Consider the following 60,948-nt stretch of genomic DNA (forward strand, 5'->3'; position numbering starts at 1 on the left):
GAGAAGGGACTCAGGCTAGAAGCTGAAGATTAGCTTGCCTCAGCGGACAGGGGAAGGAGTGGGCATGTCTTGTCTCTTAAAGGAACAAAGAAGACCATTACAACTATAGCTGTATAACAAAACTTGAAATTGGGGATAGCAATGCCTCCTTCAGTTCTTTTTATTCAGGATTGTTTTAGCTATCCTGGTTTTTCTTGTGTTTCTTTATGAAGCTGAAAATTGTCCTTTCGAAATCTGCGAAAAATTGTATTCAAATTTTGGTTAGAATTGCATTGAATATGTAGATGGCTTTGGTAGGATATCCATTTTTCAATATTAATCTTATCAATCCATGAGCATGGAAGATCTTTCCAACTTCTGATATCTTCTTTAATTTCTTTCTTCAGTGTCTTAAAGGTTTTATCCTACAAGTTTTTCACTTGCTTGGTTAGACTTACACTAAGATATTTTCTATTATTTGAGGCTATTGTGAAATATGTTTTTCCCTGATTTTCCCCAGTTCTTTTGTCATTTGTACATTGAAAGGCTACTGATCTTATGAGTTAACTTTGTATCCAGCTACTTTGCTAAAAATGTTTATCAGAACTTTCACTACGAGATTTTTAGGTTCACTTACGTACACTATCCTATCACCTGCAAATAGAGATTCTTTGACTTCTTCCTTTCCAATTTGTATCTCCTTCATCTTCTTTAGTTGTCTTATGGCTCTACCTAAGACTTCAAGTACTATATTTGATAGATACAGAGAGAGTGGATAGCCTTGTTTTATTCCTGATTTTAATGAAAATGCTTTGATTTTTCTCCCCCATTTAAGTCAACGTTGGCTATAAGCTTGCTGTAACTGCCTTTATGTTTCGTTATATCCCTTGTATCCCTAATCTCTCCAAGACTTTTATCATGAAGAGGTTTTGGTTTCTGTTGCCTTCTCTGGCTCTGAAAAGATTGTGGTGGCTGTGTGTTGCCTGGTAGGAAATTCTGAATTCTGTGATGGTTTGAATAAGAATACCACCTCCGCATAGGATCATCTATTTGAATGCTTAGTCACCAGGGAGTGAAACTTTTTTTTAAAGGATTAGAAAGATTAGAATACATGGACTTGTTGGAGGAAGTGTATTTCTGGGGTGTGTTTTGAAGTTTTTAAAAGCCCATCCCAGACCAGTGTTGCTCTCTGCCTACAGATTAGGATGTATCTATTAGCTACTGATCCAGAGCCTGCCTGCTTGCTGCCACGATAATAATGGACTAATAGACCTTTGAAACTGTAATCAAGCCCCCAGTTAAATGCTTTCTTTCAAAGGAGTTGCCTGGTTATGGTGTCTCTTCACAGCAATAGAACAGTGACTAAGACAGATCTTGAGAGGTGTGGCCACTGGGGTTTCTAGGTAAAAAATGTGTTTCTAGATTTTGGGAGCTGATACATAAGAATGACAATGGGCTCAGAACGGGGAGCATTGACTGTTTCTGCAGGAGGGAGTCAATTAGAATGTTCCACCAGGATCAGGTTAGTACCCTGGGAATGAGGGTAGAAAGTAAGGAGAAGCAGCAGTACATGGTCAGCTACAGAGCTGGGGATGAGACTGGCAGACTGGACTTAGAGGAATGGAGAGAGGGGTGAAGATCTGCACTTAGCTTACCTGCTTCACTGGCTGGAATCTCTTCCTATATTTTTTACCATATATTTTATTAATTCTTTGAAAACTTTATACAACATGTCTTGATCATATTTACCCCTTCCTCCTCCCCTACAATCCCTTCCATAATCTCCTCCTTCTCTTTATCACCCCACAGTTCATATCCTGTTCGTTCATATTTTGTTTTGTTTCCTAGAGGTGACTGTCTTGAAACAGATGGCCCAGGATGTAAGTGCAACTATTGCTCCTTTTGAATATCTTGCCTTGCCGGTCTCTGTGGTTCTTAGGTTTTATAACTGGATAGGATTGCTGATTGCTTTCTCTGTTGGAGCTCGCATAAGTGCTTCCTATACTATGAGAACTATTTCTCAGCAAGGAAGTTTCCAGGTCATCTCTAAATCACTTTCTCCAGTCTCACTTCTCATGGCTATCATGTTTGATGTCTATAATGACCAGGCCAGACTCTAACAAGGCCATCATGTACTTAATGATTCCGATTCATTCCAAAACTCTGCCAAAGCTGTTGTGGGGTTTTCAGCCAAGGTTCTGGCTATGACAAGGTCTTTGAAACTAGGCTCTTGACAGGTCAAGAGGATGACCAAGAGAACTTCATCTTTGTCTCTACTAGCAGTTCAGTTGGTAGGCATTGCACTCAAGAGGTGTAGTTTGAGCTACCAGTACCCGTCGTCTGTGCCTTCTTGTAAATCATCTAGTCCAATAACACTTTCTGCTCCCTCCCATTCCCCCTCTCCCCAGTGCTGTTGATGGAGAAAACCAGGGTTTCATGCATAGGAGGCAAGCAGTGTATCAACTGAGCTATGACCCCAGAGGCCCTCTCCCACCTCAGAGTTGGTGTGCGATAATTGTATTTTTAATATTTCCACTACTGGGCTTGGGGTTTTTGGAAAGAAACACCAGAAGTTAATTACATTCTGTTCAGACATATTTTTATCCCCAAGTGAGCCAAGAGCCACATTATTTGCTTAAAAAGAAAATGAGGAAAGCAAAACCATACCAGAAGCTATGAACTTTATGTTAAAAAATAATATCCTTTCTACGAAGGAGATTAATGCACAAGAGTGGATACACAAATGTTACTGGTGGGAAAGGGAGAGATAGGTTCAATATGGTTTCTTCTGACAAAAAAGTAGAAAATAATGGCACTTTTGGGAAAGGGGTGTGGGGTATCTCTAGTTGATGAAGAGCAGAGAACTTGAAATAGTACTGGTGACTTGAATTTTGAAACTGACTTGATGAATATGGGATTCCAGAGGCTATTTGAGGTTGATGGTGTTAAATTTCTCTTGATGCCAATATATCCTTTATGGAAACCTTTTGCAATGGTGCCTGTGAGTCTAGAGAAAGCCAAAAGCAGTTTTTTGGGGAAGAGTGGCTTTGCGAGACTAGTAATGAAATGACAAAGGGCAAGGGAATTTAGTTTATTCACACAAGGGTCATTAAAATAATGACCCAGATCTAGTGCCATGACTCAGTGAGGGAGCCTGGCCTGAGCTGATCCTAGCAACCTGAGTTCAGTCCCCCATCCCCAGGATCCACAAACTCCCTCGGGTTGTCCCCTGACTTCCATACGCACCTGCACACATACAAATAAAAAAATTAAATTAAAAATGAGAAATAGGGCAAAAATGGCCCAGAGTCTTTTAACTGAACAGGAAGATTTGAGAGCAAGGGGAGTAGGCCAGGTAGTTCCGAAAAAGAATATATATATATATATAGACACACACACACACAAGAGGCTGGAAACTAAGAGAATTGTGGGCAGAAAGCAGCTACTGAGTCAGTTGTTTGACAAATGGGGAAGGTTTGGTGAAAAGAAGACAGAGATCTTTACAGGTGTTCTCATTTCCTACTCTGAACACTTGCCCTTGGTGGAGAGAAGTACATTCGCTTTCAGTCTTTTAACCTTTCCAGGCCTTATCAAGGCGGGTGAGAGACAGCTCTGCTTGCCCTGTTCTCCACCCAGCTGAAACCGAGGAAAACAACATTTGTTCAGTTCTCTTTTAAATTTTAATTTTAAGCTTAATCTGCCTCTTTGATTTCCTGTTACCTTTTCATTTGCCATTTGGCACACGTCTCTATGTGTTCTTTTAAACACCCATTTCCTGGGAAAATTCATCATTTTGCCACTCTGGTTCTGCAAATATCCTTGTATACATGAGGATTAAACTGTAGCATCAACCCCTAAGGGCTGGAACTTTAGGATAACTGGCACTGGAAATTAATCATAGTGCAAGTGAGTAAATTGAATGCTTGTAAAATGTGCACAACAGATCACTTAGAATTTCACAAAGGCTACTTGATCGTACCCATTAAATTTCTTGCATGAATCCAGCAATGTCTCCATGCCTCCACCAACCACCAAATAAGGTGCAGGCGGGCACCTTTTATCTTCACTGAGTGCTCTATTCAGAACTCCACAACACCCACTGCGGGGCCAAGGAGGACACTGCGTGTAGATCATGACGGGTCATCATTTGTCTAGGACCAGGATGGCAAGGCAGAGGATACAAAACAAACGAACTAACCACAATAAACTAACAAACAATAAAACAGTGGTATTCTCCGGGTAGGGTTCATGTCCAGGACCGTCCCTCGCCTGAAGTCAGTTGGTTAACGAAGACTTAACTTCGTATTGAAGGAGTTTGGGAGAGGTGGAATAAGGCTCCGTGCACCCCTGAGAGTGTCCCTGGCCTGTGGCAGCCTAGTCCAAATCTGGAGCGAACCCGGGAGGCTAAGAGGGCGGGGAGAAGTTGCGGGAATTGTGGACAGGGCGGGCAGCTGCTGAATTGGCCAATGAGTGCTCTCAAGAGGTTGAGCCAAACAGAGCGAGCCGGCAACACTGCCTCCTAAGTTTCCTCTAGTGGACGCACTGCCTGGCAGCTCTGCTCCACCCAGAGCAGAGGGACCCAAAGAGGCGGGAGCTGCAGTTCGGAGGCAGAGAAAACAGCCACCAGGCGCCTGCTCTGCCCTGGGCGAAGCGGGGGGAGGGGGCTCTGTGAACTATGAAGGGCCGGCGGCGGCGGCGCCGAGAGTACTGCAAGTTCACGCTGCTCTTGGTGCTCTACACGCTTCTGCTACTGCTCATCCCCTCTGTACTGGACAGTGGCAGCGAGCAGGACAAGAGCGTCAGGAACTGCCCCGGCCTGCAGCGCAGCTTGGGCGTATGGAGCCTGGAGGCGGCGGCGGCTGGAGAGCGTGAGCAGAACGCGGAGGTGCGATCCCGGGCCGAAGGAGACACAGGCCTATACCCTGGGTCCCCAAGCAACCTTAGCGCCGTCGGGGAGGCGGTGGCCCAGGAGAAGCAACACATCTATGTGCATGCCACCTGGCGTACTGGCTCGTCCTTTCTGGGCGAACTCTTCAACCAGCACCCGGACGTTTTCTACTTGTACGAGCCTATGTGGCATCTGTGGCAGGCGCTGTATCCGGGCGACGCCGAGAGCCTACAAGGCGCGCTAAGAGACATGCTGCGCTCCCTCTTCCGCTGTGACTTCTCTGTGCTGCGGCTGTACGCGCAGCCTGGGGACCCCGCAGCGCGAGCACCGGACTCGGCCAACCTCACCACGACCATGCTCTTCCGCTGGCGGACCAACAAGGTCATCTGCTCGCCGCCGCTGTGTCCTGCCGCGCCCCTCGCTCGCTCCGAGGTGGGCCTCGTCGAGGACAAAGCTTGTGAAAGCAGTTGCCCGCCTGTCCCGCTCCGCGCCCTGGAGGCCGAGTGCCGCAAGTACCCTGTGGTGGTCATCAAGGACGTGCGGCTGCTCGACCTGGGCGTTCTGGTGCCCCTGCTACGTGATCCCGGCCTCAACCTTAAGGTGGTGCAGCTCTTCCGCGACCCGCGGGCGGTGCACAACTCACGTCTCAAGTCTAGGCACGGGCTGCTGCGCGAGAGCATCCAGGTGCTGCGCACGCGCCAGAGAGGCGACCGCTTCCACCGGGTGCTTCTGGCGCACGGCGTGGGTGCCCGTCCCGGAGCCCAGGCTCGTGCGCTGCCCTCCGCGCCGCGAACCGATTTCTTCCTAACCAGCGCGCTCGAGGTGATCTGCGAGGCCTGGCTGCGCGACCTGCTATTCGCGCGCGGTGCGCCCACCTGGCTCAGGCGTCGCTACCTGAGGCTGCGCTATGAGGACCTGGTGTGGCAGCCCCAAGCCCAGCTGCGCCGCCTGCTGCGCTTCTCCGGGCTGCGGACGCTCGCCACGCTCGATGCCTTTGCATTCAACATGACTCGCGGCTCAGCTTACGGCGCAGATCGGCCCTTTCACTTGTCTGCCCGGGACGCCCGAGAGGCTGTGTACGCCTGGCGCGAGCGGCTGAGCCAAGAGCAGGTGCGCCAGGTAGAAGCCGCCTGCGCCCCCGCCATGCGACTGCTGGCCTACCCTCGCAGCGGAGACGAGGGCGGCATGGACAGCGCCAGGGAAGGGGAGACACCCCTGGAGACCAAGGCCAACTGGGCCACGTAACACCCTGATCCCAATCCCTGCCCCAGGGCTGATCCAGGTAAGGTGGCTCTGGACAGGGCAGATTGTAAGGAATGGTGTTAGGGAAAACAACTAGCGTGGGGAAAGGGGAGTTAGAGGGTTGTTAGAGGGGACAGTGCTGTCCTGAATCACATGCTGTCAGAACACGTCCTGCTTCAATGGGATCACTTGCTTAGCCACCTGCCTTCTCAGAGGAGGACCTAGAGATGAGAGGTGTGTAAATGTAGCTGAAGCAGCATCCAGAGCTCTCTGCTTGCCCATACCCGCTTATGAGGCGTCAGAGGTTCAAAGGCAGCAGAGAAGCCTAAAGCATCCTAATGCAACTTGAGACTGGGAACTGACTGGAAGAGTGGAGCATAGGATTTAGAGAACCCTTTTGAGACTGATGGTTCTGAAACTGATGGCTGTTTGTCCTGTGGGGCAGCCTTTTGCCATGGTGTCTGCTTCCAGAGGGGGAAACCAAAACCAAAAACAAGGTGTCACGGAAAAGTGTGGATTCTTCCCCTACTTATTCTTAATTTTTCTGCCTGATATTTTGCCTCTCTTCTCCTCAGGCTCCAGAGCTCTCTTCATGAGTACTCAGCACGCAAGCACTTTCAGGCAACTCTTGTGACAGTTTATGCACATTTCTGTGACTCCAGCCTATTTTAAACAAGTAAAACTGACATTTATTTTCCCTGGCTTGTGTATGCCCTTGTCCCTTCCTGTCTCTCTTCTCCTTTCCCCTCTCTAGAGGGTGACTGCTGTTTGCAGGATATCTGACCATATCCCGTTTGTATCAGGTCACAAAAGCTCCTTGATCAACTTCCTCTAGTGCTCTAAGAAGGCTGGGCTGGGTTTTTCCCCAACTCCCTTGCGCCGTTTTGATAGGTGGGCTCTTGAGTGGGCAGTTAACAATTTGTCAAGTAAACCTCTTTTTTTGTTGTTGTTGTTCATCCCCTGTACATTGGTTTGCTAAAATGGCCTCAAACAGGCTCTGTATGTGTCCAGTGTTGGGTAGCAGATGCTGTGTAACATTGGGCCGAGGGAAAGCTTGTTCTAGATTATTATAATAATCTAGTCAGTGGCATGGGAATGCATTTCCCCAAACACCGTGAATTGCCTTCTGTACAGTGCAGACCAGAAGAGGAAGAAAAGGGAGGGAGGCCAGAAGTGACTTAAGTTTCCATTTATTCTTTCATAGTGTAATTCAGTATTCCCCTAGGATGGGATGGAGGGACAAAGGTTGAAGATGTTAATGAAGATGGATTTTTCTTTTTGGTTAATAGACCTAGGGTTCAGGAAATGGTTTCAGGAAACTGAATTTGTTTCTCCCAGTAATCAAGTCAGTTTTTATAATTGCTCGGAAGCATGTGCTCTTCCCTGATTTCTACAGTGAAGGAAGGTAAGGCACAGGGAGACTTCTCATATTTTTTTCTTAAAATTAGATTATTTATTTTACATCCTGGCTGCAGTTTCCCCTCCCTCTTCTCCCATTCTCTCTCCCCACCTCCCTTCTGGTCCTCCTCTAATGGAAGACTCATCTGTTTCTGTTTAAAAAGGGGCAGGCCTCCTAAGGACTGCAACAAAGCATGGCATTTTAAGTTGCAGTAAGGCTAAGCACCTCCCCTTGTATTAAAGCTGGGCAAGGTAACTGAAGACTAGGTTCCAAAAAGCCAGACAAAGCGTTAGACTCCACATCTTTTTTTGTTTTGACTCCCACATCGTAACAAAAACATCCTATCATCTGTTACCCTGTATTTACAGATGGAATATAATGGATCCTAACTCACGTCCACAGACCTCAGGAAACTCCTCCTGTGGGCAAAGGCTGAAGCGTTCTGTGGTTTTAAGACATGAGAAGTTCCTAAAAACCTTTTTCCACCTCCTCCCCAATTTTTTTGACACACTGAATGATGTCTGGGGCCGGGAAATAGAAATGAGGGTAGGGCACAAAGACTTTGTCCTAGGGAGTGCAAGTCTGTGTGGACGACAGTGACTGTGGGTGGAGATGCTGCTGCTGCTATTTGGAAGGTTGATGGTGCTTCTCTGCACGACTGCAGGCACATCTGGGTAGAAGTTTTAGGCTCTTGTAGACTTTGGTGACTGAGCTCCTTTTCCTACATTGGACACTTAATATCAATGTGTGAATTTATTAAAATGCTTGTGTTCCTGGCTCCTAGGAAGATAATCTGGTAAAACAGTCTTTCTCAGAACCCACCACTTACTAGACCTACTACTCACTGGCTAGAACTAACTCACATGGTCTGGCCTAGGCCAATAATTAGCATAAAGGAATGGAAGTCTCTTGAGTGGCTCTTATTAGCACTTCTCAGTCCTGGGTGAAAATTATAGTTGACTTCTTCAGTGAGTATGTTTCTAAAACCTTTTGATCATACTGCACCTTATATGTACCATGATCTTCCTTATTCATGCATACCTATGAGAAAATTTAATCTATAAATTAGACACATTAAAATATTAACAGCAATAATAAAATGGAATGATTATAATAATAAATTATAATAAAAGTTCTATAAGTGTATTGTTTCTGGGCTGTCATGAGACAGATGGTGTATACACTGTGGATCAGTGTGAATATTCTAGACAAAGGATGGTTTGAATCTCAGATAGAACAGAGCAGGACTGCATAACAGTTCATCCTGATACTCAGAGCAGTGTAGTAAAGCTTATAAATGATTTCTGCGATTTTCTATTTCTGTACCTTGACTGTGGTTGACAGTAGGTAACTGGAGTCTGAAAAAGGAAAACCATATGGGCAGGAGAGAGTCATTACTATATATTCAGCTGAGGAACTTTCAGAAAAATGCCCATGCCTGGGTCCCCAACTCTGGGATGTTTGTGAGGTAGATCTTGGTGTTGGAGATAGAACCCATAGTCCAGCATATGTTATAAGCAGGTGCTCTACCATTGAGCTTCACTCCAGACACAGGAAATCTGATCTATTTAGTTTATGGTGGGGTCTCCAGACCCAAGCATTGGGGTTTCCAAAGTTCCCAAGGCAACTACTCTACAGCCAAACTGCAAACCACATGGCTTGGACCAAAGATTCATTTCCTGGGTCAGGCCACTGGCATGAGACCAAGATCAGAATGGGAACCCAGGGCTCGTAATAAGCAGCAAACTCTGCCACAGTGTTTTATGTGAAAGGACTTAAAACTGCAAAGTTCTTCGCAGATAAAGGTGTTAATTGTGGGAAGGGACATTACACACAGGGCTTTTTTTTTTTTTGGTTTTTTTCGAGACAGGGTTTCTCTGCAGCTTTAGAGCCTCTCCTGGAGCTAGCTCTTGTAGACCAGGCTGGTCTCGAACTCATAGAGATCCGCCTGCCTCTGCCTCCCGAGTGCTGGGATTAAAGGCGTGCACCACCACCGCCTGGCCCACACAGGGCTTTTTATCACCTGCACTTCTTCAGATGTTTGGTTGTCTTTAGTTTCACATCTAAGAGTCCATCACTGCAGAAACGCTATCTACTCCTGTTCTGTGCAGACTGCTGTGCTTTCCTGTTCTTTCAGTATGTCCCCCTTTGCCCTTTACCCTTGGTAGGATACAAGATGTCTTCAAGTTCCTATTGTCGCAATGAAACACCATAATCTAAAGCAAGTTGGGGGAGGAAACAGTTTATTTGGCTTATACTTTAGCATTGCTGTTTATCACTGAAGGAAGTCAGAACAGAAACTCAAGCAGGACAAAGCCTGGAGGCAGGAGTTGATATAGAAGCCATGGAGGGGTGCTGCTAACTGTTTTGCTCCACATGGTTTGCTACTATGAGGTTTGCTCAGCCTGTTTCATTATAGAATCCAGGACCACCAGCCCAGGGATGGTACCACCCACAATGAAGTGGGCCCTCCCCCATCAATCTCTAATTAAGAAAATGTCTTACAGACAGAAGCATTTTTCTCAATTGAGGTTAACTTCCTTTCAGATAACTCTAGCTTGTGTCAAGTTGGCATAAACTAGCCAGCACACAAGACTCTATTCATGCCCCTATATGTGTGCATCTATGTGTGTATGTGCATGTCTGTGCATATACACATATATACACATACTGATGATAGACCCAGAGACTTAAGCATGCCGAACATACATTCTACCACAAGGCCCTAAATTTTTAGGTCTTTGTTCTTGATAAGATATATGCTACCATTGAAAGAAACTAGAGACAGAGACAGGTGTCCTGTAGTTTAAGTCCTAACAATTAGGAAACTTTCCCAGGAAATCATTCTAAACAAAAGAAATGACCAGCCACCACCATTTTGGAACTCATTACATTTAAATCAGTGAACTGAACCCCAAAGTTCTATGCAAGATTATATATTAATTATCACTGAAATGTCTACACTTGGTTTTAACCCAGACTACTGAATAACAGGCATTTAAAAACACCGCTTCTTAGAACCTTTATCAGTTCTGACTTTCAATAGCAAATTAAGCTGTGTACTGTGTTTGAGCCAAAGTCCAGGACATTAAGATGATGGTTTGAGATGGTGATGATGGTGTGTATATTTGTGCATATGCAAGCACATAGAAAGGTTATGATTGTGTGTTCATACCAATAATAGGTAGATATGAATCACAGGGCTTCAGTAGCACACAGACAGTTTTCTAAAATGTACCCATGTCCAAATCATTACTACCCCTTGTGAGTGATATTTGTGCTTATTTTTGATTCAGACATTCTCCGAGTTCCTTCTGGGACTGTCTTCTTTGGCAAGATCCCTCAGATGATGGTGGGTTTGGTGTTTGTTTAGGAAATGGTAATACTCTTCAAGTCTGGTGAAGAGAATTGGGAGGAAACTATTCGTGAAAAGTGATGTGTAAGCCCAAAGTACTAACAGTGATTTCTTGACTTATATAAAGTCAGTTTTGACATTAGGACACAGGAACCTAGGCTTTGGGACCTGGGTCTCTTGGTTGGTACTTTATTAAGTATAAGAGGTCATAGACTGAGGATGTGGCTCAGTCATCAAGCAATGGAAAACAGCAAACAAACAAACAAAAAATAAACCTAGAACAACTTAAATGTCCTACCTACAGTGTGGCATCAGGAACTAGGTGAATATGTGATAATACATTTCTACAGTAAAATATAATATTGTCACAGAAAAACAAAAAACATAGAAAAATCACCAAAACACTAAATGTGGTGGGAAAGTACAGGACAATAAATATAGTTTAGTCTTACTTATGTATTAAGATGCCAATATATTTTATTTAAATTTGCATGAAACATAATAAGAAGTATATTAGTTGATTCTAGGAATGGAGACTGGTGGGTTTCCATACCCTTTTGTGCTATCAAACTCTTTCTCTTACCACATGCTTCCATGATTTCTATACGTTTGACAGATACTAGTTTAATAAAACTAGTTTTTAAAAATAGCGTGAGCTTGTTTAATCACCCGAAATACGGAGCTGAGATGAGGAGAAGCATATGTTTAGCAGGGAACATAGTGCACACAATAGGCACTTAATGAGCATCACATCACTTTGGAATCCTTTGGGAATCCTCATTCTACACCCCTCCCCATGTGCTGGGAATGGAACCCAGTGCCTTGCCCAAAGCTAGGCAAACTCCCAGATCCTTGCAATTATTAAAACAGCATTCCGATCATTCTCTAAAAGTTTGCTTTTAGTTTTGGCTGAGGTTTTTTTCTCATGAATACAAGTTCAGTATAAATAATTGGAAGTGATTCTTTCTAAAAACACAAGCAGCTTATTTAGAATTCTTTAAATATGGCTCTTCTTAGCCTGCTCCCAGCATGAGCAGTCCAGAGGGAATGAAACTAAAGACACTCTTTGACCTTGTCATGTGTGTCTGACATTCTGGTCCAATGTGGTGGCTGCCAAGTAAAGCTCAGTCTCTCGTGTCTTCTGGCTTCCCATCCTCTTGGTTCCGAATGGAACTGAAGGAACTAACCCTAACTGAAAACAGTGTCTCTGCTTGAGTGCAGTATAGAGTAAGCTCCATAGAGACTAAGAAACAGTTCTGGCCAAAGTTCAAGAACACTGGGAAGTGGAGGATTGTTTGGAAGCTGAACAGGAAGCTGTTTTAGTTGGAAAAAAAAGTTGCAGAGCTCAGTGACGTTTCCATGAGAATTAGAACCCTTCAGTTCTGCTCCCTTCCCCTTTCAAAGTCAGGCATAAAGTCAACAGCCACACTGATATTTCTGCAGCTGGCCTTCCTCATAATAAAGACCATGCTGCTAGAGGCTGAGAATAAATTAGAATGCTAGTCAGTGGCGAATATTTTGAAGTACAGAGGGTAGAGGCTAGGAAAGAGGACCACCACAGTTCGACTTGAGCACTGATTGCATGCTGGGTCAACTGATCTCCTATGAGATGAACCGGACAGTCAGTTCTGCCTAGAATCACATCCCAAAATAGGCATGGAGGTGACATATTTTTACTTATAGATTTGAAGCCTTTTCTGTGAAATATTATTTTACAGCTGGGGTGTCAAGGTGCTAGGATGGCAATCTGATGGAAACACTTTCTTAATTGAAGTTCTTTCTTCCCAGACTCTAGCTTGTGTGAAGTTAACAGAAAAAAAAAAAACTAACCAGGACATTAGGTGATAATGAATGTTTTCCGAAAACAGTAGGTTTTAGATATAGAAAAACTAATGGGAATGTGTTTGGCTAAGAAATCCAAAAGCTTTATTCAGTTTTGACCACTAGTGCCATTTGTTCATTTAATCATCAATCTAGATGACTATATACACAATGGAAATTGTATTACAGGCCAAATTTTATAGATAAAGTTAAATATTATCCATTAAAATTGGTTCTACAAATACTATGAAATGTAGCAGGAATGTCACAGATATGAGTAATTTTTTAATAGAATTTTTTTCTACTGTTAAGGCAGTGCTATTTGTGAGGGAAAACTTCAACCCAATGGGAAAACAGACAAACTTAGCATTTAGATAAAATCTAATCAGATTGGATGCCAAATCTGCCAGTCCCAAAACATAGCATTTGGCTCAAAGGAAACTTGGAGCTAAATATGTGTGATCATGGTACTAGAACATAGATTCAGGCTTACAAGTACCAGTATGATAGCAGTTTTATGAAGTTTTTACAGTAACAGAACCACAAGAACAAAATATAAATCAAAGCACTTTCAAGATCCATTAATGGAAATATTGAGTGGGTAAGTTATAGCAAACGGGAGAAATCTGCTATAGGTCACAAATGCTCTCTGATAACATTCTTAGCATTTGAGTTGCTGGAAGCTAAAGGTCTCTTTGTCCATCTTAAAACACTGTTACCTAATGATCACATTATGGATTAACATTCAAATACCAGTGAATGGCTATTAAGGAAAGTAAAGATAACAAGGTAATTTTCCTCTGGCTGTATAAAATTCTGGCTCTCCACAGCTACTGAAGTTGTTCTGATCAGTTAATCAGCCTTACAGAGCATGTAGCACACAAGTGTTGCTTTTTTCCCTGGCAACTTTAGTTCACACTGGTGTGAAAACCAAATGGCTCCCTGAATAGATCTAAACTCTGGTCACTTCCCAGACTTATGCCCTTAGCCTTCTCATCCTTAGTGGTGGCTGGTGAACATCTGCCGATGACCCATCTGAATACATATTATAAAATATTTGCTCGATTCCTTTACTTCAGTTGAGAGAGCAATTTGTTCAAAAAAAGCAACCACCATGCCAATGGAAATAATATCTGAAAACTCTTCAACAAAAGGAAAACACTGTCAAACAGGCAAGCTCAGCTGTTTCTCACTTGTATTGTTTTTGATGTTTTTTAGTTTTAGTTATAAAACTGAGGCATATTGGTTGAAGATTTGACTCAGTGGTAGAGCATTTGCTTAGCATATGTGAGGCTCTGAGTTCAGAGCCCAGCAAACAAAAATACATAAAACCTAAGGATTGGTGACTGAAGGAAGAGATGACTCCTGCAGAGGATCCAGGTTCAGTTCCTAACACACAAACCAGGCAGCTTGAATCCACTGTAACTCCAGTTCCATGGGATCTAGTGGTCTTCTTGGGCACCTATCCTCTTCACATGTGTGATACACATAAACTCACATAGGCATGTACACATACATTAAAAAAGTTTAAACCATAATTATATGTAACAATGTCAGTTTTATTAATACTCGTTTGGTGTGCATTCATTTGTTCTCAAGTAAGGTTAAAAATTGGGGGAATTTTTAGTTGCCAATGTTAGGAATTTTTCCTAACATGAGCTCTCTGCCGATGCAAAATCCCAATCAAGCCAAATCAAAACAAGCCAAATTTAAAAAATATCCAGGTTTAATGGGATCCCTGTGCTCTCGGGTGGCCCTGTAGGGGAACCTGGAGGTTGCAAACGTGACCACCAGGAGGAAGGAAAAGGGACCACATGTTCATGTTCCTCTTTCGGGAGTTCACTTAAGTACCCTGTGGGAGTGGTCCTGACCTCTCCAGGGAGGGGTCAGGAGCTGGCATGCTGGGATTTGGAGTCCAGACCAGTACAACTCTCAAGCCTGGGGGCTAGGGTAGATGCGAGGGGCTGAGGTCTATGCTCCCAACTTAACATTCCAGACTTTTGGGATATAGAGATAACAGGAAATTGAAGTGATAATTATAGGCTCTCTAGAGAAAAAGGGCATTGACTAAAGTCTGGCTACTTCCTGCAGGTATAGGGCAACGTGGAGAAGGGGAGAGCTAGGTATTGGTGGGTCCACACTCAGCAAAAGATGTGGCTGGAAAGGCATCCCATGTACTGTCATCCTGGAGATGTCAGGCATCTGTTACTTGGGGGAGGTGAGAAGGCATATGTCTAGGAAACACATATTGTCATTACCAAAGATGAGTGTGCCAGGATGAGGAACAGGTAGTCCTTTCATTGTGGCATCCTGGAAAACTGGAGAGTGGAAGGTCCTGTCTGCTGGACAGACCACATGTCCTAAGTAGGTGCCCGCTTGAGCCTGGAGAGATGGTACCAGCATGGGTGTCCCAAGAGCTTGGCAGCTGAAGGGATGGTGAGTATCACCATGTGAGGTCCTGTCCATAAAGGTTCAAGAGATTTAGGACTTAAACTGTTTGAGGAGTACTCTGTCCCCTGGGGAGAACAGGGCAGGTTTAGGGGCATTAGGGTTCACTGGTGTGGTGGCAGGGAGACAACTGTCAGCCTGTGAATAGAGAAGGGACCTTAAAAGGGAGAGGTAGGGTAGGTACACCACCAGTGGAGGAGTTTGAACTGGGAGGTGATGGTTAAGGAGAAAGGGCCTACCATAAATCAGCTCAAAGGGGCTCAGGCCCATAGGGGAATGTGGGGTGGCCCTGAGGCGAGTAAGGGCAATGGGGAGAAGAGAGGTCCAAGATAACCTGAGTTCAATGGAGAGCTTGGTTAGCTGTTGTTTGATGAGTCCATTGGCCCTCTCTACCTTTCCTGAGGATTGTGGATGGAAGGGGGTGTGGAAATTCCAGGAGATGTTGAGAACTTCTAACACAAGCTACATGACCCTAGAAGTGAAGGCTAGCCCATTGTCCATCTGGGTGGTTTGTGGGACAAAAAACTGAGGAATGATGTGGTTCAGGAGTACCTGAGCCACCGCCTCCGCTGTTTCCCTGGAGACCAGAAATGCTTCTATCCATCCTGTAAAAGTGTACACAAGTGTTAAGAGATAACGGAGGTTTTTTTTTTTTTTTTTTTTTTTAATGAGTAGGCGTATGAGTGAAATCAACCTGCCAATCTTTGCCCGGTTGGTGTCCATGAAGCTGGTGTAGAGACTGACTTATGTGGAGAGCCCCTTGTGAGTTGGCCTGGGCACACGTCTCAAAAATACGATCTCGAAGATGGGTGGGGTCAAAAGGGGGCTCCAAGAAGCAGAACAAAGCTTTGGGGAAGTGGCTAAGGATATCCCAACCCAGTAAAGGTGCTGCGAAAGCAGGTATCACTAAGAAAGAATGAGGGAAAAAAATTCCTGCAAAAATGCAGGGCAGTGGCAGAGTTTTAAGTGGGGAGGAACGGGTCTCGTCTACCCCCAGAACTGAAATTGGTGAGGGGAATGTAAGGCCCGAGTGAGATTAAAAGTAATGGACTTACCTGCTACCTGCAGCTTTACCCTAGGCTTGGATAGGGTTATGGGATATACCAAGTCTGTTATGGGATATACCAAGTCTGGGCAGCATCAGTCCTCTCCAAGGCTGAGAAGTTCGAAGGCTGGCACAGTTTCACTTGCTGATGTTGGTGAGGCTAGACCTCTGTGGTGTGGCATAGAAGACAAGCCTGCATGGGGGCATTGTGATTTCCAGTGTCCAGGTTACTGGCAGATAGGTTATAACCTTGGAGGAGGTGTTGTGCAATATCGTGCCACATGACCATTTAGGCCACACTTGAAAAAACTTGCCTGTGAGGTTGACTTAGGCTGGGCTCTATCAAAGTAGAGCCTTGTGGTTGGCTTCCCTTGTCCCCCTTCCTGCGACCTTAGGGTAGCTGCTAAGGCCTGGGCCTGTAGATTGTTGTAGCTTTGTCTGTTGGGAAGACTCAGCTTCTTGGGCATTAAAACTTTAAAGGCCATTTTTACCAATTCCCGTATAGGGGTTTGGGGACCCTCCTCAACCTTTCTTAACTCTTTCCTAATATCTGTTGCTGACTGAGAAATAAAACGGCTAAGCAGAAGGATTCGCAGAAAAGGAACCTAGCCACTTTTCTATCTGAGAGAGATCTGGAAGAGAAAAGGGAACATAGGGAGGATTGGGAGGGGCTAGCCCAGTGCATAGTTGGGGTCCAAGGGTAGGGAGATGAGGTAGGACGACGGGGAGGGGAAGGTGGTTAAGGTGGAAGTTGACCTTGAACCAAGGGAGGGGGTAGATGGGGAAAGAGAAGAATGTGGAGAATGTTGCTCCACAGGAGGGGGTTGTGTAGTGTGGACTTGAGGGAGTGGGGGCGGAGCCAGTGCCTCTGGCAGCATGCTGCTACAAGACACTGGCTACTAAGGGAGGGATGAGAGCGCAGAACTCAAAAAACCATGGACATATGTAAGCTCTGTCCATTTGTCCTTACAGGGACAAAAATTTTCTAGGTCCCGGAGGACGGTTGAGGCCAAATCTTAGTGCATAGGGAAATTAGCCATTTGGGACAGATGGCATTGGATAGTCTCAATTTAAAAAGATTTTGTAAGAGGCATCCCAGGGGAGACAGTGGATCTGGCTTTGAACTGCAAGTGTCCATTTTAAAGTCTGTGCCCAACCAAGTGGCCTAAGTCTATTACAGCGTATCCGCTAAAAGAGCTCTTAAGCCTAACGGGGCCATGGAAATTGAATGCTAGGCATCCCTAAAGCAAACAAAAGTCCATCTCAGCCAAGCCCAGTCTTGCCTGTCTGGCCACTCCTGGAATCAAACTCTTGGTGCTAGCTCACGGCTTCAACAAGAGTCCAATAATTGACAATAATAAGTACAAATGGGTCCCCCCAAAACCCTATAGGTCAGACAAAAAAGGGGGGACTCACCAAGACGCAGCAGTTAGTGTGGTGTGGAGTGTTGGACTCTGGCGTTCAAACACCGAGGAGGAGTCGCCCCCAGAGACCACCTCTCACACCACAGCCAATGCAAAAGCATGAGGATTTTATTAATTCTGTCATGACAGGGTCCCTCAGCATTCAGGAAGCCAAGAGACCCCGACTAGCTGATACAGACTACTTTTAAAGGAGAAGGCCATAGAAGTAAGGGGGGTTGTGATTGGCTTATTTGAAAGGGCTATTACCAATAATTGGCTGGAGAGCTGTTGCCAGATCAGATGAGGTAAGAGGTCATTTTTGACCCCGTTTCCCAGGTGACTGAATCAAAACATACGTATATGGGTAATTGTTCAGGAACTGAGTACATGCATGTGTAGCTGTTAGGTCCTTAGTTCCCAGGGGAGGAGGGGAAGCACTATGGCACAGAGGCTGAGAGGATTCAGAATTGTCAGAAATGGCTTCAGAATTGTCTTAAAGTCTTACACCGAGAGTGCAGATTGTGGACTGAGAAGCTTTTGACACTTGGCCTAGGGCCACGAGGAAAGGGCAGCCCTACCCAGTGGGGCCTCCAGATGTTAGGAATTTTTCCTAACATGAGTTTTCTGTAGACACAAAATCCCAATCAAGCCAAATCAAAGCAAGCCAAATTAAAAAATATTCAGGTTTAACGGGATTCCTGCGCTCTAAGGTGGCCCGGAGGGGGAACTGGGAGGCTGTGAAAGTGTTTCTCTTTTGGGAGTTCACTTAAGTACCCTGTGGGAGTGGTCCTGACCTCCCCAGGGAGGGGTCAGGATCTGGCATGCTGGGATTTGGAGTCCAGACCAATACAACTCTCAGGCCTGGGGTCTAGGATAGATGCGAGGGACTGGGGTCTATGCTCCCAACTTAACTGCAGAGATTATAATAAGATTGAAAAATGTTATTATTTCATTCTACTCCACTGGAGGAGATATAATGGGCATTTAATTTTGGCCTTGGCCAATCCCAGGACTTGAGTGATCAAGCAATTGAAGTTTAACTCTTAATTCCTCCCATGATGGCCTAAATAGCAGGGATAGACAGACCAAGGTCTTCTTAGCCATTCTCTGGGGCTACCTAGGTCCCTCTTTTCCCCCACCCTCCACACACACTCCCTAGGTAATGGTTTTCTGCTTTGATTTCTGACTCAACCCATTTTTTGACCTGAAAGTTGTTTCAAATTAAATAAGTCTGAGACCGTGGTGAACTAGTGCAGACATTAACCAGCAGTCTTTGCCACTGTCACTTTTCAGACTGAAAGTCTAGAAATTATGTTTGACATTTATGTTGCTTGATGTCCATTTCTGGAAGCTCTCTCTCTCTCTCTCTCTCTCTCTCTCTCTCTCTCTCTCTCTCTCTCTCTCTCTCTCTCTCTCTCTCTCTCTCTCTCCTCTCTCTCTCTCTCTCTCTCTCTCCTCTCTCTCTCTCTCTCTCTCTCTCTCTCCTCTCTTCCCCTTTCTCCCCCTCTCTCTGTGTGTTTCTATCAACAAACTAATCATTTCTAATTATACTTTGTTTCAGAGTCACACTGAAGATATGCTGACACCCCCACATTGTTGGCATTTTGAGAATTATCTTATCATTGCCTCTAAGCAAGTCCCTTACAACAAAACAATTTAATGGCTCTATTGTCAACATTATCAGTCATTTCCTTTTCCTTGGCTCAGTATTTCACTGATTTGAAGTGCAAGCAGGAAGATTAAGAAAGCTTAACCTGGGCTATCAGATAAGCCTCAGATGTTAGTGCCATTCACAGTATGGTTCTCAATGGAGTAGTTAAGGGAAGCCTCCGCCAGAACTCCTGTCCATTGAAATGGAGACTACCACCACTTGCCAACCCATTCGCTCTGGAAGTGGTCCTGGAGGAAGGCTGTGAATAAGCTGGAAAGTAGTAACATAGCCCTGAGGATGGAACTTGCTGAATACCCGGAAATCTCTGCTCTCAGCCCAAGCGTTAAGTGCAAATCTCTGCTCTCAGCCCAAGCGTTAAGTGCCAGCTCTCACTTTGAGCATCTGTTAACTAGCTTTGGCTGGTCTCCATGGTTCCTCACCTGGCATGAGTAGGTGAAGAGGAACAGGAAAAGACTCATCAGTCTTCAGCACAGAACCCATACTCTGCAGGCAAGACCAGAAAATTTGAAAAAAAAAAAAAAGGAAGGCAGGTCAAAACTTAGACGTGGGACATCTATGGAGTGGCAAGATCTACTTGGCATGACTGTGGCTCCTTACCTGACCGGAAAGAGACAGAAGACCACAGAGAAAGATGTAGCCCCAAATTCAGTTGATTGAGCCTTCTGTTCTAAAACTTTAAAAACAGCAGGAAGTTGATTCTTACCCCTCCCCCTCCTATCTTCAAAGGTTGGAAATAATATGGTTAAAACACTAAGCCTGCCTTCCTGAGTTATTCTGCTACAGCAGGAGAACTTCAGCAGGGCCAAAAGCCTGTAATCCAAGGCCACACAACGGCAGCATACCCAGAAGGCAGTTTCTTTTTGATGGCACTAAGACTATGAGTAGGCCAGCTCATTGGAATTGGATTGATTTTAAAAGAAAAAAAATCTATTTTAGAAAATGAAAGCCAATTTGTGATTTTATTGAATATTAAGGAATGACCTCATATGTCAATGCCATGTATTAAAACCAACCCTTTTAACATGTACTTCTCAAAACAATAACATATAGAAACCTCTTTGATTTTTTTGCACTAGTTGCTCTGTCTTTTATTAATGGTTTGTATGCTGTTATCATTCAAGCTAGATTTCTAATATTTTAAAACTATGTACAACCAGAGGGTCTATATTAATTTCAGACAGTATGCCAAATGTTTTCATGCTCCCCAGATTCTAGGTCAAGAAATTTATGAGCTTAGCATTGCATTTTTTTATTATTTCCCATGTGCTGGATGGAAAACAGGAGAAAGTGAGCTGCTGGGGTCAGTGTAGCTTGTTGATCAGTAGTGTTTAATTTAGAAGTATACACCAAATTTCATCTTTCATTGCTCTGTATGAACATAGCCCCATTATATTCTTACATTGGAGTGTAGGAGCTAGAGAGATGGTCCAGTGGTTAAGAGCACTAGCTCTTCTTTTAGAGAGCCCAGGTTTATTCCCAGAACCCATATGGCAGTTTACAACTGTCCATAATTCCAGCCCCAGCAGATCTGACATGTCTTCTGGCTTACATATGTAATACATGTTACAAACACAGTGTACATGCAAGCAAAATACTATAATATAGAAAATGAAAATTAAAAGAGTTGGAGTATGGAGCTAATTAAATTCTTAATATTTATATCTAAGGTATATTAGGTGTAATTGATTTTGGGGAACATCACACTAAGAAACTTTTCAGGTAGATTTTCAAAATGTTAAAGATGTACTTTCTATGCTAACTAAAAATACTCTTTTAAAAAGCAGTAAGTTGTATCTGGTAGCACATGCCTGTAATCTCAGTGTTTGGGAAGAAGGAGAAGCTAGAGTTCTGGGTTATCCTTGGCTCCATAGCTAATTTGAGGCCAGTTTGGTGTTATGGTAAAAGTAAAGTGGCACCATTCCCTGAGTGGGCAGTAGATCCCGGGACCACAGCAGCCTACGAAGGCAGCCAGTCCCAGACAGGGAGCTGCACAGCAAGTGAGAGCCAGAGACCTATGAGGCACTCCATGCAGAGAAAGTGGGTATTCATTTAGTGGGTTATGGAGGGGAAATGGAAAAAGGAGAAGAGCAGAGAGAAAGAGAAACACACACAGAGAGGGGGGAGAGAAGTGGGGAGAAGAGAGAGAGGCAGAAGCTGCTTTTTCAGTAGAAAGACAGAAAAGGAAAGGAGTCAGACTGGAAGCAGAAGAAAGATCTGCTTGCCTCAGCAGATGAGGGAGGGAGTGGGCAGGATTTGTCTCTTAAAGGGACAGGACAGACCATTACATTCCTATCTCTTTTTTATTATAAAAAAGCAGGAGGTTAGGCACAACAGGTTAAAAGCTCAGAGGCAGGGGGTTCTCTCATTAAAAGAAAAAAAATCTGTTTTAGAAAATGAAAGCCAATTTGTGATTTTATTGAATATTAAGGAATGACCTCATATGTCAATGCCATATATTAAAACCAACCCTTTTAACATGTACTTCTCAAAACAATAACATATAGAAACCTCTTTGATTTTTTTGCACTAGTTGCTCTTTTATTAATGGTTTGTACACTGTTATCATTCAAGCTAGATTTCTAATAATTTAAACCTATGTACAACCAGAGGGTCTATATTAATTTCAGACAGTATGCCAAATGTTTTCATGCTCCCCAGATGGCGAGATCTACTTGGCATGACTGTGGCTCCTTACCTGACCGGAAAGAGACAGAAGACCACAGAGAAAGATGTAGCACCACATTCAGTTGACTGAGCCTTCTGTTCTAAAACTTTAAAAACAGCAGGAAGTTGATTCTTACCCCTCCCCCTCCTATCTTCAAAGGTTGGAAATAATATGGTTAAAACACTAAGCCTGCCTTCCTGCTTATCTATGGGCATCATCTTGCGGACGGGGGGGGGGGGGGGGGGGGGGAGGGGGGGGACCTGAGAAAGTTGGGTGCTGGTCACATCCAGGCATATCTGGTCTCTTTGCTCCTGTTTGGTGTTTGTGTTATGGAAATGTCTGGTGTCTCTTACACCTATTTCAGGTATTGGCAGAACAGAGGACAACATTAATTTAGGAAAAAAATTTAAGGTGGATCTTTCAATTTGGCTCCCTGGAACTCACAAGAATTCTTTGGGTTTGTGAAAACATAAGTTTTAGACATATGCATTGGATATTTAGACATATGCAGTAGGATATTTATGTCAGAATGACTGTGACAGATATTTTTGCACAATGAAAGGTATTATTAAGACTATGGAAGGCAGCATGAGAGAGAAATTTGATTAACTTGTATTTGTCCTCACACCTTTATAACATGCAGGTACAGACCTTAATAACTTGTATTTGTGTTTTACTGAAATTTGTTTGGTGAGGTTGTCCTTTTAAACTGACAAAACCTCTCAGCTGTCAAATTGCATCAGAGATCTTTGAGAAGGATGAAATTTTACTTGAGTTATTGAATAAAAACAACAGAGAACTTACTTGGTTGGCACCTAGAGTTATTCCTCAGGGTCTTCCATGATCGCTGAGAGTCATATTTGCCTTTTGCTGTTTAGTGCAGGGCCTGCCAGGCTCCAGAAGATTCTGAGGGCTAAGAAATCTGTAGGAAGACAAGCCTACCTTGAGCTGAGCAGCTAGGCTGTCAATTCCAGCAATTCTGTCCACTGTCTGGAGATCTTCAGTTTAGATGAAAGGCAATTTTTCCTAGTGGTCAGTGCTTGGCAATTGAAGCAAATTGCAGATGGACATTGTTCTGTACCCATTTGTCTTCAGACTTCTTTGAAGGAAGCAGAGTGCTGCTGTTAGAAGCCAACCTGTCTCTTTTTGTTATGGAAAGTCTTATAATAATTAAATACTTAAATGCCATATTCCCCCGTTCCCTGAGCAGTTGAGGGCTGTTTAGTGGGGATACATGAGTTATAACTACAGTATAGAATCTCCCTGGAGAGCTGAGTCTGAGCTTGACTGTACTGGCTGTCAACTTAACAGGTAAAGCAGGGTTGGATTAAGAGATTTAAAAGTACATACCAATTTAAGACATGAGACTTATTGCTTTGTAGTCTGGAATTAGATACAATGAACAGACAATTATAACATTTAACAGTAAACACAGGTGTATTTAAGTTATACACACACACACACACACACAGAGTGAACAGGAATTGGGCAAAGTGGATGCTTTTGGTGGGCCCTACCAAAGTCATTCACTGCACAAAACACACATGTAACAGAGTCAGCACCAGGAACCAGGCAGGGAATACCTCAGTAAAGATGGCAGGACTTGGTCACCTGACCTGGGTATCAGTTAAGATGGCAGTGAAGTCTTCCGACTTCAGTTAAGATGACAGTAAGGTCTCTAACCTCAGTCAAAATGGCAGCAGTCACATGTTGGATAGAGAAGTTTTTTTGAACCGTGGGAAATTTAAACATAATAACAAAAGAGACCTAGAGGCATGATCTGCCCTGTTGCTGAGCTGCGACACAACAAGCCATGGCAGGGAGCAAAGGCTGGAATTGAAAACAGTTGCCTCACAGATCCAACTAATCTTGTCGTTTCTGTGGGATCAGCAGTAGTGGTGGCAGGGAGAGTTTGAGGAAAAGCAGAGCTGGTGGGAAACCAGCATAGCATTTACAGGTGGGTGGCTGATAGTTTGAGGGTTTATATCATTGCTGAAAACATGAAAACAGGGCTGGAGAGATGGCTCAGTGGTTAAGAGCATTGTCCGCTCTTTCAAGGGTCCTGAATTCAATTCCCGGCAACCACATGGTGGCTCACAACCATTTGTAATGAGGTGCCCTCTTCTGGCTTGCAGACATACACACAGACAGAATATTGTATACATAATAAATAAATATTTTTAAAAAACCATGAAAACAGCGAACAAACACCACGGGACCTATAGAAGGATGTCTCCTCTGTACAGGTGTGTGCAGGGGAGTAAAGCCTGACTGGCTCCAGTCCGGGTGACTTGGAAACCAGAGGCTAGAGGCCACTCTGAGTGGTCTCTCACAGCAGGGACCACTGATAAGTAGTCCAAAAGAAAAAGGAAAATCTGAGGGACCCTGGGCCCAAGGCAACCACACTGCTCAGCATGTGCAGTGTTAGCACGGGTGGACTAACCCTGGGTTGTCTGATCATGTTTTTAGCTATAGGAAGCAACCAGAGATGACTGTTAGCAGTAGGCTCAACCGTAGCAGTGAAGGCTGTGTGGTTGGCTGACTGGAGGGGGGAAACTTTCCACTGAAGCTGCTGGTGTGTGTAGAGGTCGGCATTCAGGCAGATAGAACACAGAGCTGTTGTAAAGAAACCTGGTTCCTGCGCCCAGGGTTCCATGTTTCCTCAGCCAGCCCATCCGTGGGCAGGAGGAAAGGTAGAAAGAGCTTGGCTGAGTCACAAGGACCAATGCTGTGGTAAAAGTAAAACGCTGCAGGTCCCTGAGTGGCAGCAGTGGGCAGCAGGCCATGAGACCATGGCAGGCCACGAAGGCACCCCATCCCAGGCAGGGAGCCATATGGCAGGTGAGAGACAGAGACCTATTAGGCACACCATGCAGAGAAAGTGGGTATTTATTTAGTGGGTTATGGAGGGGAAAGGGAAAGGGAAGAAGGGGAGAAGGGAAAAGAGCAGAGAGAGAGGCAGAGAGAGGGGTAAGGGGAGAAGGGAGAGAGGCAGAATCTGCCTCTTTGGGAGAGAGATGGAAAAGAAAAGGACTCAGGCTGGAAGCAGAAGGAAGATCTGCTTGCCTCAGTGGACAGAGGAGGAAGTGGGCAGGGCTTGTTTCTTGAAGGGACAGGACAGACCATTACACTTGGTATATATGAGAATCTGTCTCAAAAATAACTAAGCAAAAAGTTATAAAACATTTGGACATAAAAAGGAGCAAAAGGAGGGAGATCATGAGCAAGGAAGTCAGGACCGTGAGGAGTGCATTTACCCATTGAGACGGTGGGACAGGTCTAACGGGAGACCACCAAGTCCAGTTGGAATGGGACTGATGGAACAGGGGACCAAACCGGACTCTCTGAATGTGGCTGACGGCAGAGGAGGACTGAGAAACCAAGGACAATGGCAATGAACATGAACTCTACAGCATGGATGGGCTCACTGTGAGCCTTGTCAGTTTGGTTGCTCACCTTCCTGGACTTAGGGGGAGCTGGTAGGACCTTGGACTTAACATAGTGAAGGGAACCCTGATGGCTCTTTGTCTTGGAGAGGGGTGGAGTGGGGGTATGGGTGGAAGGGAGGGGAGGGAAGGAGATGGAAATCTTTAATAAAAAAAAATGAGGAAAAAAAAACTGTTTAATAAAAGGATGCAAATACTGTATGGTCCAGGGGTTGACCTGAGAGTACTTTCCATAAATGGTTGTTAGGAAATGAGATTTGACTTGGCAACATTTAATACTTGGTTAGTCATTGACAAGACTGTGATTTGCCAAGCTAATTTCTGGGTCCTTAAAGTAACCCAAGTGACATGCTGAACACACCACACAAAGAAACAGTGATAACAAATTTTTCTTGACTTTCCTCTTTGAATGATTATAGACTCATAGGAAGTTGCACAAAAAAAACATACTCAGGTACAGTGTACCCTTCACCTATTTCCCCCCAAGGGGATGTCTTACAAATAGATTAACATCAATACTAGGAAATTACTGGTGTAATCTAAAGACTTAACATTCTACTTTCAAGTTTTAATGTACACTTGTTTTATATATATACATATGCAGAGATCTGTGTGAATGCATCATTCACAAATTTTTGTAAACACCATTATAGCCAAGACCGAATCATTGTATCAACACAAAGAAATTGTAGTGGCAACTGGTTGTAGTTATATACCCTGTCCAATCCTACCATTTCCCATGGCAAACACTAATTTTTTCTCCATTTCTATGACGGTTTTATTTTCAAGAATGTCTGTGTGATCTGGGTGATGATGGCACAAGCCTGTAATTCCAGCACTCAGGAGGCAAGGGCAGGTAGATCTCTGTGAGTTCAAGGCCAGCCTAAAAGACAGAATGAGTTCCAGCCAAAGATACATAGAGAAACCCAGTCTTGAAAAACAAGAGGAAGGGGAGGGGAGGGGAGGGGAGGGGAGGGGAGGGAAGGGAAGGGAAGGGAAGGGAAGGGAAGGGAAGGGAAGGGAAGGGAAGGGAAGGGAAGGGAAGGGAAGGGAAGGGAAAAGGAAATGTCTGTGTGAGGGTGTCAGATCCCTGGAACTGGAGTATAGACAGCTGTGAGCATTGAACTTGGGTCCTCTGAAAGAGAAACCCATGATCTTAGCCGCTGAACCATCTCTCCAGTGCAATTTCAATCTTCTTTATGGCTAAATCAAATCATTTTGTATGTACACCACAGTCTCTTTATCCATTGATCCACTGATGGACACTGGGGTTGATTCCATATGTTGGCTATTGTGAATAGTGCTGCACTAAGTATAAATGTGCAAGCATCTCTGGGGTTTGGTCACATGTCAAGTGTAACTCATCATTGGTGTGTGGGTTCACAGGGGTCTGAGAAGTGAAGACTCAGAGACACATGAGAATGAATGCAGCCTCTGCAGCTGCAGGGGGCTCAGTCTTGGTCAACTGAAGCACTTTCCCTTTGCCTCCTAGCATCTATATTTTTTCCTATATTCCCACTTTAGCTAGTAGATTTCCATATCTCAAAACAAAGTGAATGAAGTTTCTGAAAACACAATGCCAGGTGCAAATACCTGGTCACCATTTGGCAGGCTTTCTCAGAGGTGGAGTTTGGACTGAAGCAACTCTCAGGGGAGGGGGCTTCTCTCAGGAGCTGGGGTGAAACCCCCAGGCAAACAAACAGCAGAGTGTTTGGTCGGAAGCATCACCTCAGCTCCCTAATACCCCTTTATACAAAAAGTCTGGATTTTTTTGCCTCAGGGCTTCACCCCAGCTCCTGACAGAAACCCCCTCCCCTGGCGGTTGCCTCAGTCCACACTCCACCTCCGAGAAAGCCTGCCAAATGGTGACCCCCTCCCCAGGGAGGGTCAAGAAAGCCTATCAAATGGTATCCTCCCCCCCCCCCACGGAAGGCCAGGACCACTCCCACGGGCTATTTAAACTGCTCCCCCCAGAGAATAAACAGGTAGTCTCCGGGTTTCTCGTGGTCTTCCTCTCTCCATGTTTTCCTCAGGCTACCCAGGAGTAAGGTAATCTATTAAACATGGGCATCTTTTAATTTGGTTTAATTTGGTCTGATTGGAATTATTTACATTGGCAGAGAGGCTCATCTAAGAGAAAATGTGTGTGTGTGTGTGTGTGTGTGTGTGTGTGTGTGTATCTGGGCCAAAAGGAAGAGAAAGGCTCATATGTAGCCCAGGATGGCCTCAAACTTCCAGATGAGTATGAATTTAAACTCCTGATCCTCCTGCCTCCATCTCCTGAGTACTGAGATTATAGGTGTGCACTACCACTCCCAGTTTTGTCTGTGCTGGCGATGGAACCCAGGGTTTCCTGCATGGTAGGCAAACACTTGACCAACTGAGTTTAATAAAAAGCCCCTCCGTTTTACTTTTTATGAGGAACCTTCATACTGACTGTTAGGTCTCAAACCTGGGACAAATGGCTAACTAAGGTACATTATTAAAGCAGAAGGTAGCCACCAGGTTCTCCCAGCACCCCACAGTCTACCAATTACAAGGACCTCAAGGCTGCCATACCCCATTCCCTACCCTGAACTCTCCAACTCAAATTGGGCTGGGCTTTTCTCTCCCCTGTACTTTTGGCCCCTATATGACTCAGCCATCTTAGTTATGCCTATTTCTTGACCAGGCTGCCCTTCTTGTTCAGAGGCTCCTTTCTCCTATCGCCCACCCCCTCTTCACATGGCCCAGCTCAGTCTGGCCATGCTCACTCTGGATTCTCCAAGATGTGGCTATGCTCCCCCTTTTATCTACAATAAACTTCCTCTACCATACCTAGGAGCAGTCCTTTTCTATTTCTCTTTTTCATTCTCTGATTTCCATAGGGGTGGCACAACTTTATATTGCCAACGGCAATCTTCAACCTCTTCACACTTACCAGTGTTTGTTACTTGATTCCTTAATGACTGAGTGGAAATGGAATCTCATTGCACCTTGAGTTTGTAGCTCTCTGATGGCTCAGCAGATTAAGCACCTTCTTATATACTTATTAGTCATACGCACATCTCTTTTGAGTATTGTCTCTTTATTTGGCCTATTTATTCATTAGATTGCTTGGTTTCTTCTTAGTAGTTGTCTGCGTGTTTAATATGTTACAGATATTAATTCTCTGTCCAGGATATAGCTAGAGATTTTTCCTATTCTGTGCATGTGTGAGAGGACAGCTATAAGTGAAGCCAAACACAACATCATAAACTTAGTTGAACTATTCTGAGATTTCAGTTTGCAGTTTCTATTGGAATTCAGTTCTGCAGTTCTTGAGCATGACGTTGTAGATGAGAACATGGTGTTGCAATGCAGAAAGCTTGGACACACCTACTGGATTCTCTTTTGACTGGATTCTGTTCTGTGCTAAGGCAGAAGCTTTCCACTTTCATGCCAGCCCATTTTTCAGGTTCTTGATTTTATTTTCTAAGCTATTTGAGTCATTTTTCAGAAAGTCCTTTGTAAAACTATATCTTGATGTGTTTCCTCTTCTTTTTCCTTCAGCAGTTCCAGAATTTCAGGTTTGTAAGTCAAACCTTTCGTGCACCTTCGTTATTTTTGTGCAGGGCAAGAGGTCTGGATCAAGTTTTATTCTTCTCCATGCAGACAGTCAGTTTCCCAGCACCATTTGGTTAAAAGGCTTTCTTTTATCTAATGGTTTTACTCCTTTGTCAAAAATCCGGCAACTACAGCAGTGTAGTCTTATTCTGGATTTAATATTATATTCTATTGTTCTACGTGGTTTTGTTTGTTGGTTTTTGTTTGGTGTGTGTGTGTGTGTGTGTGTGTGTGTGTGTGTGTGTGTGTGTGTGCCTCAGCACAAGGTAGTGTAAGTTGAAATTAAGTCTGGTGATATTTCTAGTGTTTTCTTTTTGCTTAAAATTGCTTTGACTATTGAAGAATGCACAAGTTTTTAGAGCTAAAGGTGCTCAATTCTTAGACGTGAATTCCCAGGAAAGCAATTTTTAGATTATGGGCAAGTGTCGTTTTAATTTTCTGAAAAATACACCAAACTGTTTTCTAGGGTGGCTATTCACATTTACATTACCTCAGTTATACATGGACTGACACACTTGATATTGTCACCATGCTGCAGCTGTTTAAAGAGTACATAGTGACATCTCGATATAGTTTCCATTTGCATTTTCCTGGTGGCTGGTGATGTGGAACGTGTTTTCAAGTGCTCATTTGCTATCTGTACCTCTTCTTTTTGGTCCAGATGTCTTGCCCATTTTCTAATTAGACTTTTTAACTAATGTTGAGGGTTATTTATATATTCTAGATACAAGTCCTTCATCAGATATATGGCTATAAGTATTTTATCCCAGTGTCAGTTTTGTCTCTTCATTCTAAGATGTTTCGAAAACTAAATGCTGTTTGCTTGCTTATTGCAGTGCTGAGGACCAAACTTGGTATCACACACAAACCAAGAAAGTCTTCTACCACTGAATAGCAACACAGTCCCAGAATGTCTCCTGTGTCCCTCAAATGTGTAGATCCTTTCCTCCTACCTCCAGACCTCTTCTAACACATCCTCAACCTAGCTTGTTCTTGTTCATTCTTTATTTCCCTGTTTGCAAAGACTTTGTTTGTTTTTTTTTTTTTGTTAGTCAGAGTTTCACTTTGTAACCCTGCTGTGCTAAACCTATATGCCTTAGGCTATCCTTGCCCTGGCATTCATATTCCTGCGTCAGTCTCTTGAATGCTGGTATTATAGGTGTGAGCCACCATGCCAGGCTTGCAAAGCCTTTTAAAAGTCATGTAATTTCTCCTGATCCTGCAAGAAAGGCTGAAAACCCAGTAATAATTTTTTTCTATTATCTTCAGAAATTCTTCTGATATCTTCTGATATTCTTCAGAAAAAGCTGAAGTTTCTCCCTTTATGCTGAAACCTGCTAGGTATTGGATTTACAGTGGAGAATGAGGGCTTAAGTGAAGAACATGAAAACTGTGAGATTTAGATGGCTCTGGGAATACTTCTCCAAGGAGCTGAAATTTAAGTTAAATTTAAAAGTTAATCATCCAGCTATGAAAGAGAAGAAAGGTAGATTATTTCAAACAGACTGCATAGGTTCTATAAAGGTACCAAGGTAGGAAAAACCTTGGCATAGTGAACATGAGCAAAGACCAGTGCAGTTGGTTTTCTGGGTAGATGACTCAGTGGTTAAGAGCACTAGATGCTACTGCAGAGGACTTGAATTCTGTTTACAGCACCCACACAGCAGCTCACAGTAGGCTGTACTGCTAGTTTCAGGAGACTGAACAACCTCTAAGGATACCAGGCATGAAAGCAGTACACAGACAAACATGCAAGCAAAACACCCATAGACATAAAAATAATAAAACAGATAAGTATGACTGAAGTGCTTTTTAAAAAATTGTTTTTATGGAGCTATATATTTTTCTCTGCTCCCCTCTCTTCCTCTCCCCTCCTCTTCTGCCCTCTTCCATGGTCCCTATGCTACCAATTTACTCAGATCTTGTCTTTTTCTACTTCCCAAGTAGATTAGATCCATGCATGTCTCTCTTAGGGTCCTCTTTCTTGTCTAAGTTCTCTGGGATTGTGGTTTGTAGGCTGGTCTTCCTTTGCTTTACATTTAAAAGTCATTTATGAGAGAGTACATATGATATTTGTCTTTCTGGGTCTGGGATACCTCACTCAATACGATGTTTTCTAGATCCATCCATTTGCCTGCAAATTTCAAGATGTCATTTTTTTCTGCTGTGTGGTACTCCATTGTGTAAATGTACCACATTTTCCTTATCCATTCTTCTGTCTAAGGGCATTTAGGTCATTTCCAAGTTGTGGCTATGACAAATAATGCTGCTATGAACATAGGTGAGCACATGTCCTTGTGGTATGATTGACCATCCTTTGGGTATATACACAAAAGTGGTATTACTGGGTCTTGAGGAAGGTTGTTTTCTAATTTTCTGAGAAATCACCACACTGTTACATCAGTTTGCACTTCCACCAACAATGCAGGAGTGTTCCCTTTACCCCACAGCCTCTCCAGCATAAGTTGTCATCAGTGGTTTTAATCTTGGCAATTCTTACAGATAAAATCTCAGAGCTGTTTTGATTTGCATTTCTCTGATGATGAAGGATGTTGAGTATTTCCTTAAGTGTCTTTCAGCCATTTTATATTCATCTTTTGAGAGTTCTCTGTTTAGGTTGGTACCCCATTTTTGTATTGGATTATTTGTTCATTGGATGACCAATTTCTTGAGTTCTTTGTATATTTTGGAGATCAGACCTCTGTCCGATGTGGGGTTGCTAAAGATCTTTTTCCATTCTGTGGGCTGCTGTTTTGTCTTGTTGACCATATCCTTTGCTTTACAGAAGCTTTTTAGTTTCAGAGGGTCCTATTTATTAATTGTTTCTCTCAGTGTCTGTGCTGCTGGGGTTATATTTAGGAAGTGGTCTCCTGTGCCAATGCGTTCAAGTGTACTTCCCGCTTTCTCTTCTATAAGGTTCAGTGTGGCTGGGTTTATGTTGCGGTCTTTGATTTATTTCAACTTGAGTTTTGTGCATGGCGATAGATATGGATCTTTTTTTTTTTATTTATTTATTTAGTATACAATATTCTGACTGCATGTGTGCCTGAAGGCCAGAAGAGGGCGCCAGACCTCATTAAAGATGGTTGTGAGCCACCATGTGGTTGCTGGGAATTGAACTCAGGACCTTTGGAAGAGCAGGCAATGCTCTTAACCACTGAGCCATCTCTCTAGCCCCCTGATATGGATCTATTTTTATTCTTCTACATGTTGATATCCAGTTATGCCAGCACCGTTTATTGAATATGCTTTCATTTTTTCCACTTTATATTTTTTTACTTCTTTGTCAAAAATCAGGTATTCATAGATGTGTGGATTGATATCCAGGTCTTCAATTTGGTTCCATTGGTCCTCCTGTCTGTTTTTAATGCCAATACCAGGTTGTTTTCAGTACTGTAGCTCTATAGTGGAGTTTGAAGTCAGGGATTGTGATGCCTCCAGAAGTTTCTTTATTGTACAGGATTGTTTGGGCTATCCTGGGTGTTTTGATTTTCCATATGGAGGTGAGTACCATTCTTGTGAGGCCTGTGAAGAACTTTGCTGGGCATTGCATTGAACCTATAGATTGCATGTGATAAGATTTTTACTATGTTAATTCTGCCTACCCAATAGCATAGAAAATCTTTCCATTCTGGCATCTTCCTCAGTTTCTTTCTTCAAAGATTTACAGTTCTTGTCATGCAAGTCTTCCACTTGTTTGGTTAGAGTTACTCCAAGATATTTTATGTTATTTGTGGCTATGGTGAAAAGTGATATTTCTCTGATTTCTTTCTTAGCACGTTTATCATCTGTGTAAAGAAGGGATACTGATTTTTCAAGTTAATCTTGTATCCTGTTACATTACTGAAGGAGTTTATGAGTTGTAGAAGTTCCTTGGTAGAATTTTTTTGGGTAACTTATGTAAACTATCATATCATCAGCAAACAGTGAGTTTTACTTCTTTTCTGAATTGTATCCCCTTGATCTCCTTTTGTTGTCTTATTGCTCTAGCTAGAACCCCAAGTACTATATTGAATAGATATGGAGAGAGTGGACAATCTTGTCTCATTCCTGATTTCACTGGGATCACTTTGAGTTTCTCTCTATTTAGTTTGATGTTGGCTGTTGGCTTGCTGTATATTGCCTTTATTATGTTTAGGTATGTTCCTTGTATCCCTGCTCTCTCCAAGACCTTTATCATGAAGGGATGTTGTATTTTGTCAAAGGCTTTTTCAGCATCTATTGAGATGATTGTGTGGGTTTTTTTCACTTTGTTTATATGGTGGATTACATTGACAGAATTTTATATGTTGAACCATCCTGCATTTCTGGGATGAAGCCTACTTGATCATAGTGGATGATGGTTCTGATGTGTTCTTAGATTAGGTTTGCCAGTATTTTATTGAGTATTTTTGAATCAATATCAATTAATAAAATTGGTCTGTAATTCCCTTTCTTAGTAATATCTTTGTGTTGTTTGGATATCAGGGTAATTTTAGCTTCATAAAAAGAGGTTGGCAATGTGTCCTTTATTTCTATTGTGTGGAATAATTTGAGCACTATTGGTATTAGTTCTTTTTGTAGAATTCTGAGTTGAAACCATCTGGCCCAGGGCTTTTTCTGGTTGGGAGACTTTTGATGACTGTTTCTATTTCTTCAGCAGTTATATAGGGCTATTTAATTTGATTGCCTAGTCCTAATTTAATTTTGGTAAGTGATATTTATTAAGAAAATTGTCCATTTCCTTTAAGTTTTCCAATTTTGTGGAGTATAGGTTTTTGAAATATGGCTTGATGATTCTCTGGATTTTCTCAGTGTCTGTTGTTATGTCCCCCTTTTCATTTCTGATTTTGTTAAGTTGGATATTCTCTCTCTGCCTTTTGGTTATTTGGATAAAGGCTTGTATATCTTATTGATTTTCTTGAGGAACCAACTCTTTCTCTCAATGATTCTTTGTACTGTTTTCTTTGTTTCTATTTTGTTTATTTCAGCTCTCAATTTTATTATTTCTTGCCATCATTTGGATATGTTGTGTAGTCATTTTCACTGAATTTTAGGAAGTCTTTAATTTCTTCCTTGACCCATTGATGATTCAGGTGAGTATTGCTTTATTTCCACGTGTTTGTGGGCTTTCTGAAATTAGTGTTGCAGTTGAATTATAATTTTAAACCATGGTGATCCAATATGATACATGGGCTATTCCAATTTTTTTGTATCAGTTGAGGATTGCTTTCTTACCTAGTATGTGTCCAATTTTTGAGACGGTTCCATGAGGTGCTGAGAAAAGGTATATTTTATGTTTGGATTGAAAGTTCTATAGATGTCTGTTAAGTCAATTTGATTCATAACATCTGTTAGTTCCCTTTTTTCTCTGTTAATTTTCAGTCTGATAGACCTGTCCAGTGGTGAGAGTGGGGTGTTGAAGTCTCCCGCTATTAGTGTGTGGGGTTTAATGTGTGATTTAAGCTTTATAAGTGTTTCTTTTACATGTGAGGGTACCCTTCTATTTGAGGCAAAGATGTTCAGTATTGAGATTTTTCTCTTTATGGATTTTTCCTGTGGCTAATATGAAATGTCCTTCTACATCTCTTCTGATTGATTTTAGTTTGAAGTTTATTTTGTTAGATATTGGGATAGCTTTGTTCTTACGTCCATTTGATAGGAAAAATTTTTCCCAACCCTTTACTCTGAAGTGATGTCTGTCTTTGAGGTTGAGGTGTGTTTCTTGTAGACAGCAAAAGAATGGATTCTGTTTTTGTATCCAATCTGTTAGCCTGTGTCTTTTTATAGATGAGTTGAGTTCATTTATATTAAGGGATATTATTTTTATTGTTTTTCTTTTTATTTCTTTTTTATTATTATTTTTATTAGCTGTACAATTTTCTCTGATCCCCTCCCTATGTCTTCCCTCCCCTTCAACCCTCTTTCAAGGTCCCCATGTTCCAAATTTACTCAAGAGATCTTGTCTTTTTCTACTTCCCATGTAGATTTGATCTATGTATGTCTCTCTTAGGGTCCTCATTGTTGTCTAGGTTCTCTGGGATTGTGATTTGTGGGCTGGTTTTCTTTGCTTTATGTTTAAAAACCACTTATGAGTGAGTACATGTGATATTGTTTTTCTGGGTCTGGGTTACCTCACTCTTTCTAGCTCCATCCATTTGCCTGCAATATTCAAAATGTTGTTATTTTTTTCTGCTGTGTAGGATTCCATTGTATAAATGTACCATATTTTCCTTATCCATTCTTCTGTCTTGGGGAATTTAGGTTGTTTCCAGTTTCTTGCTATGACAAACAATGCTGCTATGAACATAGTTGAGCACATGTCCTTGTGGCATGATTAAGCATCCTTTAGAGATATACCCAAAACTGGTATTACTGGGTCTTGAGGGAGGATGTTTCCTAATTTTCCGAGAAATCACCATGCTGACACCCAAAGGGGCTGTACCAGCTTGCATTCCCACCAGCAATGCAGGAGTGTTCCCTTTATCCCACAACCTCTCCAGCATAAGTTGTATTAATGACCAGTGACTGCTAGCTCCTATTATTTTAGTTTTTGTTGGTAGTGATATTATTGTGTTTTTTCCTTCTTTGGGATTTGCTGCTGTGATATCATCTATTGTCCGTGGTTTTGTGGATGTAGCTACCTTCCTTGGGTATGAATTTTCCTTCTAGAAATTGTGTAGGGCTGGGTTTATGGCTACGTTTTGGTTAAGTGTAGTTCTGTCATGGAATATCTTGTTTTGTCCTTCTATGGTGACTGAAGTTTTGCTGGGTATAGTATCCCAGGCTGGCATCTGTAGTCTCTTAATGTCTGCATAATACTTGCCCAGGCTTTCATTGTATCCACTAAGAAGTCAGATGTAATTCTGATAGGTCTGCCTTTATATGTTACTTAGTTTTTTACCTTTCTAGCTCTTAATATTCTTTATTGTGTATGTTTAGTGTTTTGATTATTATGTGGCAAGGGGACTTTTTTATTATGTCTGTTTGGTGTTCTATAAGTTTCTTGTATCTTCATATGCATATCTGTCTTTAGGTTGAGAACGTTTTGTTCTGTGATTTTGTTGAATATATTTTCTGTGCTTTTGAGTTGAACTTCCCCTCCTTCTATCACTATTATTCTTATGTTTGGTCTTGTCACGGTATCCCATATTTCCTGTATATTTTGTCTTAAGCTTTTGTTAGATTTAATGTTTTCTTTGACTGATGAATCTATTTCATCTATTGTATCTTCAGCGCTTAAGATTCTCTCTTTCATCTCTGGTATTCTGCTGTTTATGCTTGCATTTGTGGTTCCTGATTGTTTTCTCATATTTTCTGTTTCCAGAATTCCCTCAGTTTGTGTTTTCTTTATTATCTTTATTTTTGTTTTCAAGCTTTGAATAATTTCTTTCATTTGTTTGATTGCCTTTTCTTGGTTTTCTTTAAGGGATTTATTGATCTCTTCCAATTTTTTGTTTGTCTTTTCTTCCACTTCTTTGAGTGAATTTTTCATTTCCTCTTTAAGGGCCTCAAACATTCTCCTAAAGTTATTTTTTGGTCATTTTCTTCTGCTTCATCTATATTTTGATGTTCAATTCTTGCTGTTGTATAGCCACTAGTTTTTGTTTGTGTTGTGTTGCTCTTTGTGGTGTTAACTGTGTTCTTACCTTGTCTACCCATCTTTTCCTTTGATTGGTGTAGCTGAGGCTGTGTCTCTGGTGATCGATCAATCTTCCACATGCCAATGGACCCAAGGCTCAGATAGTTGTTTCTCAGGACCATGGTTCCAGTCACTCAGTGTTCACAGAGGTTGCTTCATGCTCCCGGTATTGTTCTGCAATCCTGGATGTTGGAGGTCATTTGGGCCTGCTCTTATTGAGGTTGCTTTCTTGGGGATGCTCCTACTGATGTTGCTGCCTTGGGCCTGCTCCAGCAGAGGTCACTGTATTGGACCCAGTCCTATAGAGGTCACTGATTCAGGCCTGCTCCCTGGGAAGTCCCTGACTAGTGACTTGGTATTCTTCAAAACAAACAAAACCTTTCTTTTTGGTTTTGCAAAACAAACAAAACCTTTCTTTTTGGTTTTTCAAGACGGAATTTCTCTGTAGCTTTGGAGCCTTCCCTGGCACTCATTCTGTAGACTAGACTGGCCTCAAACTCACAGAGATTCACCTGTCTCTACCACTTGAGTGCTGGGATTAAATGTGTGTGCCACTAATATGTAAGAGTTAGCCAATAAGAAGCTAGAGCGAATGGGCCAAGCATTGATTTAATTAATACAGTTTCTGGGTGGTTATTTCAGGAGTCTGGGCAGTCAGGAAATGAACAAGTGGCCTCCTTACAGAAAATTTGCTCTCCAATATGGTCCACTATATCCACATTAAACCTGAGAAAGCTGGAAAGGAAACTCTGATGGAGGAGAGTTATCTGTCTATGTTTCTTTCATTGGTTAATTAATAAAGAAAACTGCCTTGGCCCTTTAAGAAACAGAAAATTAGGTAGGCGGAGTAGACAGAACAGAATTGTGGGAACAAGGAAGTAGAGTGGGGGAGACGCTTCAGGCAGTCGCCATAGGAGTCTCCATGCTGCTCCTCTCCGAGATGGACGCAGGTTAAGATCTCTCCTGGTAACCCACACCTCGTGGTGCTACCCAGATTACTAAATATGGGTTAAAGGAAGATGTGAGAATTAACCAATAAGAGGCTGAAACTATGGGCCAGGCAGTGTTTTAAAAGAATACAGTTTCCGTGTAATTATTTCGGGTGTAAAGCTAGCCTGCGGCCGGGTGGCTGGACACAGCCCCGCCGCTTCACACTACAGATTGGCGCTCCAACGTGGTGCTAAATCCACTTAAAAACCTTGCCCGCTTGGGATCGGAAAGAAAGTACTCTGAGACCATGCCAATGGCTCACTGCTCCCTGCCTGCACCTGGGCAGATGGCAGAATCAGGCTTAGGCGAGCGGGACAGCATTTGCGGATTCCTGCCGCCATAGAGAGAGAGGTGTTTTCAGACTGCACGGTGCTCTGTGCGTCAGATTCGGCTGTGACTTGGATTAAAAGAGTTTCTGTGCTGCACGCTCAGTATCAAAATTAAACTGCTGAGTGCAGCTCCAATGTGGACTGCTGTGTACCTGTAACTGTGTGCAGCTCAGGGACACCAAATGACTGAGGCAGTAGCAGCTCTGGCTCTGCTCCGCCATGCTAAACTGTGCTGACCTCAGGCAGGTCTATCGTAATTACCATAATAACAGCGCAGTTAAGGTTTAGACTTGGCTGTAAACAGGCAGTACCGTATTACCTCTACCTGGCGCAACTTAAGATTTTAAGAAGTGGTTAACCTTTTAAGAAGTGCTCCTGGATAGTAAAAAATTACAGATTCACAATAGAAAAGATTCAGACATAGAAGGCCTTTAAATGGCTCACGTAGGCTTAAAAGAGAGAAAAAAAATATAGAAAATAAAGTTAATGCCTTAAAAAGAAAAGGTTAAAGTCTTTAAAGAGACAGAGTACAGATAGTTATAGATTAAAAGAAGTAAAGTGATAGAGTAAAAATAAGCCACGTAAAAATGGAAAATTCACAGAGAGTCTGGATTATGTATTTTATTGTGTTTTCTTTGAAATTTTTGACTGTAAAGGAGCTAAATACAGAGAGACATTTCATTATATGGGCTGCCAGTCTAGACCAGAGTGTACATTTTAATGGTATGACTTCAGGATTTGGATCTAAGAACATGATGCTTTGGAAAAGAGTTTCTTCTTTTGTTTTCACAGAGGACGAGACTCTGTGGATTGCTTCTATCCCAATATGGTATGGTAGACCACGCCCTCCTGAAAGGTTGCTATGAACATCTTCAAAAAATTACTTCACTCAACTGCCAACTGAGAGGAACCTAGCACACAGGTTACACCATAAAAGACCTAAATAACAGCGCCCCCATTCAGCAGGAAACAGTTTGGAGAGAAAAAACTGCGCCCATTTTCCCAAATATTGCTTATAAATGTTCTTTTACATTTAAAGGGGGAGATGATATAGATATGAATTTGCATTGGTATAGATTTTAAGGTCAATTTTGTTATATGTATATGTATTTCTGATCTTGATTAAGCTATTGTGATTGTAGTTCATTTTAAAAACTGTAATGTATAATTAGGAAATATAGTTTGTTAATGGATAATCATTGATAATAGTTAAGCTTGTAGTCATGTTATTAGATTTTCTAGATATGTAGAGATATATTTCAGTTAGATAGACATTCTTCATATCTTTCAAAGACTGCAGAATATGGCATTTAATGTTTTAATAACTTAGGGTTTTTCATGACAATGAGACACGTCTGCTCCTGGCAGCACCAATCTACTTCGAGAGGAAGATGGGCATCGAAGAGGCTACTTATGGAGTTTGTTAGCCATTTGGGCAAGAAACTGCTCTTGGCTGGACTGTTCCATAAACTGGACACAAAAAACCCGCAGAGAGAGGACTGCTGAACTTGCCTAAAGGTGAGATGGTCTTTCGGGGTTCCTGATTCATGAAAGAGTCTGCGAGACGTTTTGCAGGACACAGCAGAAAGTGACTGAACTGTCTTTGGAATTTCCTGCTTCATGAAAAAGTCTGCTGGACACTATGGGCCTGAAGGCTGAAGATGGATGCCCCAACGGTACAGAGGAACTTTGGGTGACTGTCTAGGCAGCGAGTTGTCTCTGTCATTTCTAGAGTTTGAAAGTTACAAATGACTTGTTTACTTAGGTAATATTATATCCTTCTGGAGTCTTTGATGGAGTTGAAGAATAAATAGATAGTTATAGATTTCCTTAGTTATGATAAAAGATAAAATAGATTTAAATATTGTAACTGTAATACTTGCTTGATAACTGTTTTGTTATATGTAATTTTGCTATGTTAAAGTTGAAGCCTTTCTTTTTTGTTTAAACAGAAAAAGGGGAAATGATGGAGGAGAGTTATCTGTCTATGTTTCTTTCATTGGTTAATTAATAAAGAAAACTGCCTTGGCCCTTTAAGAAACAGAAAATTAGGTAGGCGGAGTAGACAGAACAGAATTGTGGGAACAAGGAAGTAGAGTGGGGGAGACGCTTCAGGCAGTCGCCATAGGAGTCTCCATGCTGCTCCTCTCCGAGATGGACGCAGGTTAAGATCTCTCCTGGTAACCCACACCTCGTGGTGCTACCCAGATTACTAAATATGGGTTAAAGGAAGATGTGAGAATTAACCAATAAGAGGCTGAAACTATGGGCCAGGCAGTGTTTTAAAAGAATACAGTTTCCGTGTAATTATTTCAGGTGTAAAGCTAGCCGGCGGCCGGGTGGCTGGACACAGCCCCGCCGCTTCACACTACAAAACTCTAGACACAACAAAGTTTAGCTGCATTTTTTCAGCTGGCAGCTTGCTGCAGCTCTCTTAAGAGAGGTCTTCCTGATTCAGCAGTAACAGAAAAAAATGCACAGTTTCAAAAAGGCAGTTTCCTGGTTCCCCAGCACAAATGACTCTGGCTCTTTCGGGAGGTCCAGCCAAGGAGCATTTAAATGGGATTTATGAGCAACATGCTACAACTTCTTAATGGCAATATAGACCAGCTGTATGCCTAAAAATGGAGCAATGTACATAGCTCTCAGAGGCAGCGAACAGCTCTGCCATGCTGGACTGGGCAGGACAAGCAGCAGGACCATACCACTGTTTAAGTTCATAAGAAGGGCTTAGCATTTTAAGAAGCAGTTCTGGTCAGAAAAGGATTACAGATATGCAATAAAGACAAATCCAGATAAAAAAAAGACCTCTAAATGGGTCACCTTATTGGATAAATGTACATAGGCTTTAGAGAGAGAAGAAAAAGAATATAGAGATTTGGGAAAGAAGTAAATCGTTTAAAAAAACAAACTCTTTAAAGAGACAGAGTACAAACAGTCGTAGATTAAAGGAGTAAATATAATAAAATAAATATTAAAAAGTAATAGAATAAAAACAAGCCACATAAAGATGAAATATACACAAAGGGTCTGGATTATGTATATAACTGTATTTTCTTTGAATTTTTGACTGTAAAGAAGCTAAGTACAGAGAGACATTTCATTGTATGGGCTGATAAACTAAACCAGCATATATGTTCTAAAGATATCATGACTTCCAAATTTGGGTCTAAACACTTGTTGCTTTGGAAAAGAGGTTCTGCTTTAGTTTGCACAGAAGATGAGAAACTGTGAAATCCTTCCAGACTAATGTGATTTGATGGACCAAGACCCCCTGAAAGGTCACTTTGAAAACCCCTCAAAAATTACTTCATCCAATAAACAGCAGGAAGCAGTTTGAAGAGAACTACACCCATATTCCCAAATATTGTTTATAAATGTTTGTTTAGATTTAAAGGGGTATATGTTATAGAGATTTGCACTGGTATGGATTTTGGTTTACTGATTCAAATTTAAGATCAGTTTTGTTATATGTGTATTTCTGCTCTTGACTAAGGTATTATGTGTACAGCTCATTTAAAAATGTAATGTATAATTAAGAAATATAGGTAAATAGAGAGCCATCTATAATAGTCAAGCTTGTAGTCATGTTAGTTAGATTTTCTAGATGTACAGAGATGTTTTTCAGATGGATAGGCGTTCTTCAAATCTTTCAAACACTACAGAATTTGGCATTTAAAATGTTTAAGAACTTAGGAATTTTTATGACAATGAGACACATATGCTCCTGGCAGTACCAATTGCTTAAAGAGGAAGATGGGCATCAAAGAGGCTCTTTATGGAATTTGTTGGCCATTTAGGCAAGAAAATGCTCTTGCCTGGAATGCTTGAAACTTTAGGGTACCTGCTTCATGAAAGAGTTTGCCAGACATTCTTCAGGACACAGAAGGAAGCAACTTTGCCATTGCAAGGCAGAACAGATGGACAAATTTCCTGCTTCATGGAAAAGTCTGCTGGATACTATGGGCCTGTGGGCTGAAGATTGGATGCCATAACAACACAGAAGAACTTTGGGTGACTGTCCAGGCAGGGACATGTCTCTGTCAATTATAGAGTTTTGGAAGTTGCTTATGATGCACTTCCTGTTTACTTAGATAATAATATATTTTTCTGGAGTCTTTGATGGAGTTGAAGAATATGTAGTTATAGTTTTTCTTAGTTATCATGAAATATACAGTAGATATAAATATTGTAATTGTAATTCTTGCTTGACAACTGTTTTGTTATATGTAATTTTACTATGTTAAAGTTAAAACCTTTCTTTTTATTTAAATAGAAAGGGGGAGGCAATGTAGGATTTCCCTCTGTATGCTGTGATTACCATTGGTTAATAAAGTACTGCTTTGGACTTATAGTAGAGCAGAACTTTGGTAGGCAGGGAAAACTAAACTGAATGCTGGGAGAAAGGAGGCAGAGAAGCAGAAGCCATAGAACCACCATCAGAGCCAGATAAGCTGAAACTTTGCCAGTAAGCCACTGCAATGTGGCAATATACAGATTAATGGTCATGGTTTAAATTAATATATGAGTTAGCCAATAAGAAGCTAGAGCTAATGGGCCAAGAAGTGATTTAATTAATAAAGTTTCTGTGTGGTTATTTCAGGAGTCTGGGCATCCGGGAAATGAATAACTGGCCTCCTTACAACATACCACCACTGCCCAACCTGAAGTATTTTTAGAAAGGCGAGATGTATTGTTGTTAGCATCTGTCTACACTGATATCTGAACTCCTAGCCCTGCTACCAAAATTTCAAGAGATAGACAGTGATTAAAAGAAACAGGTTTATTCATTGCTGTCCCTAAAGGAAAAGACTCTCCCAACATTATTTAATTTTGCTGTCTAATTTATCATTTTTTCCTTTTTTGTACAGTCCATCTCATACCATGCTTAAGAACTCTGCCCAATCCTAGGGTTCTATAGATTTCTCCTATGTTTTCTTTAAAATGTGGTGTGTGTGTGTGTGTGTGTTATTTTTTGCTTTTATTTTAAGTTTTTTTTTAACACAGTACATAAATTTTAAATGAAGGTTTTTTTTTTTCTTGTGGATATATAACTGCTACAGCATCATTTGTTGAGAAGATAATTCTTCATCTGCACCTTTGTATAAAAGCAGCCATACAATCCATATCTATTGCTGGCTCCTCTTTCTGCTCCATTGACTGGGACTGTGCCCTTCTGTTCCACATAGTATTTACCATGGCTACATAGTATCTAACATTATTTAGAATGATTCATCCCACTTTATTTTTTCCCTCAAAATGTACTAGCTATCAGAGTTTTCCTGTTTTCCTCCTCTTTTAAAAAATTATTTTATTTTTTGTGTGTATGAGTGTTATGCTTGCATGGATATATGTGCTTTATGTTAGTACCTGGTGCCTGCAGATGTCAGAAGAGAGTGTCAGATCCACTGGAACTGAAGTTGCAGGCATATGTTAGCTGCCTTGTGGGTGCTGGGATCTGAACTCATCTCTTCTGCAAGAACCACAAGTATTCATAACTGATGAGCCATCTCTTCAGTCCTCCTTTTATTATTATTATTATTATCATCATCATGATTTATAAAACATTTAATTTATTGGTCTATAGGGGAATTTGATACATCATCACTCTGGTACATCTGAGCCATCGACCAACTTAAGTTGGTTCATTTTCATGATGATGCAAAGGGATGGATCAGCTCTTTCTGTACAGGTTGTGTTGAAAGGAACAGCGGGGCTGTTTCCTGCCACCCGGCTAGCTTTACCCAAAATAATTACACAGAAACTGTATTCGTTTAAAACACTGCCTGGCCCATAGTTTCAGCCTCTTATTGGCTAATTCTCACATCTTCCTTTAACCCATATTTAGTAATCTGTGTAGCACCACGAGGTGTGGCTTACCAGGAGAGATCTTAACCTGCATCCATCTCGGAGAGGAAAAGCATGGAGACTCACTATGGCGACTGCCTGAAGCGTCTCCCCACTCCTGCTACCCAGCATTCTGTTCTGTCTACTCCGCCTACCTAATTTTCTGTTCTCTTAAAGGGCCAAGGCAGTTTTCTTTATTAATTAACCAATGAAAGTAACATAGACAGATAACTCTCCTCCATCAAGGTTGAGAAAAGCTTTTTGAAAACTTTGTAAGTTCCATCTATATAGTTACAAAATCTCTCTTTGTTCTGATAACCTTTACATCATCCATGTTTCTTTTCTTAAATAGTAACCAGTTTTGTTTTGTTTTTAGCTTGACAGGTTTTTGGCTGACTATGTGAAATACATTCCTAGACTTCTGCCTTTTAATTTGTGCAGACCTTGGGAAGTTGGTTGTTGTTGTTGTTTTAAGTGCATGTACAAGTGTGTGTAAAGGCCAGAGGAAAATGTCAGGTGTCATCTTAAAAAATGTTCTTTATCTCCTTTGAAAGGACGTTTCTCATTGGCCTAGAGCTCACTAACTAGGGTAGATTGGTTGGCCATTGAACTCCAGTTTATCTCTGCCTCCTCAGCACTGGGATTATAAATCTTGTCTCACCCCACCCAACATTATTACATGAGTTTTAGAGACCAAACTCAGTCTTCATGTTTACAAGGTAAGGACGTTGGCAATTGAACTAGTTCCCTAGCCTCTGGTTTCTGTCCTTTTCCATGTATTTTAGAATAAACTTTCCTTTAACTATAAATATCATTGATAGAATCTGACAGGAATTTTGTGGTCTTAGACACCAGTTTGAATAAATAAATACCTTTTATTATTTTGAAATAGGATTTCTCTGTGTACCACAGGCTGGCCTTGAACTCCCAATCTCCTGTCTATATTTGCATAGTTATGGGATTACAAATGAGCACCACCACACCCAGCTGAAACTGAGTCTTTGACTTCACTAACACAGTACACCTCTATTGTTTAAATATTTTTCAGCTTCTTTCTATGGTATTTATAGGTTTCAGGACAATTTATTAGAGTTATAGTCATTTGATTTACTTTAAGTTACTATATATACCATGAATTTTTAAAACTTGACTTTAACATGATCATTTCTAATCTTGAAAATAAGATTAAAAAATGATTAAACTTGTGGCTAGGAACATAGTTCAACTGATAAAGTGTTTGCCACAGTCTGATCCCCAGCACCCATGTAAAAGTTGGAGACATTGCACATGTCTGTAAACCCAGTACTATGACAACAGAAGCTGGAAGATTCAAGAGACTTATTGGCTAACCAGTCTAGTTGAAATAGTGAGTTTCAGGTTTGGTAAGATACCCTTTTTAAAACATAAGGCCAGAGGAACTAGAGAGATGGTTCTGAAGTTAAGAGCACCAGCTGTTCTTCCAGAGCATTAGGAGTTCATTTCCCAGTACCCACATCACAACCATCTATAACTGCAGTTCCAGGGAATCTGACCCCGTCTTCTGACTTCTGCAGGTACTAGGCATGAATACGGTATACTGACACACGGACAAAATACCCATAGCCATAAAAATGAATAGAAAGGCTCAGAGTGATAGAAGTAGACATCTAGTGTTAACTTCTAGCCTCCACAAGTATGTTTACAACTTACTAAATTCATTTATTTTACTGTGAATGTTTAATACATTCACAGTATTTCTCTATATATAATCATGTCACCTGCAAACAGGATTTTTTTCCTTTCAAGTAAATATGGCTTTCCCCTTTCTGTCCTTCTTGCATTGGCTAGGACTATGTACTGTGTTGAATAAGAATCTGTCTGTTTCAGTGATAGTGGGTTATCATCCAAGAGTGAAAAGTTGATAAGTGCAAACATATTATTCTTGATCTTAAGAGGAAATGTTTGGTCTTTAACCAAAAAGAACGAGTCTATATGTAGGTTTATGCAAATGTTCTTTATCAAGCTGAGGAAGCTCTTTTTATGCCTAGTTTGATAATTTTTTATCATAAAAGGATGCTAAATGTTGTCAATCATTTTCTGAATCAACTGATCAGAAACAATTGTATTTTTTTCTTTAGTCTATTAATATTACATGAAGTGATGATTAAATATTAAACCAGACTCACATGACCCAATTTGTTCATGATATATAAATTCATTTATATTTTGTTGAACTTGATTTGCTGATCTTTTGATAAAAAAATTCTAAGCTAGAAACCAGATGTGGTGGTGCACACTTTTAATCCCAACACTTGGGAAGCAGAGGCAGGTGAATCTCTGTGAGTTCAAGGCCACCCTGGTCTACACAGTGCATTCCAGGACAGTCAGATATACACAGAGGAATCCTGTCTTTAAAAAAAAAACCAAAAAAACAAAAAACAAAAAAAACCCAAATATCTAAGCTGGATGTGATTGTGCACAGTTCTATTCCGAGCATGTGCTAATCTCAGCATGTGGAAGACAATGTGTTCCCCATCAGTCTGGGCTACATAGGAATTTCCAGGACATCCTGGGCTACAGAATGGCTTACATTGTCCAGCCTCAATATGGGGGCTTTTGCCTCGTCTTATTGTATCTAGTTTTGTCGTGTTTGATGGTTGTCTCTTGGAGGCCTGCTCTTTTCTGAAGTAAAATAAAGGAGAGGAGTGGGTCTGGAAGAGATGATGATGATGATGATGATGATGATGATGATGATGATGATGATGATGTGATGATGAACCTGAGTGCAGCCAGGCAGTGGTGGCTCACTCCTTTAATCCCAACACTTACGAGGCAGAGGCAGATAGATCTCTGAATTTGAAGCCAGCCTGGTCTACAGAGTGAGTTTTGGGATAGCCAAGACTAAACAGGAAAACCTTGTCTTGACAAAACAAAACCAACCAAACAAGCAAACAAAAAATAAAACTGAGTGCAGATACACAGAGCCCCTGCGTAAAAAGTGGGGCATGGGCTTGTATGTCTACAATCCCTAGTGGTGTAGAGACAGGAGGATGGCTGGACTTTGCTCGTTGCCAGCCTAGCTCCAGGTTCAGGACCCAGTCTCAAAGGAATAAAGAGTGATAGAGCAGAACATCCAACATCCTCTTTTATCTTTTGCACTCATGAGCATGCATAGCCCTCCCACATGTGGGTGTGTGCAGACACACACACACACACACACACACACACACACATTAAACAATTTCTAAAATATGAGAAAAGACTATTTGTTTACTTGTATGTCCCTACTCTGTTCTGTCTCCATTTGTTAGAGATGTGGTACTCTTCTTTTATCCTTTGCTTTCAGCTGGAAAAACTTCCTTTAGCACTTATTGTACATCAACAAACTGTTTTCCATTGAGGAAGTCATTATTTCAACATCACTCCTGAAGGGTATTATTATAGGATATAGAAATCTGGGTTGACAGTTTCTTTCCATCGCTGAAAATATGTGACACTTCAAACCTCCATGTTTTCAGGCATGAAATCCATTACACTTTCCCATAAATGATGCCATTTATCTCTAGATACTTTCATGAATTTTTTTCTTAAACTTTTCTTAATTTGATGGATCAATTAACCTAATTAAATTACTAAAAGATAGTTTCTCTGATTAGCCCAGGATAACTTCAAATTCATGATTTTTCTGTTTACACCACTCAAGTGCTGGTATTATAGGTATGCATCACCATCCCTGGCTAGAATTTACTTTTCTGAAACTTGATCATGCTTTGTTTGTGGGTAGGTTTATTTGGGTCTTTATTGATTAACATTCTCAGACATTACTGAGTCTGTGAATTTATGCCATTTGTTAAATTTGTGGAAATTTCAAGCATATTTCTTCAAGTATGCTTTCAGCCTCTTACTGTAACTCTGCTGGCATGAAGGTAGATCAGTTATTGGAGTACACTAGACTTTGCAGCTCAATTCATCTTTTTTTGCCTTATTTTGTTTTGAGATAGTGTCTCTCTATGTACCCTGCAAGGCCTGGTGCTCACTGCAAACTCAGAGATTTGCCTGCCTCTGCCACCAAGTGTCTGGGACACCACACCTGGCCCTCTGTTCATCCTTTTGTTTGCATTGAGTCTATTCAATTCTTTTTTAAAGATTTTTATTATTTATTATGCAGTGTTCCTCCTGCATGTATGCATACATGCCAGAAAGAGGGCACCAGATCTCATTATAGATGTTGTGACCTGCCATGTGATTGCTGGGAATTGAACTCGGGACCTCTAGAAGAGCAGGCAGTACTCTTAACCTCTAAGACATCTCTCCAGAACCAGTAATTCTTTTTTTAAAGTATTTATTATTTTATGTATATGTATGTGTACCTGCATGTATGTATGGGCACCACCTGTATGGAGGCCAGAAATGGGAAATTGAATTACAGCTATTTTTGAGCCACCATGTAGATTGGGAACCAAATTTTGGTCCTCTGCAAGAGTAGCAAGTACTCTTAAACACCAAGCTATACCTCCTGCCTCAGAATTTGGTAATTACTTATTCAGTCAGCATGTTTTGTAGTTCAACCCACCCACAGAGTTTTGGGGGGATGTATTGTATTTTACAGGTCTAAAATTTCTAACTGGTTGTCAGGTATGGTTTCACATACCTGTAATTCCAGAACTCAAAAGTCTAAGGCACGAGGATCACAAAGTCGAGGCTAACCTGAGTCATATAGTAAAACCTTGTCTCAAAAATTTTGTTTTCCATTTGATTTCTTAAAAATACATCCCCTTCCCCCCAAAAAAATCAGGTAGTGGTGGCACATACCTTTAATCCCAGCACTTGGGAGGCCAAGGCAGGTAGATCTCTGAGTTTGAGACCAGCCTGGTCTACAGAGCAAGTTTCCAGGACGGGCTCCAGAACTACAAAGAAACCCTGTGTAGAAAATATATATATATATATATATATATATATGTGTGTGTGTGTGTGTGTGTGTGTGTGTGTGTGTGTGTGTGTGTGTATGTATGTATATATAGTTTCTTTGAACATTTCAGTTTTTATTTCAATGGTGTTTATTATAAGTATTAGTTGATGCACTACTTTAATAATACCTGCCTGTATTCATTGGGGTTCTCTAGAGGAACAATCCATAGAATGTATATTAAAAGTTTTATTAGATTGTCTTACTTTATATGGTCTAAGTCATCTAATAATGGCTATCTTCCTACTGGGAGAAGTTGAGAACACAGTAGCATCTTCGCCCATGAGACAGAATGCCTCAGCAGTTCCAGTCTGGTGCTGTAGTGGGAAGCGGCAGTGCTGTGTCCCACCACCCCGCTAACTTTACCCCAAATAACTACACAGAAACTGTGTTCTTTTAAACACAGCCTGGCCCATTATCTGTAGCCTCTTATTGGTTAATTCTCACATCTTCCTTTAACCCATATTTAGTAATCCATGTAGCACCACGAGGTGTGGCTTACCAGGAGAGATCTTAACCTGCGTCCATCTTGGAGAGGAGAAGCATGACGACTCACTATGGCGACTGCCTAAAGTGTCTCCCCACTGCCTGCTACCCCTTTTCCCACAATTCTGTTCTGTCTACTCCGCCTACCTAATTTTCTGTCTCTTAAAGGGCCAAGGCAGTATCTTTATTAAAAATAAAAGTAACACATAGACACTCCTCCATCATGGTGCTGAAGGTAGGAAAAATTTCTAGAGAGTTCTAGGTTGTCACTCCAAGTTGGAAGCCTGAAGAGGCTAGGATCTGCTATTAGCAACACATGCAGAAGAAGCAGCAGCAGTGTAGTGTAGACCAAGTTGCTGGCAAGAGTGGAAAAAGGCAAAACCTTTTTTTCCTCTCTCAGTCTTTCTTTTTATCTGGGCCACCACTCCCATTTAGTGTAGGCAATTAGAAAAATACCTCACAGATATGCCCATCAGCTTGCCTTTTAATTTACTCCACATCCAGGTCAAGTTGACAACCATGATTAGCCATAACACTGCTTTAAGCTTGTTTCTGGTTATTTTAACAACACTGTTGTTTCAGTATCGCAATCTGTCAAATGTTCTTTCTCATTCAAGGTGAAATTTTCTTGTTTTTTTTTTTTTTGTTTGAAAAGTGAGTGCTCTTTTCATTTTATTTTGCACGTTTAGAGTCTTGTGCTCTTTATCTCTGACTCTTGTCTCAATCATTTTAGCAAACCTCCACTAGCAGGACACTGGCACCCTATTTGGTTACAGCCAGGATAGGGTTGCTGACTGTGCTGGTTAGTTTTATGTCAACTTGACACAAGCTAGAATTATCTTAAAGGAGGTGTTTTAGTCGCTGGGATGAAACACCAGAACTAAAGAAATTTGGGAAGAAAGGGTTTATTTGGCTTATACTTCCACAACATTGTTCATCATCCAAGGAGGTCAGGACAGGAACTCAAACAGGGCAGGAACCTGCAGGCAGGAGCTGATGTAGATGCCATGGAGGGTGCTGCTTATTAGCCTGCTGCCATGACTTGCTCAGCCTGCTCTCTTAAAGAACCCAGGACCATCATAGGGCATACAGCACCCTCAGAGGCCAGAAATGTGCATCAAATTTGTGAGCTGCCAGGTGGATGCTGGGAGCTGAAACCAGGTCCTCAAAAAAACAAACAAACAAACAAACAAACAGGTACTCCACCCCTACCTCCAAGTTTTAAGATTTTTTTAAAACTACATTTTGATTGTATGTTGTGAACATTGTGGATGGGGGCATGTGCATGGCACAGCAAATGTATACAGGAGGGTCTCAGGAATGACTTCAAATGGTCAGGCTTGGCACTGGGCTATCTGGCCAGTTAAAAGAGAAGCTTGTACTGTACATTTTTAATCATTTTGAAAAATCTTTCTCCCCAAACTCTTCATCAATAATTTTCATTTTTGTTTTGTTTTTGAGACAACTCTCCCTGTTGTGTAGCCCTGGATGCCCTATAACACACTGTGAAGAACAGACTGACCTTGAACTCAGACATTCACCTGCCTCTTCCACCTGAGTGCTGGGATTAAAGGTGTGTATCCATGCCCAGCACCAGTAGTTCTATTAAACTGATAGATATCTTTGCACATTAGAAAAATGCTAAACTTCATACACATTTAATATCAGAGTGAAGACCCCCAAATCAAGAAGCTAGTAGCAAGATCAGGCATGTTCAGGGTGTAGAGAGTTGACAAATGTGATCTTATGAGACTAAAAAGCTTTAGTACAGCAAAACATCATTTAAGTGATGAGGCAGCGTACAGAAAGAAAAAGTCTTTACCAGCTGTACATCTGATAGTGGTTTGGTATCTAGAATATATAAGAACAAACAAATGACAACAAATACTAGCATGGATTGGGAAAAGAGAAACACTTATTCACGGTTTGCAGGAGTGTAAACTGGTATGGTTTCATGGAAATCAGTATGTAGGTTCCTCAAAAAAAATAGAAATAGATCTACAACATGATCCAGCAATACCACTCCTGGGCATATTTTCAAAGGACACTACATCTTATTACAGAGACACTTGGTCATCCATATTCATGGCTGCTCTATTCGCAATAGCCAGGAAATGGAAACAGCCTAGATGTCCATTAACAGATGAATGGAATGGATAATGAAAGAGTGGTTCATAACACAATGGGATACTAGACAGTTCTAAAGATAAATTATAATGTTTGCTGGCAAATAAATGGAGCTGGAAGTAATCATACTGAGTCAGATAACCCAAACTCAGAATGATAAATGTCACATGACATTTCTCTCTTCTCTCCTGTGTGGATACTAGATTTGAATCTAGATAAGAATGTTTAAATTGGAGTGCCTATAGAAGGCAAAAACTGTTAAGGGGCTATGAGGGCAATTTCAAAGAAAAGGAATATAGTACATAGCTGTGAAGGGAAAAGGGGTATAATGACACAGAAAGGGTTAAATGGGGTGGGGGAAGGAAGGAAGAGGAGAGGAGAGAGTATGGGTAAGGATAACTAACACTAAAGACTTTTGAAAGAACTATATGGAAATTACTACTATGGAAACTTCCTAAACCATATTTGCATATATATATATGAAAAGGGTTTAAATAGTTACCCTGTTTACCTAAAGGTGCAGCTTCAATCTCAGCTCCTCCCCACATCTTCCCAACATGCCTCTGAAAGCTCTTTTCTTTCTCTCCTCCCCTTTTAATGAAAATAAATTCTTTGTTCATACAATATATCCTGATTATAGTTATGCCTCCCTCTGCTCTTCCCAGTTCCTTCCCAACCCCAATCCACTCCTTTGCTGTCTCCCATTAGAAAGTAATAGGCTTCTAGGAGATAACAACAAAACATGACAACGTATAATATAATAAAATGTAATTGGATGTTTCTCTCCCACCCGCCAGTTCCCAAATAACCACTCTTAATATTAATTACAAACTATTTGGTCTATTAGACCAGGTTTATTATTAATTAGCTTTTACAACTTAAAACTCATTTCTATTATTCTATATTTTACCACAAGGCTTGTGGCTTGTTACCTCACATCTTGCTTCCCCAGAGGCTCCTGGTGAGCCCCTGACCCTGCCTTCTTTCTTCCTGTATCTGGATTTCCTGCCAAGCTATATTCTGCTCTACCATAGGCTAAAGAAACTTCTTTATTAACCAATGGTAATAAAATAAATTCACAGTAATAAGATAAAACAAAAGCCATCACACTGAAGTTTGACAAGGCAACCCTCAAGGAAAAGAGCCCAAGAGAAGGCACAGGAATCAGAGACCCACTCATTCATACTCTTGGGAGTCCCACAAAAAATGCTAAACTGAAAGCTGTAATATATATTCAGAGGACCTGGCGCAGACCCCTGCAGGCCCTGTGTATGCTGCTTTAGTGTCTGTGAGCTTTGCTCATGTTTATTTAGAGGGCTTTATTCTCCTAGTCTCCTCCATTCTTTTTCCTCTTCTGCAGGGTTTTCTGAGCTCTGAGGGGAGGGATTTGATGGAGACTTCCCATTTAGAGCTCTGTGATCCAAGGTCAGTCTCTCTCTCTCTCTCTCTCTCTCTCTCTCTCTCTCTCTCTCTCTCTCTCTCTCTCTCTCTCTCTCTCTCTCTGTGTGTGTGTGTGTGTGTGTAATGTCTGGCTGTGTGTCTCTGTATTTGTTCCCATCTGCTGCACTAGGAAGCTTCTCTGATGATGGCTGAATAAAGCACTGATCTATGAATATAGCAGGATATCATTAGGAGTTATATCATCAATTTTTAAGACAAGTAATATTTGGTTTTACCCTAGGTGTCATTAAATCTCTATCAGACGTGTAGTTGGTAAAAATCTTTTCCCATTCTGTAGACTATTGCTTTGTCTGAATAAGTATCATTGGCAATGCAGGAGTTTTTCAGTTTCGTGAGGTCCAATTTATTAATTGTCAGTCTTAGTGTGTGCACTACTAGTGTTCTGTTTAGGTAGTTGTCTTCTGTGCCAATGTGTTCAAAGCTATTCCCAACTTTCTCTTCTGTCAGGTTCAGTGTACTTGGTTTTATGTTGAGGTCCTTGATTCACTTGGATTGAGTTTTGTTCAAAATGATAGATATGGATCTATTTGAATACTTTTACATGCCTACATTCATTTTGGCCAGCACCATTTGTTGAAGGTGGTTTTTCCAGTGTGTGTTTCTGACTTCCTTATATATAAAAAAGTCAGGTGTTTATAGTTCTGTGGATTTATGTCTGGGTCTTTCATTAATCAACATGTCTGTTTTTGTGCCAATACCATGCTATTGTATTATTATAATTCCAAAGTACAACTTGAAAACAGATAGTAATACCTCTCACAGTTTTTTGCTATTCAGGATTGTTAGCTATCCTAGTTTTCTTGTTTTTCCATATGGAAGCTGAAAATTGTCCTTTCAAGATCTGTGAATTCTGTTGGAATTTTGAAGAGTATTGCATTGAATGTATATATTTTTTGGTAGGATGGCAATTAATCCTAATGATCCATGGGTATGGGAGATATTTCCAACTTCTGATATCTTATTCAATTTATTTCTTCAATACTGAAGTTTTATCATACAAACCGTTCATTTACTTCATTAGATTCTATGTATTATTTGAGCCTGTTGTGAAAGGTGTTACTCCTGTGATCTTTCTCAGTCTGTTTATCATTTGTATATAGGAGGACTATATTATTTATCATTGTATATAGGAGGACTACTGATTTTTTGAGTTAATTTTATATTGAGCTACTTTATAACAGTTGCTGTGGCCATGGTGTCTCTTTACAGCAACAGAAACTCTAAATAATACAAATAAGTATATAGAGAGTGAGCAACATTGTCTTGTTCCTGATTTTAGTACAACTGCTTTGAGTTACTCTCCATTTAATTTGATGTTGGCAATGGCATTGCTGTAAATTGCTTTTATTATGTTTAGATAGCCTCATTATATCCCTCATCTCTCCAGGACATTTATTATGAAGGGATAATGGATTTTATCAAAGGTTTTTTCAGCTTCTGAGATCATGTTTTTTTTTCCTTTAGTTTATATGGTGGATTACACTGATAGATTTTCATATATTGAACCATTCCTACATCTCTAGGAAGGAGCCTACTTGACCACGGTGTATGATCTTTTTTGATGTGTTCTTGGATTTGGTTTGCAAGTATTTTCCCAAATATGTTCATAGGGAGAATTAGTCTATAATTCTTTTTGTTGGATCTTTATGTAGTTTGGGTATCAGGATAACTATGGCCTCATAAAATGATTTGGGCAATGTTCCTTTTGCTTCTATTTTGTGGAATAATTTAAATGGTATTGGCATTAACTCTTCTTTGAAAGTCTGGTAGAATTCTGCACTAAAACTATTTGGTCCTGGGTAAGTGGTACCTATCAAGAAAATTATCCATTTCTTTTATATTTTCCAATTTGGTGGAGTACAGGTTTTTAATGTCCTTATAATTCTCTGGATTTCCTTTGTGTCTGTTGTTCTGTCCCCCCCATTTATTTTTTGATTTTGATAATTTGGATATTTTCTTTCCACCTTTTAGTTAATCTAGATAAGGGTTTTCTCAGTCTTAGTGGTTTTTCTCAAAGAATCAACCATTTGTTTCTTGATTATTTGTATTGTCTTTTTGTTTCTGATTTTAGCCCAGAGTTTGATTATTTCTTGCCATCTACTCCTTTTGGGTGTGATTTTTTCTTTTTGTCTTGTTCTAGAGCTTTCAGGTGTGCTGTTAATTTGTTAGTATAAAATCTCTTCAGTATTTTTTATGTAGGCACTTAGTGATAAGAACTTACTTCTTAGAACCACTATCATTGTGTCCTATAAGTTTGGGTATGTTATGTATTCATTTTCACTCAATTTTAGAAAGTTTTATTTATTTCTCTCTTGACTCATTTTTCATTCAGTATAGAGTTGTTCATTTTCTTTGAGTTTGTAAGCTTTCTGTTATTTCTGTTGTTGTTGACATCCAGCTTTAATTCATGTGGTCAGATAAGAAGCAGAGGACTTGTCTTTATTTTCTTGTATCTGTTGGTACTTGTTTGTGTCCAAAATGCTGAGAAGAAGGTGTATTCTTTGTGCTTGAATGAAATGTTCTGCAAACATCTGTTAGGCTTATTTGGCTTATAATGTCTATTAGCTCTAGCATTTCTCTGTTTAAATTTTGCGGGGGATTTTGATGACTTGCCTATTGGCAAGAGTGGGGTATTGAAGTCTCCCACTATCAGTGTGTGAGGGTAAATATGTGACTTAAGAGGTATGTAGTGTTTCTTTGTGAATTTGGATGCCATGTTGGGTCCTTAGATGATAAGAATTAAAATGTCTTTCTTGGTAGATTTTTCTCTCTAATGAGTATGTAGTGTTCTTCCCTATTTCTTCTGATTAGTTTTGATTTGTTCTATTTTGTTAAATATTAAAATAACTACACTCACTTGCATTTACTTGGAATAACTTTTTTCAACACTTTACTATGAGGTAATGTCTATCTTTGATATTGAGGTATGTTTCTTGGATGCAGCAAAAGGATGGATCCTGTTTTAACATCCTTCTGTTTGTCTGTGTCTTTTTATTGAATAATTGAAACCACTGATGAAAGATAAAATGACAATTGATTGTTGTCTCCTGTGATTTTGATGGTGGTGGTGGTGGTGGTGGTTGTGGGGTGTGTCTATGTGTGTGTTTCCCACCTCTTCATTTAGCTGGTCTGGGATTATTTATTCCCAGTGTTTTCTTGAGTGTAGTCAATCTCTTTAGGTTGGAGTTTTCCTTCTAGCCCCTTCTGTGGGGCTATATTTTGGATAGATATTGCTTAAATTTACTTTTAGCATGGAATATCATGTTTTTTATCTATGGTAATTGAAAGTTTTGCTGCATATAGTAATCTGGGCTTACATCTGTTGTCTCTTGGAGTCTGCAGCACATCTCTCAAGGCCCTTCTGGCTTTTAGAGTCTCCATTGAGAAGTCAGGTGTAATTCTAATAGCTCTGCTTTTATATGTTACTTGGTCTTTCCCATTATAGCTTTTAATATTCTTTCTTTGCTCTGTAAATTTACTGTTTTGATCATTGTGCCAAGGGGACTTTCTTTTCTGGTCCAATCTGCTCTATATGCTTCTTGTATCTTCATAGACACCTACTTTTTTATATTAGGGAAGTTTACTAAGATCCTGTTGAAAATACTTCCTGTGCCTTTGGCCCATGTTCCTTTTCCTTCCTCTGTTCCTATTATTCTTGGATTTGGTCTTTTCATAGTATCCCAGATTTCCTGGATCTTTTGAGCCAGGAGTTTTAGATTTAACACTTTCTGACCTATTTATCTATTTTTCAATCATATCTTCAACACCTAAGACTTTTCTATCTCCTGTATCCTGTTGGTAAAGCTTGCCTCTGTGGTTCTTGTTCAAGCTCCTAAATTTTTCACTTCCAGATTTCCCTCAACTTGGGTTTCTTTTATTGATTTGTTTCCACTTCCATATCATGAACTGTTTTATTAATTACCTTCCACAAGGAGAGTCTATAGGTGGTGTGCTACAGAGCCAGGGATGAGACTGGGGTATTGGACTTGAAGGAAGTAATAGAGAAGGGAAGTGAAGATCTGCAGTTAGCCTACCTGCTTCCCTGGCAGGGGTGACCTGTGTGTTTCCAGGGAGTGACTGCTGGAGTGGCTGGGAGGCTGGGATAAAGCAATGAGTTGGTGGAAGATCTGTAGGAGCCACTGGAGGTGGAAGCACTTGTGGAAGGGAGGCTGCAGAAGGTGTTCTGCTGCAGAGCTGGGGATTAAACTGGGGGAGTGGATTTGGAGGAGCAGAAGAAGAGGTGAATTTCTGCAGTTAGTCTACCTGCTTCCCTGGCCAGAGTGCCAGAAGGCTTTTTTTCAGCAGGCATCCTACCTTGGTAGCTTTATAAAACACAGCAATATTTGCAGAGGGGCCTGTATTATCTTCTTTTCCCATTCACTGAACACCTCAAGTCACATTTTCTCCTTGTGTGTTTTACAAACCAGAAATAATAGGCATTGATTAGCTATGCACTTTCAATACTTGATAACATAACTTGGATAAAGAAAACTGTAGTTAACTCAGCGGGAAAAAACAATGACATCTTGAACTTTGCATGCAAATGGATGGAAATAGAAAACACTATTCTGAGTGAGATAACCCAGACCCAAAAAGATGAATTTGGTATGTATTCACTCATCAGTGGATTCTAGACAAAATAAAGGCCAGTGAGCCTATAATTCCTGATCCTAGAAAAGCTAAATAAGAAGGTGAACCCAAAGGAAAACATATAGTTATCCTCCTGGATATTGGAAGTAGACTAGATTGCCAGGCAAAAATAGGGAAATTGGGAGTGGGGGTGGGGTGGCGGTAACGGGTGATGGGGAGATGTGGAGAGAAAAGTGAAGAGGGGAGGATGGGGAGACCCTGGGGGAATGGGATGGTTGGGATGGAGGAAGGGTGGATAGGGGTGCAGGGAAGAAGATATCTTAATTAAAGGAGCCATTTTAGGGTTAGCAAGAGACTTCACTCTAGAGGGGTTCCCAGGTATCCATGGAAATGTCCCCAGCTAGTTCCTTGGGCAGCTGAGGAGAGGGAGCCTGAAATGGCCCTTTCCTATAGCCATACTGATGGATATCTTACATATCACCATAGAAGCTTCATCTGGCGATGGATGGAGATAGAGACAGAGCCCCACATTGGAGCACTGGACTGAGTTCCCAAGGCCCAAATGAGGAGCTGAAGGAAGGAGAACATGAGCAAGGAAGTCAGGACCATGAGGAGTGCGCCCACCCACTGAGACGGTGGGGCTGGTCTAATGGGAGCTCACCAAAGCCAGCTCGACTGGGACTGAAAAAGCATGGGATCAAACCGGATTCTCTGAAAGTGGTGGACAATGAGGGCTGACTGAGAAGCCAAGAACAATGGCACTGGGTTTTGATCCTACCGCATGTACTGGCTTTGGGGGAGCCTAGTCTGTTTAGATGCACACCTTCCTGGACCTGGATGGAGGGGGTTGGACCTTGGACTTCCCGCAGGGCAGGGAACCCTGACTGCTCCTTGGACTGGAAAGGGAGGGGGAGGGAAATGGGAAGTGGGGAGGAGGCGGAAATTTTTAATAATAATAATAAATAATAATAATAAAAAGAAAACTGTAGTTAAAATCACCAGGGTTCAACAGACTGTGGATTTTTTTTCTTTTCTTTTTTTTTTTTTTTTTTTGCTTTTTCAGGACAGGGTTTCTCTGTAGCTTTGGTCCCTATCCTGGAACTAGCTCTTGTAGCCTAGGCTAGTCTCAAACTCACAGAGATTTGCCTGCTTCTGCCTCCCGAGTGCTGGGATTAAAGGCATGGGCCACCTCTGCCTGGCCAGACTGTGAATTTCTATGAAGGTCAAACATCTTTTGTTCTTTCCCTTCCAGGTCAGTGGCCACAAACAGGTGAGCTCAGCACACTGCACCTATAGTGGAAAGGCTGCGAGGTGGAGGCAATCTATCATACTGTCAGAGACTGGGACCAATTTGGTACCAACTGCTGTGCAAATCTGCTGGTCAGGAACATCACAAGCTGTTAAGTAATGATGGACACATTGGCTGAGATGAAGTTTCCTGAAAGGAAGTGACAGTGCAATGTGGATATTTATGGTCATAAAATAGGAAAATTTTAGTTCCCAGGCTGAACTTGGCTCTGCTTGAGACATTTCAACAAGGCATCCTGACAACAAAGAAGATATGACATGATTCCATTTCGCATCAGCAAATGTCTGGATAAAAGTTCTCAATGTGAATAAGGGCCAAGTGCAGTTGTGCATTTCTTGAATAAATTACTTCATATTAAATAAAAGGTCTCAGTGGTTTTGTGCCTAGGTTTCTTTCCATTAGCCCTCCTCCTGTAGAACCAGTTTTCCCTGGGGATAGGAGATCTAAAGAAATTGAAACTTTTTTTGCTTTCAAATTGTTCTATTTAACTATTTAACTATTTAACTATTTAACTGTTTTTTAACTATGCACTTAAATGACTCAAGCATCATGCTAATGACAGGGTTTGTTTTGCTAAGCAGATTCTGGGAAATGGCTCAATTGCATGAGTTCAATAAAAGTAGTCTATATAAAAGGAATATAAGAACCATGAAGGAAACTGTATAAAGGGCTCAAGAATTTTCTTTTAAAATTGCATTTATCTGTATGGGTGTATTGTCTGCATGTATGTCTGTGTGCCATTGCATGCCTAGTTCTCATGGAAGCCAGAAGAGGGAATCAGATCCACTGGAAACGGAGTTACAGATGGTTGTGAGCTTTGTAAACTAACATGTGAGAATCAAATTCCAGTCCTCTGGAAGACAAGCCAATGTTCTTAACTACTGAGCCATCTCTATGCCATTTGGATTCAAGAATTTTAGCAGTCATTCTACAAGAAACTATTAAATTACAATGTCAAGTTTATACCCTTCAGTGTCACAGATTCATGTTGCCAACTCATGGTGTTGCGTTCTTTAGGGTTCTGCACTCACAGCCTGTGAGACTCTTAGGGGCAGGAGGAATCCCAAGCTGAGACCACATTTAAAACAATTTCTTTTAAGTCTAAAAATCTCAAAAAGATGTTAGCATGGAGGTTCAGACCCCAGTGTTAACCTGTCTGTGCAGCTAAAGCTGGTCTCAAACTTGTAGCTGCCTACTAAGTGTTGGGTTCCAGATGTGTACTAGTATATCCAAATGACACCCTATTCTCTTTTTCCCCTAAAGGTTTATGTATATGTGTTTGCCTTATGAGATTATGTGCACTACCTATTTGAAGTACTAGCAGAATCCAGAAGAGGGCATTGAGTCCCCTGGAATTGGAGTTACAGGTCGTTATAAACTGGCCTATGTAGGTTCTGGGAACTGATTCTTGATCTTCTGCAAGAGCAGTAAGTGCTCTTAACTACTGAGCCATTTCTCTAGGCCCCATGATACCCAACTCCAAAGCTGAAAATTTAGAAGTACCTAAATTAGGGATTGGCAAAGATTTTCTTAGTAAAAGGTCAGATAGTAAATAATTCAGGCTTTATGTGCCACAGAATCTCTATCACAACTCCTCAGCTCTGTCACTATAGCATAAAAAAACTCCAAATAGCATGCCAAGCAAGTAGTGTAACGGATGCCAATAAAATTTCATTTACAAACAAGGCTGTGGACTGAATTTGCTCAGGTCCAAATATATCTTACTAGCTATAGTTTGAACAAATTCCCCTGGAGAGAAATATTCTTAAAAAAAAAGAAGTAACTTCTAAGTGAGAAAAAGAAACATGCTGGAAATAAGATCCCACTGTATACATATAGCAGAGGAGCTCTGAAAACACAAAACACCATTAGCTTGGCCAGTTAATCTTTTTATTTTGAATTTTTTTTAAAAAAAGCTTAGAGAAAAACATGTTAAATATTAATAAAGGACAGGAAACCACGAGGCTAGGTTTACAATAAATAGCAATCTAAACAGCTATCCAAAGATGAGCATTAAGTAAAAGGTGAGGAGGGGAGAGCACTTTAGGGTTCCTACTGCAGTTTTCCTGATTGCACAGAAATGTAGCAGATAATTCCTAGTCTGTAATGTTCACAGTTAAAACACTTTGATGTCATTTCCTATAAAATTCTCCCAAATACACTGTCAGCCCTCTAGAAAAAGTTCACCAGAAAGTCCCTTCATTGCAAGTTGAATTCCCCCTATACTGCTTTTAAAATTGATTTCCAGCAATTGAATCTTTGTGGTCTTCTCATTTCATTATCATAGTGGGCATA

At 41.2% G+C, this 60,948-nt stretch overlaps 1 protein-coding gene across 1 annotated transcript; it reads left to right on the plus strand.

Annotated features, from left to right (window-relative positions):
• Nucleotides 1–4,520: 4,520 nt before the first annotated feature.
• Nucleotides 4,521–58,966, plus strand: Chst7 (carbohydrate sulfotransferase 7). Its single transcript, XM_038316861.1, has 2 exons — nucleotides 4,521–6,149; nucleotides 58,597–58,966. The coding sequence occupies exon 1, from the start codon at nucleotides 4,655–4,657 to the stop codon at nucleotides 6,110–6,112; it is 1,458 nt and encodes a 485-aa protein (XP_038172789.1). The 5' UTR covers nucleotides 4,521–4,654; the 3' UTR covers nucleotides 6,113–6,149; nucleotides 58,597–58,966.
• The last annotated feature ends 1,982 nt before the right edge of the window (nucleotides 58,967–60,948 follow it).

Source organism: Arvicola amphibius, chromosome X, assembly GCF_903992535.2.
Source record: "Arvicola amphibius chromosome X, mArvAmp1.2, whole genome shotgun sequence".
Lineage (NCBI taxonomy): Eukaryota > Metazoa > Chordata > Mammalia > Rodentia > Cricetidae > Arvicola > Arvicola amphibius.

Bases quoted from the DNA above. Each gene is read 5' to 3' on its own strand.
- Chst7 (XM_038316861.1), top strand. From the start codon at position 4,655: ATGAAGGGCCGGCGGCGGCGGCGCCGAGAGTACTGCAAGTTCACGCTG.